The sequence below is a fragment of the Engystomops pustulosus genome, chromosome 3, assembly GCF_040894005.1.
Source record: "Engystomops pustulosus chromosome 3, aEngPut4.maternal, whole genome shotgun sequence".
NCBI lineage: Eukaryota > Metazoa > Chordata > Amphibia > Anura > Leptodactylidae > Engystomops > Engystomops pustulosus.
Genome location: NC_092413.1, coordinates 173346943 through 173419031, shown reverse-complemented (window position 1 = coordinate 173419031; position 72089 = coordinate 173346943). Strand labels below are relative to the sequence as shown.

The 72089-nt window shown below is 41.5% G+C and overlaps 1 protein-coding gene across 1 annotated transcript; it reads right to left on the bottom strand.

The window, feature by feature from the left end:
* Nucleotides 1-38310: 38310 nt before the first annotated feature.
* On the bottom strand, nt 38311-70220 carry IRS1 (insulin receptor substrate 1). Its single transcript, XM_072143049.1, has 2 exons — nt 66241-70220; nt 38311-39394 (listed from the first exon to the last, which is right to left on the bottom strand). Exons 1-2 carry the CDS (start codon nt 69479-69481, stop codon nt 39390-39392), a joined length of 3246 nt encoding a protein of 1081 aa, XP_071999150.1. The 5' UTR covers nt 69482-70220; the 3' UTR covers nt 38311-39389.
* Between the last annotated feature and the right edge of the window lie 1869 nt (nt 70221-72089).

Sequence of the window (72089 nt, the reverse complement as noted above, 5' to 3'; positions counted from 1 at the left end):
CCCTGCTCTCACATACACCTCATCTAGAAAGCAGCAATCATTATGAAGGAAGCAATGTCTGCTATTTATAAACATGTTGTACTCTACAATGTTTAACCAAGGATTTGCAGCAAACATATTATACAGTGTATGCATTAATGGACGTACATAAACAGGGCGTCATGAATGGCCGCTCTGCATAAGTCATAGGGTGATGTTTATTCTGTGGTGTACTTGTACCCACAAATATTATTATACACAAATAATAAATAATACATAAATAAATCATTTCTGCTTTCTCGGGGGAAAATATGATAACATTCCTTATGTTGGAGAACAGAACTTAAGATCCGCTTCACAACCAAAATGCATACAATCTTGTCTAAAGAATTTTTAGTGGCATTTGGGCTATTAAAATTTTTTTTACAATTTCCCAAATGTTAAATTAACATAAAAATGTTACAATAAAAATCACAGTACAAAAACCCTACTGCATAGGTACTTGTAACATCTATACCTTTTCAGGCTTTAGCGCCATTCTCTGCCTGCATGGCATAATATGTGCTGCTGACTGTGACTTTGTACTTACTGTACTTACTTACTGTCCTGCACAGTCTGAACACAGTCTTATTTCACTTCTGGTAATTGATTGTCACCACACCCATCTGTCTCCTGTTGACTTCTCTCTGGGCTGCGATGGTTAAGCTAGCTTCTGTAGACGGCACTCTGATATCTCATCAAGTGGATCATCTGCCCACTACAAAGTGTTTGCTATAATTCTTCTTTGCTAGCTTTTTAAGGACTGTATTTTTGGCTCTTTTGACCCTTGCTTATCTTCTGACCATCCATTTATCTCTTGATTCTGTACTGCATTGTCTTCTTAGTTTTTACCCGTATTTGTAGGACCATTCTTCTATGTTTATTTGTCTCTGCGTTTTTCTCTGTACCACAGGAAGGGAATGTCGACCAGTTGTCACCTACTATTTATGAATGGATAAGAAAGTAAGAACAGATGGGTGAGTATAGCTTTAGGGCTCAGTGTGCATGTCTGTCCTTTCCTTTTCCATCATATTGTCCATTCCCAGACAGCAATTTTTTACAATACCATTAAGAATATTATACTAAATATATTATACAATAGGCTGTCTGATTTCCTAAATTTAAGTGCTAACCAACTTCTTTAAGACAGCTAGCCAAAAGTGATATTTTAGAAAGACTGATATCTCAAAGAAGTTAATCATGAAGCATATATATGTGGTGGAACTGAAAATAAGTCTCAAGAAATCTAGTCTGTATAGGAGTTGTTCTTTTTATCTAATTTACAGTGACAAAGAAAGTACATCAACTTTGAATCCTATGGTTTTGTGTATGAGGACATATTAAAAAAATATTGCTGTTTCTGAGAAGGTGATACAACCTCAGATGTACATACAGACTGCACTTTGTAATCACAGGCAGTCCCCAGATTACATACAAGATAGGGTCCAAGGGTTTGTATTTAAGTTGAATTTGTATGTAGGTCAAAACTGTACATTTTATAATTGTAGATCCAGACAAAATATTTTTTGCCCCAGTGACAATTGGAGTTTCAAAATTTTTTGCTGTAATGGAACCAAGGATTATCAATAAAGCTTCATTGCAGACACTTTACAGTCTGTGGGCAGAGGTGTCCATCTGTAACTAGGGGTCGTCTGTATGTCGGGAGTTCTTGAGTAGAGAACTGCCTGTATTTACAAAAATTCCACCATATTTGAAAAGAAATGATTAAGAAAAACATGATTCAGTAACTTGTGTGTTACCGGTGAGTGTTTGCTGCAATATGCAGCAAACGCTCATTTGCTATGGAGGGGGCTCAGCCTGTGAGCCCTTTCCAAACACCCGTGATGTAGTTAAATGTCACGTGTTGTTAAGGTGTTCAATAACGAATGGCATGATGGAATCTGATGTGTTTTGTTGTTGTTTATCTGAGGTGGTATTTATCTAATTTGAAGACCTAATGACAGAGGAGTTTTATTATATCATGACATGCAAAACCAAAGAACTTAAGGAGGATGGATCATCTCATGACTGTAGTTTTATTGGCTGAAAAATCTTCATAAGAAACTAGTTGATGAAGTTTGGAGTACAGACAGTCCCTGAGTTACATACAAGGTTCTGCAGGTTTGTTCTTCAATTGAATTAGCATGCAAGTTGGAACTGCTATATTTTGTAAGTGTTACTCCTGCCAGAGTATTTTTTTTGTCCATGTGACAATATGATTTTCATACTTTTTTAGCTGTCATGGGAACAAGGATTAACAATAAAGCTTCATTACAGACACCTTACAGCTGATCATTGCAGCCTGGAGCTAGGAATCATTATATTAGCAGTACCCAGTGAGCTTAACCAGAGGTCCTAGTTATAAGAGGGGTCCGTTACCAAGGGTCATCTACAGTCCGATTGTTCTTAAGTCAGGGACTGCCTATACTTACCACATTGTTTTTTTCATTGCTGTATGGTGTGAACAGCTGACATACAACAGTTTGGCCTAAGGCTCCTTGGGCAAGCACATGTATATAAACCAGGTCTGATTGGAATAAAAATGACAAGAGAGATAAAAATAGAGATGCATTTCGAAAAATAATAATAAAAGCTTTAATACACCTTACCAACAGTATTACAGAATATCTATAACAGTCTCATGACATTTTCTAAACATTTTCAACAAAATACACCAGGCCAGTTTCTTCCAAGCAGAGTATTGCCTGCTGTGGTTTATGAGAATTAACAATAATAGGGTACAGTATGTACACCATTTTACAATCCTGCCAGGGATCTTAAAGTATAAACACAGTCCAGATTTTAAAAAGAACAGATTCCATAATGAAGACCCATAACTCAACCACTTTGAGGTGTAAGAAGAAATTCAGCATATACACATCCCACAGGATTTAACCCAGAAAATGAGTGGAGGGACAATAACTAACAAAGCAGATTTCGATGCATAACACTGGCAAAGGATTTAGGCACCCACACAATGTTGCTAATTGTCGCTAAGTGTTAACAGTTTATTTTGATAAAATAACAAAATGCAATGTCAACAAGTAAAGGTGAAATCTTAGGTTGAATTTTCTGCCGAAGGTGCATAAACTGGTCCAACAGAGAACAGGATGCAATGCCGAGCAGTCCCATTAGGTCAATAAGAGATGCAGAATCCAAAAACAAAATAAGATTACCTAGATTCTCGGTTTCTGACAAACAGAAATTTGAATCAGCTTCATATTCACCTAAAGAAAATCTCAATCTTACCATCATAGTCAATAACAACTGAGATACAGTATCAAAAAAATATTCTTTCACATTTATCTGGCAGGTAAAATATTATTGCTGTGGATATCTTGTCTGTAGGGTCTATAAATTTAAAAAAGAATGAACTGACAAACTCATAACCATGGCACCAGCTAGATATTGAGGCAGTCGTTTATCATACTTAGCCTGGTTCCTAACAAATGGGTTGAGCCTGAGAAATTTGCTCTGTTCGTTTCCGGGATTTCGAAGACCAAACCTTGAATCACTGAACTGAACGGACATGCTCAGTTTAGTTCAGTGATTCAATGTTGAGTTTTTCAGATTCAACTCACTTGTAGACAACAGGCCCTAATGGGAGTGTGGTAGGAGATAGCTTAGGTTAGATCAACCAGTATCTTGGCCAAGATGCATGGTAGAATTTTTACAAATTTCCCAGACTTATTAAATGTAGTAGAAATAGTTGTGTAAGATAGAACTCAGATGTTGGGTCACATATCTTATATCAGAAGTGTAAATACACTAGCCTAGTTACAAGAATCTGTGTAAGGGGTGAAAGAGAAACAGAAAACGGACACCGACAGTGAACCCTAATTCGGAATCCATCAGAATCTCCCTATCTGCTTACTTGGTAAGATCTGCCCTCGGTTGTGGCCAGTAACTTGGCAGTGATCCCTCCCTGCACCAAAGTGTAAAACACAGAGAGAAAGTCAAAAGAGTGCAAACAGATAAGCATAGTCACCAGAGCTGGGTCACAACAAAGAGGGCAAACACAGTACAATCTCACAGGACAGAAAAATAGTCTAAACAGAAGCCAAAAGTCAGGAAAACAATGATCAGAGTCACAAGAGAGATATGGATCGAACTAAGAAGACCCTTAGGCATGTTGGGAAGGACTCTTATATAATCTCCGAATCCCAGCAACATTAGTGATTAAGGTAGAACTCAGAAATCTGGACAACACAGAGATCAAGTGAGTAGTCTGTGGAGCTAAGTTAACTAACCATGAACGAGGAGCGATTGCTGCAGAAAAGAGACTGGTGTGGTGCTAATCACTCCCAACAAGTGGACGAGACAGTCAAGATATTTTAGCTATCTCGCTTTTTTAATCAGGACATGACCGGGTGCAGAAATAAATTATATAAAAGTGTATAGAAAAAATGTCCAACCATTCATAGACTAAATTATAAAAAGGGATTATTATTTATTTTTTCTTATCTTTTGACAGTTTTCGACCAAAATCAATTGAAAACACATTGCAAAATCAGTATATATACAACCTAGTTTACAGCTTTCAGTTCAATAGAGTATTCATTCATTCCCAACGGCACATGGGAGCATTCAAGGAAATTCTGTTTTGTCTTACGTCAGCACTTAGAAGCATGCGTGTATAGAGCTACACTAGACGCTACCAGTGTTAGTTCCCATTCTGTAACACAGAAGCTCTCTAGAACACAGGGTACGTTCTGTACTGCTTGTGATATTTGTTTTACTGCTCTAATAACCTAGTTTTAATTTAGACACACTTTGAATACACCTTTTAATTGTTAAACAAATATTGAACACTTGAGGTACAGTATGTGATTTCCTGGATCCTGGGTTCCTGTTGCAACCACTTTCTATATTGACTCCATCATATCAGACAGGAACATAAATGTAACAAACGTAGGGTGTGAAGCAGGACGGAGCGGGTATTTCATATTTAATGCAGAGATGGAGAAAATTAAGATCAAGAAACCCATCCAGTTATTCCAGTAACTTGGGAAGTTAGTTGGAGTGACATCAGGATAGAATGGTGGAAATAATTAGTAATATGCTAATATTTGGATTCCGGTTGATATTTACTGCAGATAATATGCATATTAGTAATTACTTGGTGTGAGCTAAAACATGCAGATATCATATTGCATGTAATATAGGGCAGAGGCGCGTTCATGCGCTCTGCCGTCTGGCGCACACAATGATGTGACGGTGTCGCCACTGATGACGTCATAGTGTGTGCCGGCCAGCAGAGCTCTGAGAGAAGAGCAGAGAACACAGAGAGAAGAAAGAAGAGGAGCCCCGGGAAGCATTGGGAGTGCCAGAAAGTGAGTATGTAAGTTTAGTTTTTTATACACTTGTGTATTAGGCGAGGTAGGGTTTTTCAGCACGTTTTTTATACACAAGTGTATACAGTATTTATTTCCTTATATAATTTGCGTTCAGAATACAATCACGAAAAAAATTAATATTGCAAATTAAGGGACCACAGTTTTCCTTCCATTTTTCATAGTTTGAATCCTGCAAGTTTTTTGGCTTCTCATTTTAATTTTTATAGAAAAATCCCTCTATCAATAAAGCGTAACTCACCCCTTATAAAACATCGTATAAATCAGTAGACTGCGGTGTATACATGAGGAATAACATGGTTTATGATGGTAATGGGACTCATGATGGTGGGAGACCTTCGTAACACCTTCCTGAGCTTCTGTCCCTCTTGCGAGCAGTATAAAATTCAGTAGAGATTTTAGAGTGAAAAGCAGATTAAGAAGGAAGAAGGAGGGATGACAACAGCCAAAATGAGTGTAGAAAGTAGCACTTTACTCTGGTCAGATACATTACAAAGTTTTTTTGCATTCACTTGAACTTCTGACGTTTCCCAAGCTTTTCAACAATTAAATGTTGTCTATGAAATCTACCACTTTAAAAATCCCTATTTAAACCAAGCCTACCTTCTTCTTGCTGACTGCATCCTGATTCTACTCTTGACTAGGCATGCCACACAGTGAGCTCTGGTGAACTTCTAATTATGCCCCGCCCCTCCCCCGCGTGCTGTTTAATTTAGCCACTCCCTCTTATTCGGCAGTTCCTGAGAGCTGGTCACGTCACCTGGCTCTCGGGAACTCATGCTCATCTGCACTTGTCACCCGAGAAGCAGCTGGCTGAGTGATAGAGGTGACGAGCGCGCATGCGGAAGAGTTCCTGAGGGCTGGGTGATGTCACTGACTCTTCAGAACTGTGGAATGGGTGGGAGTGGGTAAATTACACAGCACACCGTAGGCACAACACCAAAGCACCCTGTGTGACGTGCACAGAAGCGCCCATGGGCTAATTTGCATAATTCAAAAAGTAATTTTTTTTTCCAGAAAGCACAGGGTTTTATGGCTAATAAAGACTAGTCCCTGCATCAGGGTGCAGTCAGCAAGAAGAAGCTATGCTTGGTTTAAATAGGGATTTTCAAAGTGGTAGATTTCCTTTGACTTATCTACGTTACTATGACATTGTCCACCGCACCTCATGTCTTGTTGAAACAATCCAATGGACGATCCGTATCCTATAAATAAGATCCCACATCCCTCACGCTCCTTTTTATTAGAGCATTGGCCGTTCAGATTACAATGTGACTGTAAATTCCTGTCATGTTCAGTGATGGTTATAAACAAACATCAAAACCCTCAACGTGACAGATGTGCACAAGGCATAACACGACGTGATGTTTAGGATATCATTGACTCATAGATAATGAAATGATAAGTATTTGCCTTGTTAATATAGCCTTGTTAACTGATTATCCTACATAGTAGAGTAGGAGATAATCATGGGGACAGGGATACCGGTTAAGGATACGTGGGCATTATGCTGTAAAAGAGACATAAAACGAGAGGTGGCACTCCTTGGATCATTAGCATTGTGCAATAAAGTCATAGATGCTTAAAAGCCCTTTGAAGCCTCTCCAGCCTCTTTAGTGCGCTCTGAAATGAGATACGCCAGCTATTTATCCAGTCTTTGAAAGTACAACCCGTAGTACTTCTGAATCCATTCACTTATTTCCAAACTGGAGCCAGGCCTAGAGATGAGAAGAAAGAGGCCCGGTTATAGAAACCAGTGAGCACTCGGCCACTGATCATTAGCTCATTTTCAGATATATAACACTGTGATTAGCAAGGATAAAGCAATAGCTACTGTCAAGGATGGTGGTATTTTAAATGGCAGCTGTTCCTCGGCACACCAAAGATGGAGGATCATATTATATAGTGCGACTTAAATCACTTGGTAATAGGATTGATAAATACAAAAATGTTTTTCTATATGGAATACGAGTCCCCTTTAAACAGCCTGAGATAAAGTCCTGAGACAGAAGGCCCCGGGCCTTATTTGCTAAGCAGCTTTAGATCGTAAGACATACTTTGTGCCTCCATAAATCACCTTATAGTTCACTCAAGTGAATGGGATGTGACTGAGGATTTCTTTTCCCTATAGATAAGTGTCACTTGGTAAACATTTTCCAAGATGAATTCAATCTTTAAAGGGGGCATCACAATGCAGCTACGAGGCTGAACTCTAGACAGTTCAAGGGTTTGTGAAAAGTAAGCACTAAAGCTAAAGTTCACACTGTCTGATAAAAGATAGGTGGGAGTGACAATAAAGCTGGGATAAAATGATGAAAAAAGGCATTGTTAGCTGGATAGTGAGATGCATGCATAGCTTCGGTGAGGAATTGATACAGAAAATATATTGGAAAATTGTATAACTTTTCATTACACAAAGAATATTATTTGCTGAAAATGGACAACCCCTTTAAGACTTTACCCGGTGCTGACCCACTGTGCCTATGTAAAAGTGACGTGGCTCCTCCATCAGTGTTATGTCCTCCTCTATGTGGATCTCTGAAATTGGAAACTGGAACCAAAACAATGGAACATTGTTTTAAGGAAACAATAGTGTCAAAGTCACTGAGAACCCCTTTAAGTACACAATTCTGTAGTGGTGTATTGTACCTTATTTGGCAAATCAACTGGTAGGTGGTTGGTATTAATCAAAAAATCCATGCATTTCACAGCCATGTAGAATTCCAGCTGCAAAATTTTTATATTTTTGTTTTTTCTGCATAAAGATAACATTATAAAAATATTGCAGAAAACCATTGCCTTAGGTAATATAGTTTCAACATTGCATGGAAAAGTTATGATTAAAGTCGAAATATACAAGGAGCTGATGACTTCCTGTTATAAAATAACTGCCACTGTTTGCCCATTTGATGTTTGCATGTCACAAAATGTCTGCCTTTGATGATGTCATCATCACGTGATCTCCCTCATGTGTTGGAGAAGACTGGTCACATGGTTGTGACATCAAATATACATGAGCCCAATGGATTTAATATCTACACAAGGGGAGTGTCTTTGACTCTCACACAGTACATATTCTAAAACTGTGACACGCAAAGAGGAATTCAGGAAAGATAAAAGAAGGTGGTACATATTTACTGTACATTGATAAACATGTACAATACATATGTATGGTTACATTTTATCTTTGGAATGAAGTGTTGTTTTAAAGAAAATCTACCACCAGGATTAAGGATTGTAAACCATGCTGGTGTGTGCCACCTCTGGCAGGTTCCATCCTTCTTTAAGCTTCTTATGCCCTGGTTTTTAAGAAACAAAGGCTTAAAAATGATGCAAATGAGCCTGAGGGGCTCCTGGCTCCATTAACACCTATAGAGCCGGGAGCCCCTCAGGCTCATTGGCATCATTTTAAAAAGCCTTCTTATGTAAAAACCAGGGCATAGGAAGCTAAAAGAAAAGCAGATCCAAACAATGTGTCCTAAACATGATTTTGTACATGAATTGCATGTAACTGTCCTAACCACGTATTAGAGTCAAGGGTGAGCAGCATGAAAGTAAAAGCCGTCAGATAATCAGCAGCTGTAGAAGAAATCAAAGATGCGATGATACAGGCGGAGACATATAGTGAAAGCCTATCTGCTCATGACAGGCTTTAGTGACCGTTAATGTCAATGAGACACATGGTGTAAGATCATTTCAGTCTGGACAGTAATCCTTTAATTTCCAGCAGAATCTCAGCAGCAAGTCATAGGTCAGTTCCAGGATTAGAGAGGCCTTTTGCTCTGCTTGACAGTAAATGATGATTTACAACACATATAAAAATCACTTCCGAAACATCTTCAGCATGTCTGTCTCTATCTGTTATCTTCCCGTGTTCATCTACAATGTTTTACCTATGATATTCTATGGAGCTTTTACAGCTTAATGTGAACTGTCCAGAGTGTAGTATGTACTGATTTATTATTATCGTATATACTCAACTATACAGAAAATGTGCTGAAAAACCCAAACTAGGCTTAGTCAAAAAAAGAAAGTTAATAACTCACCTTTACGGCACCGCATTTCCCCCCACAGGTCTTCTGTTCGATCCATCCGGCTGCAGCAGGTCCGTGTAACGTCACAGGTTCTGACATGGCTACATACAGGGGCAGGAGGCTGGCTCTATACTGGGGGAATGCTGGGTGGCTATATACTGGGGAATAGCTATATACTGGGGGAGGCTGTGTCCAATGCATTTTTCACCCAAGGCTTATACCTGAGTAGGTTTTCCAAGTTTTTTGTGGTAAAAGTAGGGGCCTTGGCTTATATTCGCTTCGGCTTATACTCGAGTATATACCGTACATTTTATGAGAGTTTTATTATTATTTATCTTCCCATAATATTCAGCAGAACATCAAAGACCTTATCATCGGTCCCTAGTAGGTTGCACTGCATGCACCAACATATGATGAAGCCTCGCCCCTCTGCTGCTGCCGGATATATTAGGAGACATTGCGCCCACCAGAATGATCGTAATGCCTAGAAATATTCAGCAAAGACTTTTTCATCAGCCCCAGTAAGGTGCACAATATACTGTACATACTCAAGTCGAGTTTTTCAGCACAAAAAAAAAAATGTTTATACTTACCCTCAGGGACTCACCCTTAGCATTTACTTCTCCTCAAAGCTTGTCTTCTCCCTGCATCTCCAGCATGTCTATGCCTTCTGTCCACGCACACACTATGACACAGTATGTCGCCACCTGATTACACCATAGTGCATGGGCGAGCATAGCTGTGCCTCAACCCGCACTGCCAGAAAGCCAGAAGCTGAGCTACAAGGAGAAGAGGAAGCCGGGGTGAGCACCAGAGGTAAGTACTAAGTTTATGATTAATGGGGGCTTTGCTGCTGGACATTTAGGGGGGGACTCTGCTGCTGGACATTTCAGGGGCCTCTGATGCTGGACATTTAGGGGGGCTTTGCAGCTGGACATTTAATCATTAAAGGGGGCTCTGCTGCTGGACATTTAATCATTAATGGGGGCTCTACTGCTGGACATTTAGGGGGGGGGCTCTGCTGCTGGACATTTAATTATAAATGGGGGCACTGTTGTTAAACATGCCATTAAAGAGTAGTTGCTGCATTTCCCACCCTAGGCTTATACTTGAGTCAATAAGATTTAACTTTTTTTAGGTAAAGTTAGGTGCCTCAGCTTATACTTGGGTCAGCTTATACACAAGTATATATGGTAAATTATTTCTCAGTATTCTTTTGGAGCAGGTAAACTCACAGGGGGAGATTTATCATACGCCGGCATTTCGTGCAACAACATATGATGAGGCCTCAACCCTCTGATACATAAGGAGGCATTGCGCTCCCTTTCACCCCCCCTCCACTCCCAATTGGCGTGGAAGTGGTGTGAAGGGGAGAATAATCGCAAAGCTTGTCAGTTCGATTTTAACTCTCCCCTATAGATAATATATATAGGACATTGGACATCAATTTCTGAATGTTAAGTATGATTCAAACATCTGGAAAGGATGAGGAAAACATTGAATCTTTGGCTACCTTGTAAGGCAGTCCCCTTAACATCTAACATGACTTTCAGGAAGCCTAATGACATGATGCAGGTTTAAAGACAAACCAGTCTATCTGTTGAGCATTCATGGCACTGGAGTCCTATTAATCACTGTGCACATACACAGACTAAATCTTCCCTAATGTTTTCACACTGTTTTCTTTCCAGATTTATAGAAAAATGAGCCCATATTATTATAAAACACTGACAATTTCAATAATAAAGAGCAATTGCAATGCTGTTATCTACCATTCAATATTTAACAATAATATCATAAATGTGATAAAACTGCTATTTTCTTTATCTGCTACATCAGCTTTCCTTCATTGTAATGATTTTAGAGACTTTCAGAGAGGCAACTCTTTTAGCACTTACTTTTATAGCAAATAATTAAATCACATGCAATATCACAGAAATCCTGAAAATATAACCTGCTATGGGTTCTGAACTGAAAATAAGAGCTACTGTTTTACATCACCCTGGAGCTATAGACAGCAGTGTGTAATCTATTTAGGGAACACTATATTCTACAACGTTTCCTCCACTACCATTTCACCCACTTCTCCATATAAGATAAGTGGTGTAAGATGAAGCCTTGGCAAAAAAAATGTTACTCTGTAAGGTTTTCGGTAGGCTATAATAATCAGCTGTACATGCAGGTTCAGTTCATATATAAGCTGCTGCATTAATAATAATACATCTTTATTTATATAGCGCCATCATATTCTGCAGCGTTGTACAGATCATGGGGGACATATACAAAATAAGACATAACAGAGTAATAACATAGTCAGATGCAACGATAGGAGATTTCAATCTATGAGGAGGACATGGTGACACATGAGGAATAAGAGTTTGTACAATGGTCCAGACATCATTTATAAGGGATCAGAATAAATCAAATAATTTGATAAATAAATAATTCTGCTACATGAACCAGTCATCAAGCGCCATCTTTTATACAGAGTCCCAGGTGAATAGGATACTCTGCCCCTGTATAGTGGTACCTATTGCTTGCATAAACGGAAGGAATAAACAGGGTTGAACAGTAAAAAAAAAAGAGAGTTGAAGTTACATACAGTTAGGGAATGTGAAGAGCATGGAAACTTTAGTAGTTGAGTATTAGTCTGATAGTCCTGGATAGGGCAATCCAGTGAATTGGTACAGCTTGGAGAAAGTCTTGGGGAATCTTAGGGGGGATGTGTGTTGGAGATTCAATTTAATGAAAAGAATTCAGGCAGTCCCCGGGTTACATACAAGATAGGGTCTGTAGGTTTGTACTTAAGTTGAATTTGTATGTAAGTCAGAACTGTATATTTTATCATTGTAATCCCAGACAGAACTTTTTTGGTCTCTGTGATAATTGGATTTTAAAAATGTTGGGTTGTCATAAGAACCAGGATTAACAATAAAGCTTCATTACAGACACCTGTGATAACTGTTACAGCTGATTATTGTAGCCTAGGACTAAAGTACAATAAATTACCAATATCCAGAGGTCCGTTTGTAACTAGGGGTCGTATGTAAGTCGAGTGTTCTTAAGTAGGGGACCGCCTGTAATTTTAGAACAAAGAGCACAGGCTGGGGATGGACTGAGATGAGGGTGGAGAGGTAGGTAGGTGACACACAATGTAGAGCTTTGGGGATTATGGAGTTTAGATTCTGCATTCGTCCTTCATTCAACAAACATCTTAATTCAGGGTAAAGTCAGGACATTACCATACATATGCAACAACCCTCACCGGGGCCTAGCCTCGTCCGCAGCTTGGCAGGTCGCCAGCATGTGGGGTGTGCAAAAAATGGAGGGAGATGCTAAAAGTGTAGGTTTCTACTTGGGGCAACTATGATGTATGGATAGGGATCCCTGCTGATGGAGGATGGGGCACCCTTGGTGGTATACAGCCTGATCCAGGGATCACTCAGAGGCACGTTGGTAAAGGATAACTTACAGTCCTTTATTAAAAACTTGGCAACGGTCACAGCAGCAACAAACTTCAGCTGGGTAGAGCTGGCTGTTTGTATCTTTGGTCCTCTGGAAGATATCCTCGCAGCCTGGATACACAGCTTTAGTTGGCTGCAGATTTGGAACAGAGTCTGAGTGGTGCAGCTCTGCTGTGGGCCTGGTCTCCTGGCAGGTCAACCCTGCTACACTCACAGAGAGCACTTTCATATGACCTCCCCCTACTTCCTTCTCTGTGAGAATCAACGGTTCATAAGAGTAACCGGTAATGGCAGGAGACCCAGCTAGTATACCGCCAGGCTAAACTCAAAAGGATAGCAAAGAAACTGCTATAAGTGTATAAATGCCATAAAGGAATACAGAGCCCTTACAGCTGTCTAACTTGCATTATAAACAGAACATGAGACATGACTGTATCAGGAGCTGCTTATGGTTGCTGTCAACATGAATCGTCTGTAAGTACTATACCTTTAGCGCTGAAATTATTAAGAGTATACAGATATGTATGAGGCTCCATCAACAGCTGCACAGGCATTTCATATATCTCTGCTCTTTAGTCCTCATGACTGGGTTAAGTTAGCTATGATGTTTGCTTCCAGAAACCTTACTATGCTAAATGATGTATGACAAAATATGTCATGCCTTTTATGTTCAGAATTACTGATAATTATGCAATACATACAAGAATACAGCCACCATTCCAAAAAGTACAAGATTTTTATTGTTTCCCTCTGATTCAAAAAATAAAATGAAGGAGCCAGGATATCTCCTACCCTGCTTTGTCACTGCCACTGACTTGTAACCCCGCCCTACATGATTATGTTCCCTCCCTCTGGTGACGAGAACTCACGCATAAGCAGTGCACCAGTTAGTTTGGCACAGTCCTGCACGTTCCTGCTGGTTTCACAGGCGCACCGGGCATGCTCTGCTTCAGCATGCATAGCAGGAGGGATTCTTAGCTAGCCAGCCATTCACACCGGAGCACAGCTCTTGAAGCACAAAGGGGGGCACATCATTGTGTAGCGGCAGGGTCACAAGAGTCAACGGTAGTAAGGAGGCGGGATTGCTTGACTTTATGCTGAAGCTACCCTGATTCCTTGACAATACCTTGGTGGCTGCAGTATAAGTAATAAAATAAAAAGGTATGTGTGTGCTAACGGATACATATAAATGTACTAAATCAACCCTGCAAAAGGGAAGAGTATTTAAATGTAAAAAAGTAGCTTGGTCATCGGGGTAAATTATTTCCCATATGTCATGCTACCCGAAGAGTGCTAAGATCCGCTTATATCCCCCCTGTGGCCAACAAGTTTACTAAAACATAACTTTCATAAAAGTATCAATAAAATATCCACTTTTTTTGGTCCATGCATAAACACTCAAGCTGCCACCAAAGAAATATAATTTTCTAATTAATTGCGATCAATTTATCTATTATATTTTTATAATATACAATCAATTTACCAGGGGATGTCTGAACATTAACCTATGGAAGGAAGCATGCGAAAAGCAGCAATAAGACCATCAAAAGACCAATAGATGGAGCACTGCCTGAACACCCTCTGTTGAAAATTATCCATGCTTTATGGGTAGTAATGATAATTGAAGACCCTCTAAAAAGGCAAGTCAGACAATAATAAATGAATTATAATCAGTATAATCTCTATTTTATACTACCATGTCATACTCCACAGTTGGAAGTTATCTTCTGCATGTAGAGTACTTGTATAGTATTTGCTAGCAATAATGTGTGACATAAGACTGCTGACGTATTGCTACCAAAATAGATCTTAACAAGCAACAACTGCTGGTGCCCCAGCAACTAGCCTTTGGCACTACCTGGAACGAGATCATCTGCAGGAACAGTTAATCCCACCTAAACAAATACCTGCTTTTGGATGCAGCTGTTTAAGGCAAATATTTGTCTTCCACTATGGTATAAACCTATGCACTCACATCTGGAAAAGGCGCTTGTGCTCTGCAGGTCTACAGTAAATTGCAGAGGTTCCTTTTCTATCCCATATATACAAGCTATTTCTAGGAGAGATTAACTTGCTTTTCTATATAGGAAATATTTTTTTTTCCTTGGGGGAGGCAAGTATGATAACACAACAAAACTAAACGAAACTAAAATCCTTCACATTAAAATTGTGCTCATTACTGTGGAAAAACACATGTGAATATCACAATAACAAGAGGCACAGTGGGTCAACAAATGCTTGCTTCAGGGAGGGGATGTATTAATTTACAGTATATTGTATACCAGCTGTAGCTCCCCGCATTGCCCGGCATAGTAAATAACTGCTCTTAGCTATAACAAAATAGAATTGGTTAACAAAAATATATTTTATATCTATGTATCTCTCTCTCCTGGTCTGTCACTCTCCCTGTCTGTCTCTCTCTTTCTCACTCTCCCTGCCTGTCTCTCTCACTCACTCTCCCTGCCTGTCTCTCACCCACTCTCCCTGCTTGTCTCTCTCTCTCTCTCACTCACTCTCCCTGCCTGTCTCTCTCACTCACTCTCCCTGCCTGTCTCTCTCTCTCACTCACTCTCCCTGTTTGTCTCTCAATCACTCTCCCTGCCTGTCTCTCTGTCTCTCACTCACTCACTAATTGCATTTCTGTCACTCACTCTTAAAGGGCACCTACCACCACGATTCTACCTATAAAGGTAGAAAGGGTGGTAGGTGGATGGGACTTCCAAACTGTTATACACTGACAATCAGCCTATTAGACCACTCATCTGAATATGGGGTTAAATAGGCCTGAAGGTTATATGGGTGGTCACCAATTGGTTAATATGAATTACTATGATAGTATATTTAGTCTGAAGTCATCTGATAATGCTTAAGGGTGATGGCTTGATCGAGAACCTGATAAAACTGGTATTGCGTATAGAATCTAAGAGTAATTAATATCACCGGGATACAATGTATAACAGGGCTTCTCTGATACTTATCTGTATCATGAATGATCCTTTATTTCCTCCTCATGGACTGTAATATAAGGTGTAAAGTCTCTACTTTGGTGCGTCAATGGTTTTGCCCTTCGACTCCACAAACATTAGGCAGTGAGTAACGTTTTCATCATTGATACAAGTAATGACAAGACTGGAATTCTTCCAGGAAGCAATGTTTCATAAGTGCTTTGAAAAAAATATATACTGTCTACCAAATTAGCCTCACAACTATCGTAAAACTGTCGAGGTTTAAACCATGTAACATTTCTAAGAAAATGACTCACTCCATGTTCTGCGTAATGTTCTAGGTAATAAGCGAATAAAAGGGGGAAGTAGAAATGTATGGGTAAATGTATCATTTTCTCTGAATTTACCTGCATAAGTATGAAATACATAGGTAGACATGCAATTAGCTATAAGGATAGATTTAGTGCATGATGTTATATGGTCTGAAAGTTTACAAGGCAACCAGAGTTAAGTCAGCATTTAGGAAAGTTGGAAGATTTTTAGCTGATTGGATTTCGATCTCCAGGGTGTAGTGGTTGACTCCAACTAGATTCACTGATTGGCATTTATTACAATGCCGGGCATTTTTGAAAAACGCCAACCTTGGTACCTCCTTAGCCCAGTACAGCTTGTGCCTATGATAGGGATCGCAGGTGTCATTACCAAATCAGTGCACGGCCTATCTACAAAGTAGGGGAATGGAGTCAATTGTGTTGAGTTTTCACAGCAGAAAACTGGCTTGGAAGTTTTGTTGCTCCCCCCCCCCCCCCCGGGCCCCTTTTTGGGAAGTGGAAAGGGTGGCGAAAAACTCAATTTGTGCAAAACATTTTGCTGAAATAGAGGAAAAAAAGATGCAAAAAGGCATTGCTAAATGTCCTCCACTGAATCATCACACACAGCAAGGAAACTGTGTTCATCAGTGCAAACTAATGCACAAAATAAATCTTATACCTGACCAGACAGTACATTAAAAAGTGACTTGTAAGAGCTCATTTATCTTTTGTCTGGACCTCTGTGCCTGTCTTTTGTTTTTTGCTTTTCAGGTTGTGGACTTGTTTGTCGTACAAAAGTCCCAAATGCTTCTGCAACCCTTTGTAATCTTTTCCTAAATGTTGAATCTATTTGCACCAGAAATTGCTAATTTCACCAGTGATTGCACAAAAACGTGCTACATATTTATACGTTCACATCTGGATTCCAAAAATATATCAGGTCAACTCGGAAAAACACTGTTGCAGAAAACTTTTTTGGGTGAGTGAAAGAAATGTCAAAAAGTGAAAAATTATAAGAGAACAAAATAAGAAGAAAAAACAAGATGAATTACCCCCATAGTTTCTTATAATAGGACCTGGGCCTGCAGCACTTCACCCAAAAACAGAGTTCAGCATAGGCTCCCTTTATGCAATGTTGGGCCCACCTATTTTTCCCTACAGTCGAGTGAGTCGAAGGGATGAAGCTGAGTGTCTAACCTTCCCTCCCTCTTCTCTGCCACAAATCAATATAAAACTTTTCTGTGCTATAAACTTTCTGGTTTTCCGCAAGCTTCTACTTTGGCACAAATACAGTTTGCTACTTAGGCATCTACACTGCTACACTATGTATGAGTTAAAAAAATGGTTAGATCAATAGATAAAGAGATAGACAGATTAATACTCAAAAAGGCTGAATTACCAGAATTTCAGTAAGAGAAGCAAACAAAATCTTATTCTATGTGTAATGTTTCCAGCAGAAATGACCATTCGCTGAGCTTCAGATAGGTCCCTTTTGACCCAAAATTCATACATGGAATAAAGAATTGGAAATTTGGTAGTGTTCTCTTCTGTTGATATATTGGGCAAGGTCTTGCATATAAATTTTAGGTTTGCTGCCCTGGAGTATTTTTTCCAACATAGGCTGATATTACCTTTCATTTATAAAATCACATAGAGTATATCTAGAACTTCCTACCAGGAATATTTCTGGGACTAAACATTCAAGAAATCATGTGTGATCTATATCTATTTTATGTTAATGTAACCACAGGTGTGAACATGAGAAGCAATGAGGCAAGGACACTGATAATTCACAGCAATAGAACTGGTACAAATCCCACCATGATAACGCCATGTAACAATAGGTCCTATATAATCAGTTTTCATTATCTTACAACAGTGTTCCCCATCAATAATGTATTAAATCCAACATGACAGCTCTGTGGACTCTGAAGTAATGACTACATGTGTTAACAATTCTTTAACGTAATAGGATACATTCGAGCTCCAGTCTTACAAAACACGTACTAGAGGTATAGCAAGCAGCACTATCCATACCATACTTAGTACTGGTAGCATGCTGCATACAATAGAAGAGAAGACAAATATGAGATAAATGTGATTTTTTTTCCATTGATACTCATTAAAATTAGCATTAGGGAAGTAGGACAAATTGTATGCCCAGTCTGTTGGAAAAGATAATGGGGAATCTAGCAATGTGACTGATACTTTAGGGAAGTCATGTGAAATATTTCTGGTTGGGTAACTCTACATGATGGTAATGGATGTTATTTACAATGGAAAGGAAGAAACTGCATACACAAGTAACATTTATGGCTGATCACTCAACCCTTCTTTTAATTAAAAATAAAGTAAATGAGATACTATTTTTTTTTGTTATTTAAAGGGAATCTGTCAAAAGAATTATGGCACCCAAACAACAGAGCAGAAGATAATAAGCTGTTCCCTTGTTACAATTATCTAATGAATATGTTTCCAAAGGATGGTTCCACTTTTCCTACTCCACCCCAGAATGATTGACAGGTCTCTTAGAAAATTTTTGAACTATGTTTTCTCTGGAATGTCACAGAATATCAGTTAAAAACGCGGACATGGAAGCTTGCCCGGAACTCTTGTTGGGCTTTTTTCAAAGGAAAAAATCCAATATTAAATGGTGGCAAGTACCAAGACTATAGCACATCAAGTAAATTTAGGGCTGCTCTTCAGTGTAAGGAACTGGTGTATGATCACTCTGTATCATGGCTCAGTTTTGTAGCTCCAGTAAAGGTGCACAAGCTCTTTAGGTTTGCCATTAGGGAACATTTTGAAGTCAGTTTAAAGGAAACCTACCACTTGAAGTGGCAGGTTTCAGAAGAAAACACCGAGCACCAGCTCAGGGTGAGCTGGTGCCGGAGCTTATTTTTGTTAGTGTTTTAAACCGCTGTATCGCGGTTTAAAACACTTTTTAAACTTTATAGCCGGCGCAGGGAGGTACGCGCTCGGCGCTTACCGTGCCCGCGGCTCTCCTTCATTTCCTATGTAGCCGCGCGCACAGTCGCGCGCATGGTAAGCGCCGAGCGCGTACCTCCCTGCTCCAGCTATAAAGTTTAAAAAGTGTTTTAAACCGCAATACAGCGGTTTAAAACACTAACAAAAATAAGCTCCGGCACCAGCTCACCCTGAGCTGGTGCTCGGTATTTCCATCTGAAACCTGCCACTTCAAGTGGTAGGTTTCCTTTAACTGGAAATTTCTTTGACTTGATGTGCTAGATGTATTTACTGTTTGATAAATCTAGTAATCATTCTTTTATTACTTTGCTAACCAGTCTTAAACAAGTCAAAGATCAACCAATTGGCAAAATGTTCTAAGAATACTCTTTACATTGACCCAAAATGATGTATCAATTGATACTTAGTTTTAATTCTTGTCTACTTGGTTACAAATTGCTGATTTTACTTCTGGTAGCTCTCAAAATCCCTTTAACCTGTAGGTGGGCTTGTTTTCTACCTAACAAATTGTACTCCCTAGTGACAGCCATTTCATATTCCATGCCAGTTACTGGGAAGTTGGACAACAATTACAAATGCAATGAAATTGTAGAGAAAAACCCTTTTCGCCAATATCTTGTGGATACAGTTTTTTTTACATCTTTCACAGTGTGCTCCAAATGACACCTCTATTTTATTCATTGGTTCAGTATGAACGCAGGAATAACAAGTTTAATTGTGCTTTAATCGATTTTGGAAAATAAAGCCTTTTGTACAAACATTTTTTTTCTTCATTTTGCCATATTCTAACAACTTTTTCATACTTCAGCGTATGGACGTGTGTAAGGTATAATTTTTTTTAAGGACATGATCACTTTTTCATTGTTACCATTTTGGGGGCTGATCATTTTTTTATAAAAATTTGTTGCAAAATGGCAAAAAAGTGTTTTCAGAGATATGGTGGCAAAAGGCAAGAGTGTTTCAGACATTTGTGTGCTATGTTCTGTTACGGGATTTACCATCAGGAATGATCATTATTATATGTTGATAAATGAGGACTTTTGGGCCGCGGCAATACCTAACATGTTTATGATTTTATTTGTTTATTTCTATATCAGTTCTAGGAAAAGGGAGGTGATTTGAATATTGAGGTTTTTTGAAACTTTATTATAGTAAAAATAGTAAAAAAAATTGTAAAAATTACTAATATCAAAACAATTTTACAATAAGAATATACAAGTCTTTTACATTTTTTCACAACTGTTCCCAGGCCGTGAAGGCAGCAGCTGCTAAGATGGATACAGTAAAATATCTCAGCCCTCGGCTACATTTACAGTTTCAAAGCATTGTTTCCTGTAGCTGTAAATTATGTTTAACTGAAGATCTCAGTTTAACTCAAATCCTTCAGATATTTCAGATGATATTTGATCAGATAATTTCATTGCATGAGAAACTGGATTGTACTCAGTATTGTCTATTAAAGGGGTTGTTTGATATTAATAAAAACTTTAGTTTTGGACTGGGGGTGGGCTGTTAAAAAAAATAAACCTACACTTGACCATCAGGAGAGGTGTGGGTGTGCCAGACCACCGGAAGTTGTCAAAGCGGAGATATCTTACTCATGTAAACAAACAGGGGCACAGCTGCGCCATCGGAAGCACTGAGGGAGGTAAGTATAAGGTTTTTTTTCAAGCTTTTATTGATGTCGGACAACCCCTTTAAGCTATGCCGACATGGAAAAGCCAGTGTACTAGAACTCTTTGCATAGACACAAGGTGGTAGTTGGAACTGGGAGTACATATATATTAAATTGACAGTCCAGCTGCCCTCAATGCACACAACCACAGTGTAAATTTAGACCAATAGTTTGGTTGGCTCACATATAATGAGATCAATGATGATATTAACAGCTGAGCTGTTGGAATAACACAGTGACATCTACATAATCTACAGCTTTGCCATGCAGATGTCCCTCGCCAACACCATACAATACTGACTTAATAATATTCTGAGGAATGTATTTATCTGCCAGTGTTCAGATTCTTGTCCAATATGTTACACATAGAAACAGTATATAGCACTGTACTTTTTGGCACACCTGTATCCATAATGCCAAGCCCCTGAATTGGGAGTTGACCACTAAATCCATGTTGAAGCCATATATTAAAATAGACTAATTTTGGTAGACACATGGCTGACAACAAGGAAGGGGGGTTATGTACAATGTACAATGCATTACCTCTATGAGCACAGGGTATATGTAAGTTTAGGAGAAAGGGAGAGAGAAGAATACAAGCCTGATAACCAATGTTCTCTAGAAGCAGCTGCTGAGCAGATTTGATCGGGTGCTGGGCACTGTTCCATCAATATTGGGCAACCTAATAACCAAAAACAAGAACAACAGTAAATCTGTCTCAAAGCTTATCCAGCATAGTATATAAAAAGATAAGAGTCCACTTACTCCACTGACCATATAAAGTAAACCATCTTATTACTCCTATTTGTCAGTTATCTGCTGATTCCCTGCTGCACATATTTCTCTACACAAACAATGTTACACTGGGCAGGAGTTAAGAGAGCGGTGGCTAAAGAATCCTTTTAAGTTAGTAAAACCTTTTACTGAAGCTGATTCAGGGTAACATTCCTTGTTTTTGTGTACAACAATTGCGTTGCAAAACCTTGGCACAAAGCGCACTATTCTATAAGGAAATACGTCTTCTGCTTTTGTGTGACAAATTGGGGTGTATAAGGGAAAAGATATATGGGTTGGATGTTGTTACTACACCATGTGCCTCACATAAACATTACATTAGAGTTAATATTGTGAGACGCTTGGCTTTCCCAGAGTCAGAAAGCTCTCTCTATTATGTTTTTAAAGATTCAGGGTTAAAACCTACTCAGCATCCAATCTCTGAAATGGGAGCTTGGCCTCCATAGTCGCTACAGGACAGATGATCAGCAATAGACCCTGGTGTTTACTCCCTCAATCTCAAATTGGGTGCATCCTGCATCAAGGGGTTTTGATGTGGTTTTTTATGCAGTTGTCTGGTCAGTATTTTCCAACAGTATTTGTAAGGTAAAACCTTTCCTCCAGGGGCGTAACTACAGCGGTAGCAGCCATAGCAGCCGCTATGGGGCCCGCAGAGTCAGGGGGCCCCCATCATCCGACCTGACACAATGAAGAATGGAGGATGTGCACCATTATATCTATATTTTACTGCACATGTCCGGCATAATATGTATATAACATATACTGTGATGTATATATGCAGTATCTGTGATGTGTATATGGTGTCTGTATACATTGTATGTGAGTATGTTGCATTTGGCACTGTATGTATGTGTATATGCACATGAGTGTATTTATATGTGATTATAACTCGCATGTGTGAGTATACTAATATGTATATTTTTTTTACGTGGGAAGGGGGGCACCATGCAGTAGCCTGCTAGGGGGCCCTGTCTCTCCTAGTTACGCCACTGCTTTCCTCTCATATGTTCTGTTACAAGTTGGGGGATTTATCGAAGCTTGTTTATCATGGTTTTCTGTCATACAAGCCTTGAAATAAGCCAACTACATGCTAAGCAGGGGCGTAACTTGAGGGGGGGGCAGAGGATGCGGTCGCAACTGGGCCCAAGAGGCTCAGGGGGCCCATAAGGTGTCATTTTCCCATATGAGAAGACTAATACAATAACCAATACATTATAGACAGGGGCCTGGCAAAGACTTTGCACTGGGGCCCATCAGCTTCACGTTACGCCACTGATGCTAAGTGAGTGTGGAGGGATCTGAAGGGGGTCATCCCTGGCTTCAAAGTTGGCTGGCGTGGGTCCTGCGCACTAGCAATAGCCAGCGTCAGGAAGTGATGCAATTCCAATTCCAGGACATGCGACAGCGAGAGGGAGCGGGATTATGCGCCTGTGTTTAATAATTCCCCCCATTATTCCTGTACTTTTATTATTGATTCATACGAAATTCCATGAAAAGTTACATCCACCAGTCACACATGGACAGTCTCTCTGTCCCTGGCTTTGTTAATCTGGTGACCTGCCACCATAACCACGGATGAACGTTGCATCCAAACACTGGTCTCCGCAGGTCATATGCTCCATGGGTATATGGCAAGATGCACATGACTATAGCTGTCCTTTGTTTTTTAATGGACGGCACACGGATGCATTAAGTGCAATATTTTTTAATGGATCAGTGTCCACGGATGCTATTTTAATGGAGTATGCGAGCATGTCCTAGTCAGAACTATTTTCATAGATCACTCATAGACTATAATTTATGAAGATTATTGAAAAACAAACGCCAAATAAAGCTGCGAATGGATCATGTGGAGTAGTGGATTAAATGACAGGATGGTGTCATACTTTATCACACATCCTGATTTTCCACATATTTTTGATGAATTTTGTCAAGAGATTTATGTATTTTATATGACTGATTTCTGTAAGAATGGAGCGCCGTATTAGAGGGAAATTTGCAGTACAAGCAATGGAGAAGGCATGTTGCCATGACTACCAAATTAGAAATGTGGCCTGTGGTTCTTTTAAATGTCTATTGTTACTTAGTTGTCTTGTGTTACTGCCGAGAGCTTGGTTTGCCAACATTAATTTCTTTAAAGGACATCTTCCACCAGGATCAAGGATTGCAAATCCTTTTTATGCCCTGTTTTTTTTGTTTGTTTTTTTTTTTATTACAAAAAAAGGCTTTTAAAATTATGCAAATAAGCCTGAGGGGTTCCAGGTTCCATAGGCGTTAATGAAACCTGGAGCCCCTCGGGCTCATTTGCATAATTTTAAAACCTTTTATTCTTAAAAAAAAAAGGCAGAGGAAGCTTAACGAGGCAAGGACCCCGTCAGAGGGGGCACACACCAGCATAATAATAATTATTATTTATATAGCGCACAGATTATGTAGCGCTGCACAGAACTTGCTAAATTGGTCCCCGTCCCCATTGGGGCTCACAATCTAATCAACCTACCAGTATGTTTTGGAGTGTGGGAGAAATCGGAGGAAAGCCACGCAAACACAGAGAGAACATACAAACTCTTTGCAGTTGTTGACCCTGGGACTTTAACCCAGGTCCCCAGCGCTGCAAGGCTGTAATGCTAACCACTAAGCCACCCTGCTGCCCTATAAGTGTACTTGGTTTACAATCATTAGTTTACAATCATTAGTTTAAAATCATTAGTAGCCTTTCCATGCAACATTTTTATTGTAAAGGAAATCATGGAAAATCTTCTTGTCTACAATACATTCATAAATCACCTCTCATGTTGAGGTGAAAGTAACCATTCCATTCTAGCTCCTCTGTACCACATGGCGCATGTCCATTTGTCTTTGGTTTTTTTACAAAGTGTCTTCTAAAAGCGTTGATAAAATTCTTTGTTCATTCTTATTCTTATTTTTTCTCCCATATTAATCCCTTAAAGGACACCTGTCATCAGGTCTGTGTCACTAGTCCTGTCACCTCTACCTGTTGGAGCAGCTCACAATGATCCCATCCCAGGCTTTATCTAGTTATTTCATACATTAATCATTGCAAAATCATCTATTCTTTATCATGTAAATGAGGCTGATCACATGGTCAGGGGCAGTGATGTCACCCCTGTTCTCCCTCCCCTCTCCTCCCCCTGCTCATGTCTGTGTGTAATGTATAGTAAAGCATGGCTAGTGTGTGCTGCATCCTCCTAATATACAGGTGAGAGACACAGACATCAGCTACACATGAATCTGACATGTCCTGCTGTAACATGGCTGCCTGGAGCTGCTGTATCTCTCCTAAACACACACACACAGGCTGCAGGGGGCGTGGCCACCAGCACCAGGAAGCACATCATTATACAGCCTCACATCATTATACAGGCTGTCAGTCATGCACTGGGGGTGTGGCTGTGCCTCCCACTCATGAATAGAGTGGACAGCTTGAATATGCTAATGCTTCATTGGACATTTCACAGGTCATTTGCATACAGCTTTAGGACCTCATTGCTTAGGTTTACAGGCATGTAGAGGGACAATGAAGGGATAGAGGCAATGCTCTCTAATGGCAGTTTATGAAAATATATTTAGTTTAGGGGGGTTATTTTGCATGACGGGTTCTCTTTAAAGGAAACCTACCATTTCAAATGGTCGGTGTAAGCTGTAAACACCGAGCACCAGCTCAGGGTGAGCTGGTGCCGGTGCTTAGTTTAGTTAGTGTTATAAACCGCGGTATTGCGGTTTTAACACTTTTTAAACTTTATAGCAGAAGCCGCTTCGGCGCTGCGCGCGACCGTGCGCGCGCAACGCCTGCGGCATTTCCTATGTAGGCGCGCGCACGATCGTGCGCACGCAGCGCCGAAGCAGTTTCTGCTATAAAGTTTAAAAAGTGTTAAAACCGCGATACCGCGGTTTATAACACTAACGAAACTAAGCACTGGCACCAGCTCACCCTGAGCTCGTGCTCGGTGTTTACAGCTTACACCGACGATCTGAAATGGTAGGTTTCCTTTAATGACCAGGTCCCTATTTTGTTTTTGCATTTCCATTTTTCATACCCCACATTCAAAAAACTATAACTTTTTTGTTATTGTTTTTCAAAGTTAAGAGCTGTGTGAGGGATTGTATATTGGTATTTAATATTCCATGCTGGGAAGAAGAAAAAAATTCCAAATGCAGTGAAATTGGTGAAAAAACGTATTTGCACTATTTTCTTATAGGGATGGTTTTTACAGCTGTCACTGAGCGCCCCAAATGACATGTCTTCTATATTCTTTGGGTCGGTTTGATCACGTGGTTATAAATTTATATAGGTTTTATAATGTTTTCATACATTTACAAAAATGAAAAAAAAATCTGGCACTAATAACTTTTTCATACTTCAGTGTACGGAGCTGTTTGTGGTGCCATTTATTGCAAGATGAGATTTTCAATGCTAGTATTTTGAGGAACGTAAAGCCTTTTGATCACTTTTTATTCTTTCAAAAGTGGCATATTCCACTATGTTCGCTAATATCCGTTACAGGGTTAAACGCCGGGAATGAATGTTATTATATTTTGATAGCATTTTGGGATGCAGCGATACCTAATTTATTTTTACATATTTATTTTTTACTGTTTATTTATTTTTATATCAGTTCTAGGGAAAGGGGAGGATTTAAATTTTTATGTTTTTTTTTTAAACTTATTTTAACTTTAAAAAAAAAAAAATGTTTATACTAATTATCAGTCCCCCTAGGGTACTATAAACCTAGGTTGTCTGATTGATCCTACCATAAACTTCCATACTACTGTATGGGGATTTTACTGACCATTTATTACAATGTGGCACTGGCATATTGTAACAAATGGATAGAAATCATACAGCCTTGGGTCTTACAAAGACCCAAGGCTGTTATGGAGACATATGGTTGGGGGCGATAGAAGGTTAACATCCGTGATTGCTGCCAGCACCGTTACCGTGTGTTACCAGTGGGTGTTTGCTGCAATATGTGGACAGAGATTTGCATATACCCAGACACAAATTTGATCTTTTTCCATGTTTACGGACCGGACGAGCATAGGCGTCCATGTGAAAGAGGCCTTTGGTCTCTTGCATATCTTCGTGCACATTTTACAGGCTGCAAACAGGGGGCCGAAATTCCCTTCTTTGAGGACTGTATGGCATTTTCCACTCACGCACCGATGATCATTGAAGGGACTGCCAACCTCAGAAGGGATAGGACCTATTTTCAGTTTAGCGTCTCAAACAGTGGACGCATTCAACCAGGTCATGGAAACCATGGTCATGTATATGAGTCCTTAAAGCAACATGGGAAGGTATGCTAACTATAAAAACAGAGCCTAGCAAATGTAGGCACAGATTGAATCTAGAACAAAAATTCTAATCTAGTTAAAGTAGATTACAAATCCTGTCCCCACCAGCCATTATCCATTTGTACAAGTGCACTCTGAGCCATAAGGTATTCAATGCCCAGCTGCATGATCTCCGTGTATGTGCATGAGGCCTGTTTAAATATAATATACTATCTACATTTCTTAGATACTTTATTATGTTCTGTGTGTTGGCACTAATCAGCATTTACACTTCTTGAGAAAATCAGTAACTTATCCTCATCTCTATAAACAAATTCCAACAAGCCAAAAGTGCTGGATTTTTCTATCTGAACGATTTTATGTGCAGCAAATACTGTGAGTCTGGCCGGCTTAAGAGTTTTACAAATATAATTCATATTCTGTATATATAGTACACACATCACTATAGGATTATGTCACAGTACGCATAAGAACTAGGTCACGCTGGCTTTACTACTGCTACACATACTGTACTTACTGACTGCAGTCATCCAGGGTTGTAGAGGTATTTATGTGGATCGCAGTTATAAGTATACACCTGCATCTAAATGATCACATTCATTACATCAGTAAGTAACAGATTGTATTTGAGGGTATGTATGATATCAGGGAAAGGAAAGCTAAAGATAGAGTATGGAAATTACTAGTAGTACTGTGCCTCCATATTAGACTATAAGCCGATTCTGTATCTATGTACACGCAGTCCCCAGGTTACATACCAGATAGGTTCCATAGGTTTGTTCTTAAGTTGAATTTCTATGTAAGTCGGAACTGTATATTTTATAATTGTAAACCCAGACATAATTTTTTTGGTCTCTGTGACAATTACACTTTTAAAAATGTAGATGTGATTTGATCTTTAATCTGGATTGTTAGATAAAACTCAGAGAAAGATACCGTATATACTCGAGTATAAGCCGACCCGAGTATAAGCCGAGACCCCTAATTTTACCACAAAAAAAATGGGAAAACCTATTGACTCGAGTATAAGCCGAGGGTGTAGTATACAGCCTGTCCCAAGTAGTATACAATCAGCCTGCCCCCATGAAGTATACAGCCTGCCCCCATGAAGTATACAGCCTGCCCCCATGAAGTATACAGCCTGCCCCCATGAAGTATACAGCCTGCCCCAATGAAGTATACAGCCTGCCCCAATGAAGTATACAGCCTGCCCCCATGAAGTATACAGCCTGCCCCAATGAAGTATACAGCCTGCCCCAATGAAGTATACAGCCTGCCCCAATGAAGTATACAGCCTGCCCCCATGAAGTATACAGCCTGCCCCCAAAAAGTATACAGCCTGCCCCCAAAAAGTTGCCGGCGGGGGCACAGTGCGATGCGGCGGTGTCGCCGCTGATGACGTCGTCAGCGGCGACACCGCTACATCATATTATGCGCCCGCCGGCATGTCGCATAGACGCGACTGCCGGCACGTGAAGATCGAAGGGAGAAGCCGCCGCAGAGGATCGGGAGCTGCCGCCGAGGACCAGGAGCCGCCGCCGGGGACCGGGGTCCGGAGGGTGAGTATTAATTTTTTTTTTTTTTTTTTAACTCATGGTTTTTTTTTATTAACTCGTGTATAAGCCGAGATTAGGTTTTTCAGCACATTTTTTGTGCTGAAAAACTCGGCTTATACACAAGTATATACGGTAACCCTTATAATAATTCTGAAATTAGTAAATTATGATTATTAGTGAAAAAAGAGACCTGAAATGCACAATATATATAGTGTTATAGAAGAGAAATTCATTTATTTAAGTGGTAATACCTAGATTGCTTGCTATCCTCTGTCCACTGACTGCTGGGACCATCACCAAACATGAGAATGAACCCCCACAGTTCACAACAATGGGGATCACGTTCTTAATAAGGTGACAGGTCAAGCATGCGTCCTGCTGATCCATTCAATACAAAGAGAAATTATCATGATGAAAACCCTTCCCCTCCAGATATATCAGGAAGCTCCTGCCCTAGCGTAGAATTGTGCAATAACCTCCAGGTTAACATCTGCAAAGAGTTTGTATGTTCTCTCCGTGTTTGCGTGGGTGTCCTCTGGTTTACTCCCTATCTTCCAAAACACACTGGTAGGTTGATTAGCTTGTGAGCCCCATTGGGGACAGGGACTGATCTGGCAGCTCTGTGTAGCGCTGAAAAATCTCTGTGCGCTATATACATAAAGAAGTATTATTATTATAACCTGTGCTTGGGGAAGGAACGCCAAGTGCCTTCCTTCCGGCGTCCTCTTCAACCCCTCCTCAAGCCCACTTGGCATGGAGGTGGCGGGAGTGGAGAAATAATTACAACTGGCTTACACGTCCCTGATAAATCTCCCATAGTGAATATAAGTGAAGAAGTTAGACTATGTTCAGCCAATTCTCACTCTCTCATAGTACTGAATGGAGTGGCAGGTCAAAGATAAGTCTTGCCACTTAATTCAATTACTGGGAACGCGACCCCATTTTTTGTAAACTGTGGGGCTCCCATTCTGTGGATATGGGATAACAATAAAACTTGGCCCGCCTCTTTAAAACAAGTTGGATGAATAACCTTCTGTGTTTCCATACAGTGGGTATTTAGACCTCTTTAAATGTTTCACTCTTTGTTTCCTATGCAGCATATTGGTAAGATCAAAAGTTATTTTAGCTGTATACATAGGGTCATTATCTTGTTGGAAAGTTAACCTTCGGCCCAGTCTGAGGTCCAGAGCACTCTGGAAAGGGTTTTCATCCAGGATATCTCTGTACTTGGCTGCATTCATCTTTCCTTCAATTGTGACCAGTCGTCCTGTCCCGGCACCTGAAAAAAAACCCATAGCATGATGCTGCCACCACCATGTGTCCCTGTTGGGATTGTATTTGGTAGGTGATGAGTAGTGCCTGGTTTTCTCCACAAATACTGCTTAGAATTAACACCAAAAAGTTCAATCTTTGTCTCATTAGACCGGAGAATCTTATTCCTAATAGTCTTTTTTCTCTCATCTCCATACTGCATCTCTTGAGCTCAGCCACATTGATCATGAGGTTCTTCTTTACCTCTCTCATTAAGGCTCTTCTTCATGATTGATTAGTGTAGCTCTTAGGGAAGTTTCTCAGACCTCATCATTCTCATGTGTTCTGACATAGACTGTGAGCTGTGAGGTCTTATATAGACAGGTGTGTGGCTTTTCTAACCAAAGTAAAATCAGTTTAATTAAACCCAGCTGGACTCTAATGAAAGAATAGAACCATCTCAAGGAGGATCAGAAGGAAATGGAAGGGAGTTTAATATGAGTGCCGCAGCAAAGGGTCTGAATACTTATGATCATGTGATAATTTAGCTTAATAAATTAGTTTAATAATTGTTCAATAAAGCAAGAATATCTACATTTGTTTTCTTCTGTCAATATGGGGTACAGAGCGTACAAAAAAATATGTTTTTTAATCTTACCAATTGGCTTCAATGAAACAGAGTGAAAAATGTAAAGGAGTCGGAATAATTTCCGTACTTCTGTATAACGGCATGCCATCCCGACATATACCTGTAGCCACTGCAGCATATTACCTCTGTTGTCTTTGACTGACTGAAGCACTCTCATGTCAAGACCTGGTAGATAAGAGAATGGCAGGAAACTGGGCTAAATCAGAGAGGGATAAGAGGGTGATTGATAAACATATCCTTTTATATTCTATGAAATATCTAGCAGTTTTCCCTTTTGTATCTTTAATGATCCCAAATGTTGTGGTCCATATAAGGCCAGAGCAAAAGATTAATTTACCTACCGCAATATTGCATGTTAATCCCATTTTCTCCACTATTGTGTTCTCCTGTTGCTTACATAAAGTATATAAAACCAACATATTTCATAATCACATTTCCATAATCATAATCCATTTTTTTACAAATGGTGACCAATTCAATAAGTAAACACTTCAAGGGCATTTACAAACAGGATGAAGGACTCTATGCAAATAAGCCTGAGGGGCTCCAGGCTCCGTAGGTGTTAATGGACCCTGGAGCCCTCAGGCTCATTTGCTTACAGTCTTTCATCCTGGTGGTAGATGTCCTTTAAAGTCTAGAATCATGGTTTCCATATGCCAAAAAAAAAAACCCACGCCTGCCCATGGGATGTCTCCGGCATTGCAGTCTTGCTCTGTTGAAGACAATGGCATTGAGCTACCATATTTCACACAATCTGTAGACAATAGTATTATCTAAAAATGCTTCCTGAGCTGATAACAGCATTTTTTTCTCCAAAAAATGATGTAGCAATGCAGAGATCCTCTTGTTATGGACATGAAATTCAACATGCAAAACAAAACAATGGCGTACCCAATTCACCTGTATTGCCTAGAGACATCTATAACTGCTCTGCTCTATATCCAAGCATTGTATTTTTAGCCTCAGGTGGTTGATAATTTTATTTACCCAGCTATAGATATTTTGGTGAAACCAATGTCCAATTTCTGATGAGGACTTTACCACTCACCCTTCCAGCTGGAGAGTTCTGCATTCAGGGAAATATTCTTTACAGAAACTCATGAATTGCTACAAAAATGGAGCTGAATAATTGACACGTGATGTAGGAATCAATCAAGTTTTTAGGAAAAGATATATGTGTCTTTAATGGTTTACATTATTTTATCATGGGAACTGTGTGGAGGAAAGAAAGAATCAGCTTCATGAAGAATTTAATGAATGAGCACTTTGTTACTATAATATGGTCAGTATTCATCGCGACAAGGTTTGAGGAGCAGGAAAAACAACATGGAACAATTTCACTAGTTACTGCAGGCATGTTTTCAGCCTGGCCTGACGGATGTGGCTCCCCACGCATGGGCCTCTCCTGAATATCTAGTCTCGCAGCTGATCACGTACAACATGCTTTTCTCCCTGCAAACAGCTCTAAGCACCAAACGTGGAGAAAAAGACGACAGGACACAATTACTCATGTTTAGAGATCTCTACAATTACTCAGTTATGTTTGACATCTCTGGATACTAAGAAACAGAAAGACCTAACAGCTATATAGAGCCAATACCTAGAATTCCTGGTATGGATATTTTAGAATGTTTTTTTTAATTTGGAATTAGAATATTCTAGACTCATTTTACCAGGCAGATGCTCCCCAAAACTATGAAACTTAATATAGGAAGCAAGTTTTATAGTTTCAGGGAGTGTAACTTCCAATGTCTATTGTAAAAACAACAGTCTATCTTTGGACAGGAAAGCGTTTTTTATGACGTTTAGGTTACATGTACACGAATGTAGAATTAGTCTGTGCGCCATTTGTTGATTCAAAGGATAGAACACAGACAAATGCTCTTCTATGTGCTTATAGACATGTCTGTGCCTCATGTGTGAGCCGACTGCCTAAACTGCAGAACTAGAGAAGATCCTTGCCTCAGTTCGAGGCTTGGCGCGCTCTACACACGCCAATGCCTCACAAGCCCGAGATTACATACATTCTGTTCAAATCTGTGTTTGTGTTCATTGTTCTGTTCTTTTACAGCTAATTCCTAATCTATTCCATGAGGGACATTAATGGTGGAGGAGAGCAACCATCTCATTATAATGAGATAAATTGGGTGACCATGAAGAGGGCTTGCGCACCAGCTTTCTGACATACAAGCCTTGAAATAACCACAATTCTTTATGAACCACAGGAAATTGTGATTATTTTACTCTTTACGCCACCTCCATTCCAAGTGGGCATTGTGGGGAATGAAGGGGGCATGGCTAGCGGCAGAGTGGGTCAGCCTAGGGCAGGAACTGTGCACTCACTATAGCCTGTGAACATTGAAGCCTAGAATTATATGACGTCAGATGCATCAGTAGGTCAGAGCTTCCTGAGGTATCCGACAGCGAGCACGGGTAGGACTTTCATCATACGCCACTGCCCAATAAATGTTCCCCATTGGATCATTTGAACAAACAAAAATGCTGCACTAGTGAGTCTTCCAATGCAGATGTGAACACTGTATTTGGGATCATTCAGATGGCTGGAGTCGACCAGTGAATGAAGGACCAACCACATTTGGGATTCCTTGATTCATAGTGATAAATACGATGGAAAAAGTCTCTGCTTCCCTCCAAAACAAAAGCAACAAACTGTAATCATAATTACAGCAGGGAAGAAGGGACTCCTTGTATCATAAAGTAATGCACAGAGTCCTGTCCACTGCACTGTGGGCAGCACATGAAATCCAGCCACCGCAAGGTCTGAGATACACTGATTAACCACGTCCGTCTGCATCTGAGACTTCGTTCATATCAAGTGTGTGTTTGGACCCTCTGTTACTAAATCTTTCTAAAATGCTGCCCACAAGTTCACCTGCCAAATGACAGACACCGTTTAAGGATTTGTTGGAGTCTTTAATTTTAAACTTCCTGAGTTACCTCTATGTGGTTCCATCGATCTGTCATTTCAGACAATCATCTATATTTCAGACAATGATTCCAGATAAAATCCCTAACAATAAGTAGTAGTTGATTATATAGGCGTTTTTGGGCGGTAGCCCGGGGCCCAAGCCTTCTAGGGGGCCCATGTCCACCCAAACCATCCTCCAAATTCTATACTGAAAAGGACTTTTACCTATGAAATCCTTGTATATCTGTTCCTGCTCTCATGATACATGTACACAAGAGCCATTTCAGAGCCTTTGAAGTTTTTCCTAAGGTCCTGAAACCGCAGAGTGAAAGCAGGCAGAAGAGACGACATCCACCATTCCCCAAAAAGCTTCATTCTAGTACTAGATGTAGGAAGTGAATTCTGGACTTGTAGGGGCTATAATATTCGGGGCCCATGGCAGTCTTAATACATACGTACATACGTACAATTCATAATAGTTTTTTTTTTCGTTTCTACAATAGAAAAACCATTTACTTATCTGTTTATAAATATAACCTTTTTTATATCAATTACAAAACTTGAGTTACACTGATCTTGGGTTTCATATCTGCTGTCAGGGAAGTAGGATGCTTAGTTCCAATAATAGTTTAAGTGATTTAGCATCACTATTGCTTCATACTAGATCAATTTAAAGTTTTTCTACAGGGTGAGTGAGAAGGACACCCTTTTATTTTTACAAACAATATGGCAAATTACATATCTAAATATGGTTTAGGGGGCCTATTTTTTAGCTCATTTGCCGAACATGGCGCCATCTTGGTACAAAAGCCATTTTTTCAGTTTAGAAGATGGTTATGTAGTACAGTGGGTACAGTAAGTTTACATGTTTTACTTTTTGTTTTACTGCAGCCTATAGGGCAAAACAAAATAAAGTGCTCATTAATGTACACTCTGCACACCATTTCGACAGACAAAAAACAGAAATGTAGATATTTTTGCTAATTTGTTGAACAAGAAAAACTGAAATATGACATGGTCATCACTATTCAGACCCTTTGCTGTGACACTCATATTTAACTCACATGCTGTGCATTTTTTACTGATCCTCCTTGAAATGGTTCTACTCCTTCATTGCAGTTCAGCCGTGTTTAATTAAACTGATTGGACTTGATTAGGAAAGGCACCCACCTGTCTACATAAGACCTCACAGCTCACAATGCATGAGGTCTAAGGAACTGCCCAAAGAGCTCAGAGACAGAACTGTGGCATGGCATACATCTGGCAAAGGTTACAAAAGAATTTTTGCTGCACTCAATGGGGAACATTTATCAAAAAAAGTGTTAATTGTGCTAATGTGCAGTTTGCCTGTGAAGTGTGCAGGGTGGGCCAGATTCAGAAATTGTGGCGCCCGTTCTTCAAAAATCTGGCACCCTCTGCACTGCTCCAAAAGTGTGTACCAACTTTATTTTGGTGCATCCTTAACATGGGGCGCTCAATACACTTCTGTTGGACTCTGCATGATAAATGTGTCGCACGGTTTGACTGTGCACCGGAAGGCTCCTTTATGTGCAGAAATGTGCCTTAGTGTTCCTAAGGTTACAGTGGCCTCCATAATCCTTAAATAGAAGAAGCTTGGGACAACCACAACTCTTCCTCGACCTGGCCGTCCAGCTAAACTAAGCAATTGTGGGAGAAGAGCCTCGGTGAGAGAGGTAAAGAAGAACCCCAAGATCCACAGATGCAGAAGGGATATGGGAGAGAGTTACACAAAGTCAACTCTCAATGCAGCCCTTTACCAGTCAGGGCTTTATGGCAGAGTGTGCCGATGGAAGCCTCTCCTCAATGTAAGAATTACGAAAGCCGCATACAGTTTGCAAAAAAACACATGAAGAACTTGCAGATTAAGAGAAATAAAATCCTCTGGTCTGATGAGACGAAGATTTATTTTTTGGTGAAGCGGTATGTGTGGAGAAAACCAGGCCCGGCCCATCACCTGCCAAATACAATCCCAACAGTGACACATGGTGGTGGCCGCTCCATGTTAGGGAGGCAGGGACAGGACAATTGGGTGCAACTGAAGGAAATATGAATACAGCCAAGTACAGAGATTATCCTGGATGAAGACCTCTTCCATCATGCTCTGGACCTCAGACTGGGCCGAAGAGTCACCTTCCATCAAGACAATGACCCTAAGTATACCGCTAAAATAACAAAGTAATAGCTTCAGAACAAATCTGTGAACAAATTCCTGACTGGCCAGAGCTCTGACCTAAACCCAATTGAGCATCTCTGGAGAGACTTGAAAATGGCCTCAACCCACGTTCACCATCCAACCTGAGGGAACTGGAGAGGATCTGCAAGGAAGAGGCAGAGGATTCCCAAATCCAGGTGTGAACAAACTGAAATGCAGGAAGTCCCCGGGTTATGTACAAGATAGGTTCTGCAGGTTTGTTCTTAAGTCGAATATGTATGTAAGTCAGAACTGTATATTTTATAATTGTAACTACAATAATTTATTGGGGTTCATGACAATTGTATTTTAAAACTTTTGGGTTGTCATTAGAACCAGCTGATCATTGTAGCCTGGGACTAAAGAACAGTGAATTACCAACATCCAGAGGTCTGTTTGTAACTAGGGGTTGTTTGCAAGTCAGGTGTTCTTAAGTAGGGGACCGTTTGTACTGAGCATAAGGGTCTGAATATTTATGACAATGTAATATTTCAGTTTTTCTTGTTAATACATTAGCAAAAATATCTACATTTGTTTTTTATGTCAAGATGGGGAGCAGAGAGTTCATTAATGACCAAAAAAACAACTTTTTTGATCTAACTAAATGACTGCAATGAAACAATGAGTGAATAATTTAAAGGGGTCTGAATACTTTCCATACCCACTGCAATTCATAGAAGACCAGAACTGTCACAGAAATTACAACAATCAGATTTTCAATATCTCTTGTGGTTCAAAAGTTATCCATGCAAATTCTCAAATGATTCTCTTTTGGGTTTGTTACGATTGGATCCAGTGCCTTCTGCTCTGTGTTCAGCACCATGGACAATATGTTACATATCTTTGCATCACAGGGAATATTCCTGGTTGTATTTGCAAAATTTTGTATTAATAACTTTCTACCACAGGAGAATTTGCTACTTTTTTACTCCGACCCTATACATTAATTCGGAGGAGTTTTCCCATGTCAGTATAAGGAAACAACATTCCTCATGATGATTACAAGGAACTGTTTTGATATAGGCGAACTGTGCTGGACTCTATGGGCTCTAATGCATAGAATGTGATGTAGCAGTGACTTCACTGTGGAAACTGCTACATTTCTGGAATTATGTTATGCACAATAATATGGGACTGCCAAACATTGTGGGAGATTCATTATGCCTTCAGAGAAGGCACATAAATCTCCCTAATAGTTCCTGGCTTCCCTGAACTGCATGCCACTATGGCCATGTCAGGGGAAGACAGCCTGAACATCCGCCTCCCCTCCATTTACCATAGTCACCGCCGGAAAACCAGAAGAGTCAAAAGCAAAAAAACTCCCCCAGAACAGACCTAGCAGGGTACTCTTAGTGGATACGGGCAACAGATTGGCGCCAGTGGGGTGGTGGGAACAACAAGATTGGGATTTGACCTCTTTAGACGCAGCCAAGGCATTCGATTCAGTATAGAGGCCGTACCTGTTGGCAGTACTGGAAAGATTCGGGTTTGGGCCTAGGTTTCTCAAGTGGGTGTCTATACACTACAGTTCCCCTACTGCTAAGGTGCTGGTGAATGGTTTACTTTCCCCCTCCTTTTGCCGCCATAGAGGTACCAGGCAGGGCTTTCCCCTTTCACTACTCCTGTACGCAATTGTAATGGAGCCTCTAGCGGTCTGGATCCACCTTGATGCTGCTCTTCAGGAGGTACGAGTGGGGGCACGGGAAAATAGAATTAGCCTTTATGCCAATGATGTAGCGTTGTATATGGCTAACCATGCTGCCACCCTTCCCAGGGCCAGCTGAATTATAAACAGATTTGGTGACTTCTCGGTCCTTTCTTATGCCTCTGCCTAGGGAGGGCTATGGTTGGGGCCCAGAAACGATTTTTCTGAAGGCCTTAAGGCCATTGCTATACGCTGGATGGCTGATCGCTCTCCTACTGTCTCTCAATGGAAGAAACTGGTTAACCCGACTTTACGAGAATATAATTTACAAACACCATGGCTGCCTGGATAAGTTCCAAAGAGTGTGGTGCTCCTGGTGCTCTTCCCCAGATAGCCTTTTTAATGTTTGCAGTCAGAGAGTCTCTTGTCCCTTTTCAATGAGTGCTATACTTGCTGTATGTGGTATTATAACTTTACATACTACAATTGTAACTGGGTGTGGGCAACCTTCCTGCACTCCTCAGTTGTTACCTAACCAATGTTACTACTTTAACTTTATTGCTCTCTTGGCACAATTCGACCAGGTTGGTTACTGTTCTATGTATATGTTGGGGTGGGGTTTATTAGATCACCGCTTTTGTGCATAATTTATCACACATGACGAATAATTGCATAAAGATGTATGATGTTATCTCTGATGTACTTCAGCTAATGCTCCTTGTTTTGTGATGCTGTACAATTTCATTTCTGTGCCAATAAATTGATAAAATTGCCAATAAAAGCTGTACAGGGGTGCCTTTAGGTGACTACCAAGCAGTTTTACTGCGTAAAAGAAGAGTCTGTTGTGAGCATTACTAAGGCCTGAGACAAAATGAATGTGGTCTGATCCCGAAACATACGCTGGCCGGATTTCACGTATTGAACACAATGTAGAGGACAGGACTCCGAACATCATGCTTGTATACGATGCAAGGATTCTCTTCTTCCCCACAGAACAGAAGTGCCGAACAGTCACGAATCACTATGAGCCCCGTCCTCGGCAGTGTGTTTGGTCAGCGAGATCACCGACCACAGTTGTGCATCCCTGGTGTGCTAGATTATCAATCCATCAATCATGTAAACACATATAAAAGGCCACCTATACAAAAAAAAACACATTTACCAGAAGAAAAATTAAACAGTATCTAGTTTATTACATATAGAAAGATTTTCCAGAATTTACAAACAACCACATTGCTCATTCCAGGGAGTTTCATTTAAAGAGTTCAGCCAAGTGTTACTTTTTTCCCTTTTATTTTTTTTTTTTTAGAATTTTTTTTTTTTTTTTTTACGTCTTTGTTTTACATTATATACATTGGAAGACTCTTGATTTCGTATTTTTACTGTCTTGTACCTGTGCAATGAATAAGTCTTTTTCTTTTTTTTTAATCCTGTGAGTATCGTGTGTAGGGTCACCAGTTCTGATAAACATTGTAGAACTGCGGCCCTATCTGGCACAGAAGGAGTTAAAGCACATCACTGCCGCGAGTGCAGATGTAGTCATACATATGCTTATATTACAAGTGTCGCTAAACAGGACTCCTAATAAAGAGTCTCAGCAATCTAGGACCGGCTTGGTTTCTTAGAAAAGAAGATAGTACCCTATTTATTATACTAGCCATATTTTAGCAATTATCCAAAGTCTGTTAACAACAGAATACCTCAAATTCCCACCTAAAAAAATGGGTCCTAACAGGAAACAAAAAAAAAGAACATGTATAAATCAAAACCTATGTTAAATATTTAATTCTCATCAATTATTATTAACAGTTTTTTTCTTCTCGTACTTAATAATTTACACCAATGATTTTGTAATACAGTTTGTTTTTTCTTTCTTTCTTGAAGTTTTCAGCAGCAACTTAAATTGAATGAATTGAGAACAAAATGTGCGAGGATGCAAGTCCGTGTGCACCGCGAGCTGGTGCTGGGAGGATCGGATCACTGAGGTGGTCTCCGAGGATGAAGTAGGAGCAGATTGCTTCTGTCCAGACGTCACAGTGCTTTTTGCTTGGCACAACAGAGAAGGTGCGGTTCAGTCAGCTGACTCCTGAGGTTTGCGTGTGTAGTAAACAAAGTGAAGTGGATGCAGCGTACCATCTATTGAAGAGGAGGATGTGAGGTCCTGGTTGTTGTGATGTGTGGAGGCTACCGAGAGTCCATAATCCCTTGAGATTGAACGGGTGTATCTTGCTGAGGTTGTAGAGGTTGTTATTCTGGAGGAGGGAGAAAGAAAACATAAAAAAGCATGAGTATATTAAATCAAGATCACAGGATCAACATCATAGAAAACAAAGCCGTGTTCCTGATGTAATAAAAAGAAGCAAAGACAACACAAAGTATAACAGAACAATTTATTATTCTCCTATTCCTCAGATCTCCGACACTACACGAGAAAGGACAAAACCGCTGCATATCTATGCTCCAATAAATGGACAATGGATGCTACACACTGTCCAATCACAGGTGACCAAATAATCGCATCCTGTTTGGAACGGGACAAGTCTACAGGGGACATTTATTGTGCGCTGATGATAATGTCCCTACTCCCCATGGATAGAGCAGGTGGCTCCAGCCTCCTCATGTATCCGGCGGGTGGCTGCACCAGAGGACAACTATACGACAGGTCCTTCCTGGGCTAGAATTGCGCTATAGTCTAACTTTCCGGTTTGAATGTTTGCTTGCTATAGCTAGTGAGCAAGAGTGGGTCAGTAACACCCCACCACCTTGGCGTGAAGGGGGAAATAATTGCAATTACTGGCAGTTTTCCAGTAAAAGCAATTACCGTAATTAAATTATAGGTGAACAGGCCCTGAAAAATCTCCCCCTAGTTATCTAGGATCAGTTTTTAAATATAGGTTCCAGGGGGTGTCAAATTAATATACAAGTCATACTCACCCCCGTCTGGCACAGCATGGCGCAACCCATTAGCCTCTGATCATATATAGAGGCTCAGTATTAAAGTGGCATTGACAGCTGCACACCCGCTACAGCAGCAGTTGCAGGCCGTAGTGGGTGTGCACTGTTGACCCAGAGTCCCAGTATACAAACAGAGGCCGATGGGCAGCACCACAGCGAATCTGAGTGCCAGTGAGTTGGAGGGGGGAAAAAAAATTAATTACCAAAGCTTCATCAAGAAAACAATACTTCTGCCATCTGAACATTAGTCTAAACAGCAAGAACACCCCTACCTTTTCAGAATATGGGGGAGCACCCATTACACAGAGCTGTACTGCTAGGATTTTCAGGGGTCAAGAACATAAAAACATCAATGTATAACCTCACTTTAAAGTTTCTCAGACAAAAGTAGCTTCAGGACGTCCATGGCCTCCACTGCAGACTTGCTGTGAGCATTAGACATATCAAGCCCTCGGGAGCCCTAGCAGAGCGTCGTGGAGCCCTCACCTCGCTGCTTAGATCAGTGTCTGGACTCACCATTGTTTCCCATCAACAACAGTCACTATTTCCCTAACAACCTATAAAACAACGCTCGGCACCAATGGCTTAGTGCAGGGGATCTCGGGCTGCAGTGAGCTCAGTGAAAGGATCATTTAATGTCACTGACATCACCGCTGGCAGCTTAAGAACAGGGGAAACCTGTGTTTAATCTATTTCCTACTTACCGCCAGCAATAGCTGGAGTCCCCGATAATACAGCTTTGTGGTTGGGCTGGACATTTTTGCTGGCTTACTCAAGCCTTCCTGGCAAGAACAACACGTAACCCAAAGCTACAAAGGGGCGCATTTTTGCATTAGTCTTAGGTTCCACATCTGCTCTAAGGTGCGTTTTAAGACAGCTAAACCCCTACATGATGTGAATGATAAAAGTATTGAAATTACCAACTACAAAAAAAAATGTCTAAAGCTCATCATCGGGATATACATCAGAGATGACATATGCTGGAAACAGCAAGACTACAGAGCCAGATTATATCACTACAGCTAATTTCATCATTTTCACAGTAGTTCAGACACAGAAGTATGTTAGCTCCGGGCTCCTGCACCCCCTGACCACCCTTGGTGGTCCCTGAGAAAGGCTGAAGACAAACCTGAGGCATCAAAGGCGGAATCTATTAAATCTTTTAAGCTTCTCACACGCTAAACAAGGTTGCCAATGCTTAGCTTGCACTTCAAATGCTCAAGCAAATCTAATAGGTGCCTGCACTCAATACCCACTTCTGAGAGGAGGATTTATCCTACGAGGCCTCTAGTAGACCTGCGTACAAGCACCACTGATGGCCTCATTCACAATCTAAGCAGGGCTGGATCCCAGACGCTTCCATGTAATGCCATTGGTATGCATTTCTGGAGAAAGCGCACGGAAAACTTGCCAGACCTTAAATGATTTACCATATCCTGCGACGACATGCAAACAAAAACATCTCAAGGCTCCGAATTCTATAGACAATTATCAAGCCTTTAAACATGGCTGCCCTCTGCGGGCAAATCAAGACAATACTGCATCTGTCATTCAGAATTTTTTTTTTTTTTTACTTTATTTCTATGCAATATAGCGGATTCGAACACGAATCCAAATTTCCCAGAATGCATCAACAGAGTGTGCTATAAAGCACTTAATTTCAAAGGGCTGTACCAAATTTGCATGTTATCCCCTTTCCACAAAACAGAGGGTCCAACTGCTGGGGCCTCCGAGTCGTGGGAATGAGACCCCCAGAAATCCAGGATAGGAGTTCCCGTTCTCACTAAGGGATGGTGCAGAAGGGTACATGCCACATAGTGTGGGTGTTGGAAATTGCACAGCGCTTGACTATGTCCTGGACTGTCCGTGTGAGTTCTGGAGATAGCCAAAAGCTGACATACTACTGAATTGAGTGACAGGATACATGGTCGACCAGATGCCCCACCCATTAGTGACAACAGGACCCCTGTTCTCTGTATCGCTGGGGGTCCCAGTAGTCAGACCCTCACTGATCACTGTATTACCCCCCACCCTGTGCATAAGTGATAACTTGCAAAGTTTGTACAACCCCTTTAATAAATGGTACCCAGTGTTGCCTTTTCTTAAAAATGAAGGTTGTGTCATAAGAGGAGACACTTGGCAATGTGATCCAGTTGTTAACCCCTGTGAATCTGGTGACCAGTACAAAGCACATATGTCAGGATAGTGCACTGCGGTGTTTAGCTGCGTAGCCGCTTGTTTCTAGGAGGAATGCACTCAGCATACTTGCATGTTTAATCCGGATCCCCGTTATGCCCCATAATTCAGAGAAACAACTAATGAGACTGAGAAAAGACGTCATGTCTGGTTTCATCTAGCCATCTTTGTAAAGTCTTGCAAAAGTGATCATTAAAGCTCCGTTTCCATATGTGGAAGCCTTGTTCTGGGCATTGCCTAATAACTCAGCCATTACAGCAGACTGATGTGTACAATTAGGATTTTGGTTACAGACTCGGCCAGACAATGGAAGCCTAGCAAATGCTTACCAGGAACAGTAAGAAGTGACACTTCATGTGTTTATGGGTCAGCAGAAAGGCATCTTGTTCAGGGTGAAAGGGTCTAATTCACGGCCAGATGACCAGCGAGGACATGTGGATGTTATAAAGAGTGGAGCAATGCTAGGAAACCCCTCTATGACCCAGAACTAAGTGCCACTTCACAAGAGTGCCTCCTGATTTGGTGAACTCTATCCCTCCTTGTAAAACACAGACATGTGACACTACATGCTTTTTTACCAGGGATAAGGTATATGGGACCATCTGATGCCACTGGATGTAAATGGCTTTTAATGAACGCGCAAAGCCAATAAACATGATTTCTGTTCAAAGACAGCAAGCAGAGCATTGATGCAAGCAATGTGGACCGGCAAATTGTTCTGTGCCCATAGCCTCGCTTATAGGTGAAGGTCTAAGGTAAGACCGATATAGGGTGCTGTAACTATGTGTCACTCCGAGGCACAGAGCAAACACGTACTCCGGAGATGAAAGCCGTCCTGCCAGCCTAAACTACAAGCTGAAACGCTCTATGTATAGAAGTGATGCCTCAGCACCAAAGCTCTGTAACATGCAGCATCTTCTGTACCAGGATAAACCCCCGGAGAATATCTGGCCAAATGATGCAGGATAAACAACACAAAACAAGAGCGATACAGTATCCACATTCAACGTAGCTTCACTAATCACCCCCAAGGATGGAGCGCATCCCCCCTTCTGTACCAACCAGAAAAACACCGCTTCTACATAGGAATACTCTGAAGATTTGCCCTCACACGTGTGCACAGACATCCAGCAACAATATAAAAATATTTAAAATTTTGCTCAGAAAATGAAACAAATTTGTAATTTTTTTCCACACCAGACGACTGACCATCATAAATTTCTTCCTATTTCTTGAGATGTGACTTGTAAAACTTATATATTGTAATGCCGGATAAGCCAGGGACACTTACTCATAGACCTAGGCACCTTGACTCCAGTAATCTTCCTAGTTATCCATGGCCCCTAAAAAAATATATATACATAAAAATGTAATTATGCTAATGAGCCAGAAGTCGCATTAGCTGAGCCCCTCCATGCTGCAGCTTCACAGGCTGTTACACTGTTGCACTCTCCGCTTCCTGCATAGTGTAACAGCTTGTGAAGCAGCAGCACCAAGAAGCTTTGCCCCCAAGAGCCCACTGGGCTCAATAATATAATTTGAAAAGTTGATTTTAGAAGGAAGGAGGCCATGGATAACAAATATAAGAAGATTACCACAGTCACAGTGCCTGGATCTACAAGTAAGTGCCCCTGGTTTATCATAATGCATTTTGATGGGAGATTTCCTTAAAAAAGGTGCTCAGGACCTAGGTTAAAAAGGTCACTGCTGACCTCTAGGATCCTTACTAGGGATTGGGGAACATCTGTTTAAATAGCATATCTATAGGAAAAAACTTGTGATGAGCCTGGTAAACCCCAGGACCAGGCAGCAAATGCAACTTTCTATGGCAGAAAATTTGTAGCACAATCCACAAATGTGAAGCAGTTTAGCTAAACCTTCTGCAGGGGGTCAGAGAGAAACAATGATTTGTCCAACTGTCCTAAGCAGAACTCCATATTCACTATTACATAGAACACAAAAACATCCGAAGCAACGCGGGTGACATCATGACATCACTGTGTGTATCAACATATAGCCGAAAACCCCCCGGACCCATTAATAATATGTCACATCCATATACACAACGCTCTCCAGTTCCCCACATTAAGTGTCCCTGAATGCCATCTGGCGTGGTAACTCACATCTGAAAAGTATTTGTATCAAGACCAAAATATGCAAAGGAAAAGTACATCATGAGAGACTCAAATTACTCCGTGGTCTCAACAGCTACAGCAAAACAGGGCATTTATCATCACTAGCGCAACGTTCTCATGGCCCAAATATGTAAAGGAATGAATTTCCATACACAGGAAAACAACAAAAGCGAAGCAGAGACTTAAAGGGGAAAGTCATAGGATTCAATCACAATGCTGTCTTTTCTGTGCGTTTTTTTCTCCTCTCTTTCTCTTGCAGTGAGCATTGCATCTTCAGGCAGATAAGACGACCAAAGATGAACTTTTCCCATTCCTAGAGAAGGGTTATCTTGATGATACATCTCTCTGAAGGAGATTAGACTATCCGTGGAGTCTTTATCAGACACTTTATCAGGTTCCTTCATCTCTCAGCTGTCAGTAGATATAGGACAGAACGACGATTTACCCAAACTGCTTAAATAAGTTAAAAATTCAGGGGAAAAAGAAGGAAACGTTGATAAGCTTTAAATCTATTGGGAAATAAGAGCCTCCTGGGGTATTTACACTAGATGCATGTGATCTTGCCTCAAACCTGGGAAGAACTGGTTGGGGTTGGTTGAGTAATCCATACCCAATACTTTAGTCAATGTTTAGCAAATAAAGCCAGCATGTTCGTGACTTTGGGTTAGGTATTTTTGTTAGCACGTAACGACTAAGGTTCTCTTATAAAGTTTTAGTTGTTTTGCAACTGCGTTAATAAAAAAAACAATGCCCAAACCCGATCATCCAGTGGTGGGTCAGCCACACTACAGTACTCCTAAGGTCAGTGGTCACAGCCGTTTATGACTTCTGGGACTTCTTAGAACCACACCACAGGGTATCATGGCCATAAACATTACCTGCAAGATGAGCCAAAACCACCGACATGCAGAAATCTAATGTATGGAGAGGACTTCCAAGAATGATTGATTGGCTTCTGTACATTTCATAAATAGGCATCAGTGTAACCACTTGCGTGCTGAATGCGATGTATAGCACAAGGCTATCACAAGTGCCTTTCTATATTTGACTGTGAATGGCGATGACGTGCTCCTGGGATAGGTTTACGTAGAAAGTAATGCAGGGGGCAGAGTGGGAGTGCACCGGCCGATGCTTCCCTGGAAGCATACTCCTGGAAGACTGCCAGCTGGGGGGGGGGGGGGGACATGACGCACGCTCTAGCACCACCACGCATGGGGCCTCGCATGTGTGACAGATGCATTATTTTTAATACACTTGTAAGGAAGGGGAGGAAGTATCCTATAACCGAGAATAACATACATCTATGACATATAGGCAGAAATGGTACAAATCAAATACACATGGTGTAAGGACAGGGGACTGGCCGATTTCACAGTGACTAGAGAGAAGCAATGAACCAAGTTTCTAAGAAACAATCCAAAAGCGTATCATAAAGGGAAAGAAGTGACATATTCCTTAATGCACCAGAGTCTTACTGGGAATGAACCACAACCTAGTTGCAATGGACTGTGGTAGGTCCATGAACCATAGACCTGCAGTGGGCCGATTTCACTACCGACTATGTTGCTAAGGATGGGACTCGGTGCACCATACTGATGCATGGATTCCTGTCCCAGACGCTGTGATCGTTCCGTGAAACAGGAGAATCTACGATCGGTGCAGAGACAGAAAATCTGTGTAATCACAATTTCTATGCCATTTAGAAAAACACAGCCATCTTTGGTTCAATCCTCAGAAATCAAGATGAATAAGGGAAAAACTAAATAAACTGCACACGCACTGAAGAACTTCACAGATATAAAAAGACAACCACTAGATAAATTAGTAAAAAAAATGATCCAAGATAGATTTACTTGGTATTCTGTAAACTGGAGAATTTGTGTTGCAATGAACAGTTTCATTTTATTTTATGGTATTTTTGATTCTTTAAAATGTTAAATAAGTGACCTATAAAGATCCAGAAGAGAAAGCAGATAAAACCCTGGCGGATGCTGCATGTAATGAGGAACATGTATGCAGAGCGTCATCCGTCTCCCGGTAGTCCCAGCAGCTGCTACATGTTCTGAAACATTAAACACTAATTAACAGGCGTCTCCCATTGTGCCAGCACCAGCCCAGGTCCGTGAAGTTGTGGCATGTGATCCTTTTATAGCTAAAGCCATCATGAATGGGAGATCACAAGAAGAGGCAGGCACGTGCCCACAACTCTCTGCTGAGAGGTGCTGCCGGCTTCAAAAGCAACCTTCTCTTCAGAGCTGCCATCACACAGGGAGGGATGTGGAGATCTGCCAACGCTACAGCCTATTTTACTGCGCTGTCATGTTGGCCGATATTCACGTTCCTCATCTTTAGCCAGAACAAAAAGGTGGTAGCAGACACTTGGAGACGTCGTGCAATACAGCAGGGGTTAAAACCAACAAAAAAATCGCAAGCGGCTGTCAGAATTAGAAGCCACAGTAAAGCCACGTGGCACAGGTACAGCATTGAAGGCAACATAAACAACATCACCATACTGCAAAACGTAAGATAAAAGAGCTGCAGAAGTCGCTCTGTGAAAAGAAAAATAAAATATGGCATAGGCGGCAAACCAAAGACCAAAAATGGAACATGCTACACAAAAATAATTACATTTTTTGTTATAAAAATTAATAAAAAGTTTTCAGAGCCCATAACTTGAGCTACTACAAAGTCTGATATCCTAAGGATAGCTGATCAATCCAGGACCATCACTTTAGGATGAATTCTGAGAGAGTGATGTCTGCATCCAGGCAGGGTCCAGCCATTCCATTAATGGCTCTGTTAATAGCTATGTGCACTGCGTGCGGCCTGTGCGTATGAATATTTTAATCCAGCCTGTTTTTCCTGCACTGGGAACTTAAAGGACATCTAGCAACAGGATGAAAGACTGTATGCAAATGAGCCTGAAGGGACTCCAGGCTCCATCAACACATATGGAGCCAGGAGCCCCTCAGATTCATTTACATACAGTCCTTCATCCTGGTGGAAGATGTCCTTTAAAGGTCAAGTAGACTGTGCACAAATTCATGCCAACCCCCCAAAATGCTGCCATCTCACCATGTAACCAAGTAACTGCTAGAGGGGATGCCAGTTCTGCTCCCCACGTCTAATATAGTACAACGTCCGGGGCTGCCTGCGCTTGCTGCTTCCATGAAAACCAATACCTCCAAGCTGCAATGTGTGTTGTTTATGTGAAGCTAAAGTTAGTAGCTGAAACAGGCACCGTGGAAAATAAATCAAGATTGTGCGTAGATACGATACAGATATGTTCTGTAGAGAGGCATGAAGCTCGAAACAGGAGTAACTGGGGAAAAAAAAGTAAGCCGGGCCATCTCTCCGACGAGGCCACTTCACAAGAGATATTGTTGCAGCTGCACAAGATTCCTACAATTTAGGTTCAAAGTCTTCAACTAACATTAAATACATCCAAGTGGTCCCACGAGGGTTTGCTTTTTAACCCCTTAAGGACGCAGCCATTTTGTAGCTTAAGGCTCAGCCCGATTTTTTGGATTCTGACTTGAGTCTCTTTATACGGTTATAACTTTTGAACACTGTTACTTATCAAAGCGATTCTGAGATTGTTTTTTCCCCACATGTTGTACTTCATTTTAGTGGTAAATTTTGGCAGATAAGTTTTGCATTTATTTACAAAAAAAAAGAAAATATGATAAATTTTTGGAAAAATTTGCCATTTTCGAAATTCAAAATCACCGCGTTTTCAGGCAGATAGATTTACCACCTAAATAAGTTGCTGAATAACATTTCCCATTTGTCTACTTTACATTTTCATAATTTCTGAAATGTCTGGATAATTTATTTTGATGTCACGCGGCTTGCAAATAGAATATCGCTTTTCCGGATTTTCAGAATTGACTATTTTGGGGATAAATACAGTTTGGAATGAAATTTTACATATTTAGCATCAAAACCCCCTATATAATCTACCCATTTTCAAATCTGCACCCCTCAAGCTATCAGAAACAGCTTTTACGAAGATTGTTAACCCCTTGAGATCTTCATAGTAATTGAATCAAAATGGAGGTGAAATTTAGAATGGTCATATTGTTCCCTTATACGTTCATTTAGCCCTAAAATTTACACATTTCCAAAAGATAAAAAGAGAAAACCCACCATACAATTTGTTCTGCAATTTCTCCTGAGTACAAAGACCCCCCACATGTGGCTGTGACTTGTGTTATGGGGGCACAGCGAGGTGCAGAAGGGAAGGAGCGCCCTGCAGCTGCCAGGATTTTAGTTTCCTCATTGGCCCCTTTTGAAGGCTATAAAATTTTCGCTTTTTCGTTATTGGGGCCATGTGACGGCATTTTTTTTGCGGGATGAGATGCTTTTTCCAATGTTACCATTTTGGGGTTTGTATCACCTATTGTTGAAAATTTAGGAACGTTTTTTGAGGACAGGAGTAGAAAAGCATCAATTCTGTACTGGATTTTTTACTTCTTTTTTTTTTTGGTGTTCACCGTATAGCCTAATAATCATGTTATCTTTATTCTATGGGTTGATACGATTACGGGGATACCAGACATGAATATATTTTCTTACGTTTTACTAAATTTGTCAAACAAAACCCTAATGTGGGGAAAAATCTATCATTTATGTATTGCCGTCTTCCAAGTAGCATAACTTTGTTACTTTTTTGGCTACGGAGCTGGTTGATGGCTTGTTTTTTGCGGGACATGTTGTACTTTGCACCAGTATCATGTCGCAGTACATATGGTTTTTTGATCACATTTTATAGCATTTTTTGTGGGATTGAAAAGGTAAAAATCATAATTTTTGGAGGGTTTATAACAGTTTTTTTTACGGCGTTTATCGTGCGGGTTCAATAATGATTTACTTTTATTCTACGGGTTGTTACGGACGCGGTGATACTATATATGTGGGGTTTGTGTTATGATTTAGACTTTTTTTTGAGTTATATGTCTCTTTATATGTTTTGGGGGTTTGGGGCATTTTTAGTGATTTATGACTTTATTTTTTTATTGAATAACTTTTTTTTTTACTTTTTCACTTTTATACCATGGGACATGAAGAAGCAATCTTCTGATTGCTTCTTCATGATAATATTCTGCAATACTCATGTATTGCAGAGTATTATCAGTGTCAGCCTATACACTTGCATAGGCTGGCACTGTGCCAGTAAGATGACGTCACAGACGCCATCTTACTGGCAATTCTTGCAGGTAACTCTGGGGTCCAGATCGGACCCCAGAGTTACTATAGCAACGATCGGCGCACCCCGAAAACGGTTCGGGGGGGCCGATCGTGGGGGAAAGATCCCCCAGATACATGTTAGATGCCGCGGTCGCGCTGACCGCGGCATTTAACGGGTTAAGCACCCGCGATCGGAGACAACTCCGATCGCGGGTGTTACACTGGGGTGCCGGCTATCAGTCACAGCCGGCACCCCGTGTTTCCCGATGCCGGTTCGGCTCAGATCTTGAGCTGAACCGGCATCAGCTCAGCGTCCGATATATCGGACGCTGAGCGCTAAGTCACTGCGCTCAGCGTCCGATATATCGGACGCTGAGCGTTAAGAGGTTAAGGAAAGAAGAAAAAAAAAAAAGAAAGAGTAGGGTGTTTGCTCAAAATTTCTAAGGTCTAGTCCTAAGAGTTGATCCATTTGCCTGCCGTGGACAATATTTGGATAAGTGCTTATCCCAGACCCTGAAAGAGTCCTATAAAGATTCGAGACAGTCTAGGACAGTGGTGGCGAACCTATGGCACTGGTGCCAGAGGGGGCACTCCAAGCCCTTTCTGTGGGCACCCAGGCCATCATCCCAGAATGAAGTTCACCAGACAATACTCAAAGAATCTGCCTGGAGAACCTTCCTACAATGATAGGGGAATTTGCCATCCTCCTTTCAACTGCATTGGTGTCCTTGGAGGCTGAAGGATTGAAAGTTGTCAATGAACAAAGAGAAATAAATAAATTACTGCTTAAATTGCTGCGCTGGCACTTTGCAATAAATAAGTGGCTTTTGGTTGAAGTTTGGGCACTCCGGCTCTAAAAGGTTCGCCATCACTGGTCTAGGATCTGATGAAGATACTATTTCCCCAATAGATATTGGAGACTATGAAGGCCTAACATTAATGGCTACAGCAAAGTAAGCAAACACTTGCGCAGAGCCCTGGAGGAGAATAATGGACGTTTTTTTAATTTCTGGCATTAACAGTTTTTCCCCTATGTTTATGAACAACCTCTAACTATCCAAAAGCCTCCAATCCAACAGTAGCCGTCTAGAGACCCCACGTACAGTACTGCACATACTTACAGATACATACAGTCATGGCAGGAAAAGCAGCGATCCAGCCTTAAAAGACAAGTAAAAGATCCCTCTAAACAAGGTACAACAGCAACATAAAAACATAATAAATTTCCTCTAAACACAGGGTCGGTCACATTCTCAGGCTGTTTGTTTTGCTCTGCTTCAGTCTATTTTTAGTCTCTTTTCACTGAGTTTGCTGCATTTTCTCAGTGCCTTCCTTTTATATCATCTTGTGGTTTTACAGTCTTTAGAAGTATGCAGAGCATTGAGAGCTTTATTTTCCCTGGGAAGAATAGAGCGGAAAGCCGTGCCAAAAACATTATAAGCAAAACCGCATAACAGCACCGATTGTGCCACGCGTCAAATATCCAGAGTTAGAGAGCTCCGAGCAGCACAGAAGTAAAGTGCTACCACCCGACTAGTCTCCTCAGCCCCGGATATAAGGGGATTCTAGGTATTAACCATTAACCACACACATCTCAAGGTTTACATCTCAGTTATTAGCATACGCTGTACAGAACAATTAGTAACAACCATGAATACAGAATCACTGCCCCCCATCCCATCTACAATACATAACTGTAGAAGCAAGAGAAAAAACACAGCAACAGGAACAAACAAGTAAACATGCAATACTCTATGCAACAACAACTATGCATTTGTTGAAGGGCAAAGAACGCAAACCAATTAGGAAAAGTAAAATGAGACTATTTGCCCTATTTGTTTCACAAACTTCATGTCTAACCCAAACACCATATGAAGAAGCCTTAAAGTCTTAAAGGTTTTCTTAGAAATTTGAATTGTTCCCTATCTTGAGGATCCTCAGCAGTCAGACCCCACCGATCAGATTGTTGGCCAATACGCAATGTCACTTCCCTCCCATCATGGGAGAGGGAGGTGGCGAGGGTGTGTACAATTAGCAGCCCGGAGCACCGGACATCTTGTCCCATGTACTCTGTGCCGCAAATTCTAACTTTCTTTTCCAGCTGATCCCGGCGTGTCATGATAAGCAACATACAGCGCCGGGATCAAGGTAAAGAGGAGCGGGGTGAATATTAATAGGTTTTTTAAAATGTTTTTAAGGTTGGTTTGCTTTAAATCAACAAAGTAAAACAAACAAAAAAAAGGAGGAGGATCACAACCGGGACCACACATAGACATATCCAAAACATAGGCCGGGGGGGATGGGAATGAGCTGCAATGTGATATCACAGCTTTTCCTCACATAAAACTTCACAGAGGACATTATTGAGTATATAGGTGATAGGGAAGTGGCCAATTGTCTGAGTTTCCAAGTGTCGTGATCCTAAACAATCCCCAGAACTGCACAACTATATTTCATCTTAAGGTTTTCCGCTCATTTCATAACTCTTGTCAATCAAACACGGGGGCCAGTATAGAATAAAATTGTATATATTGCACATGACTGGTTATATCAATAATTACAGTACTACAATACAGTAATGTAGCACACACATCTAACCACCTGATATTGATATAGGATATTAAAAGCTCTTAATGCTACGAGATACTATATTTAAAATGTGGATGTTGCTTAGTAAATCCATGAAAATGATCCCCATCCCACTTTCCTGCAGAAAGTTTGGACGGCTGGCTTTTGTACTTCCGGTTTCGCGTTAAAGGATTAAAGATGTAATAGGTATAGACATGTACCGCAATAAGGGAGCAATTGAAGAACTAATGGGAACCCCTATCGACAAAGATCTTTTGCCTCCTCAGGCATTCACAGGATCTTTCTCCCGAAGATCTAGTTTATACTAAAACCTCCAGCTTTGTGGGGGCGGAGAGCGAGCTATCGGATAGCTGTGAGCTGTGGCCCAAAGCCATTAAATTCTTTGCTGCTCCCTGCTTTCCCTGTGTATCGTTTTCCAATCGCACTGAGCTTCCATCAGCTGCGTGACCTCACGTTTGAGGACACATTTTGAAAGTAAAGCCCTCTTGGGGTTTCCAGCTCACAGCCATCGTGGCTACACACAGAGCCAAACATGTGCTCTCCAGAAAGATGTTTACAGTCTAAATTCCAGTACAGTTCAACTGTATTACATTATACTCCATTCTGATCACAAGTTACTAGGCAATAGGGGGAAAAAAAAATAGTGCAGTTCTTTAAAACGCCCAATCTGAAGATTCGCTGCTCTGAAACACAAAGCCTGCAGACCTCACCTTCCTTCTTTTTTCGGAGAGACTCCACCTTGGCAGATATACATTGCAATGCAAAATTATTCATCCCTGTTACTCACATCTGTTACCATTACTACACTGAAAAACATATGTGAAAAAATACTGCAAATTGCTTCTCGGATCTCAGCTTCCAGGATATTGATCAGTGAATGAGAGCTCAATAGAGAATAACTGGGCTTAACCCTTATTTTGCAGGTTTTGGAGTGGAGTAAACTTCAATGGGGAATCAGGGATAAGGAGCTATTACTATTGGACAGACACGGGCAGGAGATTCATCATATGCCGGCACTTTGTGCTGCTGCACCAGGTCTTGCCTGGCACAGAATTGCTCCATTGCTGTTCAGCCTTTGCTTCTAGAAGGGTTGCACCAAGTTCCTTATCCATGATGCGCAGGTTGGGAAATAATCTGATCAGTGAGGGTCTGACTGGTTTGATACCCAATGATTATGTGAATGGACCTCTGCAGTTCAAGAACAGTGATCCAATTTTCCCTAGTCTACCTCTCAATCAGCAAGCACAGCTATCACAGTAATTTCCGACACTTCCATACTACTAAATGAGGCTGCAGCAATAGATCCTCAACCGATTCTCTACCAGGTAGTGAGAACAGGCCCCAATTGTGCACATTTCTGAGGGTTCTTGTGATCTATAGGGGTCCAACTGCTGGGATAGGGGGATAAGAATCAAAGTTGTACAAACCCTTTAAGTTCAGAGGCGCCCGGCTTAATGGCTCATTACGGAAACCATGTACTCGTAAACAAATGATCATTATTATCCTTATTAAGTCTTAAGCACACTTGTAAAAACAGCCCAGAACTAGTCGCTACCATGCAATCATCGGACCTTCAGCAGGATGAGGGGGGGGGGCAATCCTACATCTTTTACAGTCTTCAGGGATGAACAGCTGGTTAACTACTTTGTAGGTGAGAAAATGGCAGGCATTGCAAAGTCAAAAACAGGGGCAGCTCCTGCCACTTATTTATACAAACAGAATTTGGCAAGACCTGCTCATAAGAGCGCACTTTCCACATTCATCACATAACTTGGACCTTCGCAGCTTCTATACTGATGGTTATGACATCAATTTGTTAAGCAGCTGCAAAAAAATATACACCGACCGATATAACATACTCGGGAACTAGAAATCCATTATATCATAGCAACAGGATCCTAAATGGTGGTCATATACGTGTAAAGCTGCTCCGCTTATAGTCTATATCACTGATAGCTTTTTACACCACCGTTTCCATCTCGAGAAGTCCCATAGACCTACAATTCCGTTCCCAAATATCAAAAATGGAAGACTTGTAATTGGTGGGGAGTACAACAAATGAACCCTCAATTATTATACTTAAGATTACCAAGGTTCGGATTGTTGGGACCTAAATTATCATTAGAGGCCAAAATCTTGTTTACACATCTTTATGGCATATCCACGCGATTGTCTCATAGTTGGCAGTCCCATTCACTGACCACAAAAATACTTGATGAAATATCGACATCCAGACCTAGTAATAGGTAGCCCTGTACACAGCTTACAACAGAAATTATTCAGAGTTGCTAAACTTTTTTTGCAGTTTTTAATTTTCAACATTTCAAGAGGAGCTTTAAAAATACAGATGTTAAAAGCCGGTAGCATAGGGCAACATGCCTGTTTACTTGGCTAAATGAGAAAAATGTATTTAATGGGGAAGGATTAGATGTCCCTCAATTAAAGGCCTCCTCCTAGGGCCCTTCAAAGTCAATGGGGCACATTTACTTACCCGGTCCAGTCGCGATCCAGCGGCGGGTTCTCCGCGCTGATTCGGGTTCTGCTGGGATTCACTAAGGTCCGTGCGCCGATATTCACCAGGTGTCGCTGCTGCGCCGAGGTCCGCTGGAGTTCACCTGCTTTTTTCTGGTGTATGTGAGTGCTTGATCTTGCGACACAAATGGGTTTTTAAATTCTGCGGTTTTTCCGAATCCTTCGGGTTGTCCGGTGGCCACGCCCCCGATTTCTGTCGCGCGAAAGTCAGCGCGATTGCGCCAAAAATTGATCGCGTGCGCCACAATTCCGTGAAATACAGCGCAAAGAGGAAATATTCGGGAAAAACCCGACGGATTCGCGGCTGCGGACCCTTAGTAAATGTGCCCCAATGAGTCAGGTTGATACACCATTAATTTCATTACAATATCCCTAACCTAATCTCAGCCTTGAGTGTCTAAACTGGCGGGCGACCAGGCTGCTTTGTGCCAAGGTTTAGAGTCAAGATGAATCGAGGACACGAATCACAGAAAATGTGTAATACCGTCTAGGAATTCAAGGTCAGACTGTTTAGAAAGGGTGGAGGGTAGTAAAATACTTAGTGTTTTTGTACCGAATGAGAATTTAAGACGAAAAAGCGAGGTTGTTTAAACAAGATACACAAGTCAGGCCAGAACCTTAGGAGTCCTAAAACGTCAAAATTTAACCCCATCTGAAATATGCAACAAGACCACACAAACTGCAGTGCCTTAAAGGAAACGGTCACTACACTAAATGTTAATGTTTATACCGAGTACTAGACAAATCAAGAAGATAACAAAACCTCTTCCCGTACACAGAAAATATATCCAATTTTTGAAGGGTGCATTTCATCGGAGGACACAATCTGCCTATACTTTCCAGGCAACACATTACTAAACAGCAGCAATTCCTAAGATTGGCCACAAAGCGTTATCCCTTTTAGGGACTGTACTAGTCTTAGAGAAAATCATTTTAAGATTTACAGATCTCTTCTGTGTTCAGCTAAAAGAGTAATATTACAGTAACAGACATGCTTTAAAAAGCCATAGAAACACAACTGGCCATAAAAATCTTCCGGAGTCCAGAATTAATTCCCAAAGTTGTGTTTAACAGAATTATGAGAAGACAAGCTGTGTATATATATATATGTATTGCTAGGAGGCGTACACTCTGCACAGCTCCTACATAGTCTGAATACTAGAGCAGCAGGACAATAGATGCGGGAACACGTCCATGGCGAGCTGGCCGGGCGTCACTGCTCCTATAGTTTAATATTCCCTTCGTCAGCCATGTGCAACGTCGTTCACAGCTGCCTTTACATTACTTTTATGGGCAGAGACTAAAGATAAGCTTCCCTTGTAATTATCCGCCGCACCAGGTCTCTGGTACCAAAGGCTCCAATACAAACGGCTGGGCCTGGTAAGTTGATGCGGTTGCAGACAAAAGCTCTTCGCGGAGGTAGCACAAGAGCTTATAGTTCATTTTCAGGTTTTATCCCAGCTACACGTCTGTAAAAAATAAAGAAAGTATAATCCATTTAAAAACCAAACTCCCCAACGTCCAGCTCTATTCAGAGACGATTTACTAAAATCAGATTCCAATTCAACGTCCTACTGAATAAAACGCTGAAGCCCCCAGGATGAATAGACATTGCCACCCAATTAGATCAGAATGGGAAGGCTGGAGGGGCTTTGTGTGCGCCTGATAATAGCAAGCCTCTACCCTAGAGATCCGGCCCAACAAAGGCCTGTGTGAAACAAGCTTTGAAGACACAATAACATTCCTCTGCTGAGTTTCAAGCCCCGCGGGCTCAGCAGCGCCAAAAACAGCCACTCGCTCTTCCGTACTGAAGCACATTCCTAACCAGGAGTTCAAAGGCCTGCGAGATAACATGCCAGAGCTGCACCTCTCTGCTGGAACATTAACCTGTTCAAAGCAGCGCCACGTAATATGTGACATCAGAATTCACTCCATCCCCAAATACTATTTTACTCACCTTCCAGAAAGTTACTACTTATTTGCAAGCCAAAACTAAAAAAAAAGTTTTAATCCATCGACATCACCGCAAAGTCAGCTGCAATCATACGGTCACGAGGAGACAAATATATATTTGGCTTAACCACAGTGACGTCACTGGGGAAGGGGGCACATATTTGTTGCCCTTTGGCTGCCAGGGAGGTTAAAGGAAATCTACCATCAAAATTAAGCACTGATAAACCAGGGACACTTACTCATGGATTCAGGGAGCGTGACTGTGGTAATCTTCTTATATTTGTTTTCCATTGCCTCCCGACTTTTAAAATACACTTAAAATTATGCTAATTAGCCTTTGATGAACTCTGCTGGGCGTGTCCGGAGCCCCTCAGTGCTGTAGTGTCACAGGATGTTACAATGAGCAGAATGTTTCACCCTCCCTCTGCCTGAGTAATATAGCTGCAGCAGGAAGTGCATGTGGAGGGGAGATCTGCTCTGCTCATTGTAACAATTCGTGAAAAGGCATCACTGAGGGGCTCTGGAAACCGCCACCAGAGCCTCTGAGGCTCATTAGCATAATTTTAAAAAGTTAATCTTCAAAGGAATGAGGCCATGGATAAATATAAGATTACCACAGTGACGGTGCCTGCATCTATGAGCAAGTGTCCCTGGCTAACAACTCAAGAAATGAAGCCCAAACAGATGATCGCAATGTAAAATAACACAGGCTGAGGTCATTTTCTTTAGGACAATGCCCTGGTGGGTGGAGGGAGGTCATTAGAGACCAACTACTATATTATGTGGTATTAACAAGACTGGAAGATATGCGGCAGAACATGTCTAATCCTCAAACTGACTATTCAGAACAAAGAAAAACAAGTTCTATAGGGGCGGCCACGGTCAACACAACACTTGGTTTTTGACAGCACCAGCATCTGTTTTTTTTAGGCTATAAAAATAGAAAGCTGCAACGCTGCATGGTCATGGGGTAAGAGGCGATTGTGGCTCCACCTTATTGCTCTAAAATAATGTTGTATGAACACAGAAGATAACGGAAACCCTTGGGGTTTTTCCTGTAATGTACCTAACAATGTAAATGGGTTCCTCACAACATCATTTTTTTTTGGAAATAGATTTTTCCAATGTTTAAATATATTGCTATTCTTCCAAACCCAATCTCCTCCCAAATCCCCACTTTGTGCAGTGAATTATTCTTCGTTGGTAGACAAACTCCTCTGGCAGTGGATTATGTCCTCCTGGAACAAAGGATGAATACTTCTTTCTTCCAACATCCGGACACCACAATATGCGTAACAGTGTTGGACAGCCCCTCCAAGTATGGCCACCTTAAGTAGACGGCTACTCTGGACAAGGATATCGGGCCTCGGAGTATGCCGAAGGCATGAGTAGGAGGGTACGGTCTTTTATCACATACACAGTTGTTAAAGCTTTTTCAAAACGTCATAAAACAAGGAGATCTATAAGAGGAAGAACTTGGTTGTATGTGAAGACCCGGAGCTCAGTTCGAAATTTTGGAACAAATCATAGCGGATGTTCTGTTTGAAGGTGTGCGTCTGCCGACTCCAAGAACAGACCTTAAGTGATCTTCCCAGCAGATTATTAAGAGATTAAATCTTTTCATATCTGTGGTAGTAGGTACTGCTGCTGTCTGCCTGACAAACCCTTTGTAGTGATGAGGGATTTTCTCCGGCATCTCAGACATTGTGCTAATTAGGTAACTGCAGGTGGGATGCAAATCTGCAGCTGGCTGTCAGCATCGGCAAGAGAGGATAAAACCAGTGAAGCCTGGCACACGTGTAGCAGGAACAGACAGGCACAACCACCCAGCAAATCGGACTTGTTGACTAGTAAAGGCTTGGTGCCAATGCATCAGCTGGACATATGGGATTAAGGGGGCACACTGCACTCCAAGGAGTCTCTTGCACCCAATATATACGACCCCAGGTGGACAGTAATAGCCGCTAGGGAACGACGAGTGATCACTATTTCCAATAGCCTAAATACTGGCCTACTAGGTTCTTCTACCTGTATAAAAATCTTGCAATAATAACCTTCTTGCTTTATCTCCATGAAACGATATGGATGAGCTCAACGCTGTCACGAAATTTCATATGCATATAAAGTAGCAATAATCAACGATTCATGTTACATAATAATAATTCTTTACATAGCGCCTACAGTTTACGCAGCGATGCACAAAGCATGGAAAATTACATAATTAAAGGACTGAGGCTTAAAGGTTAAAAAAAAAAAAAAAAAAAAAACCTTGCCGACATTTTACCTTTATAAAATCTTACACAGATTTTTCATCACAGTAAAAACATTTCCTGGGAAGAAAAAAAAAAAATTACACACAAAAAGAGAACATCTCGCAGCTACTTTAAGGATAAATCTCTCAAGACATCTTCCGAGTTAGTGACCTAGATATGTCACGTTTCATCAGAAAATTGCGCGTCAATACATCGCCGAGCTCCTCGGCAAATAAAGTAAACAAATGAAACGCTCATTCCCATCTCACAAGAAATTAGAGATTTATGTCGCAGAGGGCAGTTTCCGGGGACATGACTTTAAACGACACAATTTACATCCAGCTTCTAGTGCACCGAGCCAGAGAAGGCGAAAAATACAACGCCGAACATGACGGAAGTATAACATTCCTGTAATGTTCCTGCACTCTAATGGAGAAAAAAAAAAAAAACAAATAAAAGCGATCAATCACAGTTTCAACAATTCTGGACATGGTAACACTAAAGCCTATACCCACTCAGAAGCATCAACCAAGAGGATATACTCGGTATGGATGTTAAAATTAATTCTTGGGGTGTTACAGAAAACTTCTCAGTCTCCCAAGGATGACAATGGATTGAACACGGGAAATCGTATAACCTTTTACCTTTCAAGTCTTTCATATTTTTGGAATTACAGTATACATGAAGAATTATATACATATTTTGTAAAAGACAACCTTGGTGTTGCCTCATTTCCAATGAAAATTCTATCCTATTTCACACGCTGAGCAAATTACCCCCTTTCTCCTGTGTGGTGAAGAACTTAATCATTTTCAAAAGACCTTAACAATGCTTTGTGCGAGCGGGAATAGCCAGCCCAAGGCAGAAGATTACCTATAAGCCTATAAGATAGAGCATTAGACCCATCGCAGCAGAGCATCAGGGACTGCAGTTTGGCGTTATCCTTTCCCATAACAAATCCTACCATTACCACGCAAAAACAATCCATCGTGTGGCTGAAGGTTCGCGGCGACCCCACCTAAGCCTAACCCCACATAGAAGATGTAGATCCTCAATGCCAACTGTGCAGCAGATTGCTCAATTTTGCCAAAGGTCACTCTCCGGCCCTTCTACAGTATGAGCCACAATACAAGCTGCTTCAAGGGGTCAGCTTACACAAGGTTCCCATGGGAAAGGGTCTAGAATATTTGCTAAAAGTATCAAGTGTTACCGACGGGGAAATTCCCCTTTAGAAAATGACTTTTTACTTTTGGCAATAATTGGTTCCCATTTCTTTTGGTCACTACCTATATTAAAAAGAATTATCATCATCACAGGAAGAATTACATGGAAAGGTGGATGTTGGGGTACAACTCCTCCACAGAAGTGCGCTTCCCAGAGAAGCCAAAAACTATCGAAGAGCAATTTCTTTAAGTCTACGTGAATGTATGTTTTTTTTCATCATGATACAGTCAGTGAGCAAATGATGTTACTAGCTTAATCTACACATATGTACGGCAGTATACAGTGCACAATCATATGGAACACCTATTTTAAACATTCCCATAGACTTTGTACGGGGCGCTTGGAACGAACCTACAGGAACATTTCCCTCCATATCTAATCTGCAGTTACTGAACTGAACTGCTGAAATGTCAGGCTCATACACATGTACACATTACAAAGGCAAACAAACTATACGCAATGTCAAATAATTAATAATAATTCCTTTATTTATATAGCGCACACAGATTACGCAGTGCTGCACAGAGCTTTCCAAATCAGTCCCTGTCCCCAATGTGGCTCTCTATCTAATCAACTTACCAGTATGTTTTGGAGTGTGGGAGGAAACCGGAGGACCTGGTGGAATCCCACACAAACACGGAGAGAACATACAAACTCTTTACAGATGTTGACTCTGGGACTTGAACCCAAGTCCCCAGCGCTGCAAGGCTGTAATGCTAACCACTAAGTGCAATGTAGTGAGAAAAATCCCATAGATGCCAATGGGAATGTTCACATTTCCACAAAACAGTAGTGAAAATGACGTATAGCGAGAAAAAAAACTAGCGAGCACGTATTATAGGCCTAGTCTATACGCAAGCTATGCTGCTAGTGAATAGTCTTTTGGCAAGCTTTCTACTAAGGTCTGTGCAATATGGTACATTTTTCTGCGGGTCACAAGCCATCCCAAATAGATGGAGACACGACCAGAGACAACCTGGTCTGCCTTTACATAAACCATTTGTGTTACCCATCACTGTGGAGCCTTATAGCAGTAGCTTAGAGGAATATTTCTTCCCTTATAGTGTAGAGTTAATCCATTCATGATTCCAGACAGTAGAAAGCATTAATAATTCAGAGGATACACACCGTCTGGCACAACATATAAAAAGCTACGTAGTAATGAAGCTTTACTAGATAAACAGTAGCAAACTGAGTTTCCAGAGAGGATTGCATTCCTCCATGAGCTCCGCAGCCCGAGTCCTTTTCACAACATCCTCTGGAACAATATTTTGTTGGCAAAACTGAAAAAGTGTTTAAGAAGAACGCTTGGACAGTAAATATTTTATGGAGACGAGCACACGAAAAAAAGATTACATGCATGCAGTCCCAATTTGGGTGCGACATTTGGGACCCTCACCAATCGCTGGTGTCCATAGCGTTAACTGAACCCCAAGTCTTTCCCTGCAACACAGCACCCTACACAACCAACTTTACCGTGAAAAAGAAATACCTCTTTAAAAGTCTTAAAGGGATTGCTTAAAGGCCACCTCATAAATCCACTGATGCAATGGCAAAGGTAAATATGAAGGAGGCCACAAACTTGCCTCAAGACACAAGCAGAGGCTAATTTAATGGTTGTGCCAAATATACCTTATTTTACAGAAAATCTACTATCGAAATCCATCAGGATAAACCAGGGGCACTTATAGATAGACCCAGGCACCGTGACTGTGCTAATCTTCTTATATTTGTTATCCATGGCCTCCTTCCTTCTAAAATAAACTTTTAAAGTTATGCCAATGATCCAGAGGGGCTCTGATGAGCATTAGTGATGCCCTTTATCTGATCGTCTCTCCTCATTGTAACAACGAAAGAAAAGACATCACTGAGGGGCTCTGGAAACACCCCCAAGAGCCCTCGAGCTCATTAACATAATTTTAAAAGCTGATTTTAGAAGGAAGGAGGCCATGGATAAAAAAATAAAAGATTATCACAGTCACAGTGCCTGTATCTACAAGTAAGTGCCCCTGATGGTAGATTTCCCTTTCCTTAACTTTTCTCCTCCACCGGCCACCAGTCCATTAGCCCCATATACCCCTGCAAGTTTATAGTTTGTATGTCACAGACGCTCCATGCATAAGAAAACCACTTGTTTCATTTGTAACTTTTGGGAATCATTATGCATGACGTTATTAAACATAAACCCAAATCACATAGCAATAGCATCCCCAAGAAAGGATAAAAAGAAAGCAAAAGCTCTTTGTGTTGAGAAGATGTGAATGAATTCATAGCCGCGCTGTTGCTTTAACAATATAACAGAGGTCTGGGAATGGAATGACATTCCTGTGGTTTAATTAAGTAAAAAAAAAAAAATACTCTGCTAGATTGGCCTGAACATGGGAAACTGATATACCCTTCTCAGCAGTCAATCACTACTTTAGCCTTTTGCTGGTTTGGAAAGAGAAAAAGTGTCTGGCCTATGAACAGAGGCTCCAAACTAGAAGACTGCAAGCTACACAACACGGTGAGAAACACCGCACGTGACAGGTTCCCATCCATCCAACATTCAGCAGAAGTGGAGAAAGCACAAGAGATCCACAGCCATGTCAGAAGCTACGAGCCCGTGAAGAGACATCATGGCCACGTAATGCAAGAAACTCATGGTGATGTATTGCACCAGATTACATGAGTACAGGACGCCAAAGGCGGCAAAATGGAAAACAACAACATACCTAATGAAATGTGCACATACTTAGCCGATCGCTCAACCTTAGGGAAAGCAGGGCCCCTGGGATTGCAGTGGTCTTAGCAGTGAGACCCACAAGAATCAGCTTGTTATCTGCCATCCTGTGTGTATGTACTTACAATTGGCCAATCATCTGGCTTTGAAGAAAAAAAAAAAATTTGGGCAATATTGAGTATTGCCCAAATACAGTCTACAAAAACGCTCGCCAAGAATGCTACGATTATTCTGGAGAAACAACTCCTTACATATGGAATGGGATACCTTAAACAGCCGATGCAATATTGTAATGTTGGATCCATAGTCACTCTGCTCCAAACAATACGCAACTCTGCATCACAAACGGTTAACTTCTCTTCTACGAAATTATTTAAGAGACTCTTCCAGGACGGCTTCTGTCTAAAGTTTTCATTTTAAGCGGGAAAGTCACTTTCAAAACTTAAAAGGGGTTGTCCACATTAAGCACAGTACAGCAAATATTTTTTGTGCAACAAAGTTATGAAATTCTCCAATATACTTTCTGTATCAGTTCTTCACGGTTTCCAAGATCTCCGCTTGTGGTCATTCAACAGGAAGCTTCATCGTTTACTTCCTGTAGATAAACGCTGGTCCATGGTCATGTGATGTCACACAGGTGCACGGCTCATTATAACACACAGTGTAATCAAAGCTGTGTGATGCTAAGGAGCCTGGACATGAAGTGAACAATGAAGCTTCCTGTTGCCTCACAGCAAGCAGAGATCTAGAAAAACATGAGAAATTGATAGAGTGTATATTGGAAAGTTGAATCTCTTTTTGTTAAACAATAAGAATTATTTGCTGTAATGTGCTCAAAGTGGACAACCCCTTTAAGGCAGCACTGTACTCTCCCAGTAATGTGCAGCATAAGATCACATTACCTTACACGACCTTAGCAAAGGTTTATTTTTTTTTATTTTTTTTTACTGATGCCACAGTGACCATTATTTTATACAGCAGTAGATCTGTTTACCCAATACAGATTGCGATGTGAGGTCTCAAGCAGAATTTGACCCAGATAAGTTATCAATGGTTATAAAGGGCATTTCATGTCTGATAAACATTGACACATTAACAACAAGTCCAAACTCTAAGCCAGTTGTTTGCTGGGTCGCAATTTTCAAAGCCGGGTCCAAAAAAAAAAAAATTACCGCCTGAAGGTGCCGCTTTGTTCCATGTGGACACAAACATGAGACTGTTTAACCACGGAGGACACCGAGATGACAAACACGTCACCTTCTTAACCGCCTGATCCAAATATATTTTCCTCCAAAATCAACACGGCAAGAACAAAACCATCAATATAAAGCAGCCGTCTACAGCGCTATGCTGGGGCAGGGGTTTGGCTCAGAGCGTGCACCCGTAAACATCCATTCCCTCCGTATCAGACACAAAAAGCAGACAGGGTGTCTCCTCGGCGCGCGCTGTAAAAGCACACACCTGCCGGCGGCCGCAGCACATGCAGCTAGACAGGACGCCTGCTTTTTCCATGTTCGTGGAAAGTGTGTGGGACTTAGTTTTTGGTCAATGACAAAAACGGTGAACTAAAGACAGGGGGGCTAAAGAAAACCAGACTAGGCAGTGAAAGGGTTAAGAGAGGGCGCTCTATAGCGCCAAAAAAAGAAAAAACACTGCAGGATCACACGTGGGGACAGATGTGGAGGGCTGTTTATCCAACTGTGGAAGGGCTTTTTGTTGCCAAAAGTGCTTACAACAGGTGAAGCAAATGATGCTTCCTCCAGGTCTTAAGACATAAGAAATGAGCAGATTTGGGAGAAGGAAGAGTAAACACACTGACACACAGAGGAGCATGCTGCTGCCAAAAGGCTATGGAGAGGTTTGGGGGGTTAAGCGGATGTGTGCTAATAAGAAGGAAGAGAGGGCGGGATGGAAGCAATGAGCCCATGAAATGACAGATTCCCACGCTCTAATTTGTTCATTCATAAGGCTCCGCTGGTCCACAAAAGATATGTACACGATTTACTACACCATCATCAGCAGCACATTACCTACCATGTGTCCCCAGGTGCAGAATATCACACACCGTCACTTTAAGAGTTCACATCACAACTATGTAACGCTTTCTACGGTGACACATTGTATCACAAAAACAGGAGGATATTCTAATCAGAAACGCCAAAAAGCCGCTATTAATTACAGCGAATAATTGACTACAGCGGAGAATAAAACAATCACATTAGTGATGGGATTTCCTGTAATTGGGTTTCCTCCGTGCAATTAAATTAATAAGAGAAGTGACATGATTTCAAGCTAAACCCATTAGGATTTCATTTTAATAAACTCCTGGAGCATCAATAAGACCGATCTTAAGGGACCTGGTGAAGTGCATGAAAGTCGAGCAGTCTGGGCTTTAAGTTATCAAACATGAAAACATGTCAAACACATCCCAATGGGGTGAAACCAGAGCGTATCAAGAGGGGGGCAACCTAATATTTTAGGATCGACTTCTCGCATGTTTGGTAGTGGTCTAGAGTCAGACACAAAGACGTGAAACAAAGAGCACAGGGTCTAATGACCGACTGCTCCTCACTACATCCCATCTGTGAGCACATGGCACAGAAGTGACATTTACAACCTCATTCTGTTACCTCTAGATACCAAGGCCGTGAGGGTAACGTGCTACCAACAGGCAAACAAGATTCCTGACCTCTAGACATGAGCAGCACAGAACACACAAGGCAAACAACCCGCACTGCTCTACATGCCTCACCCTGGCAAAATAACACGTGGCTTCAGTACAGGAACTTCCTACAGAAGAGAGAAGGTTACCCTCTGCAGCATAGGAGAATAGACGCTCTGCTACAATGAACATGCAGGAGTAAAGAGTTCTCCACAATATAGAAAACAGAGGTAAAATATACAACTCATTCACAGCAGATCAAAGACATCGATCAACTGGATAATCCTGCCCCACCTTCAATGACCTCTGTCACCACATGTACAACTGTGAAGCTTGTACAACGTGTCCCATTACTGATCAGTTGACAAAGTTCTACCTGCAGGAGTGACACATACAAGGCAAACAAAAAACACTGGATTGTGCAACTATAGACATTGGCATTGAGTATCAATTAGCAAAGAGTGAATAAAAATAAAGAATAAACCTACTACTAATAAATGGAAAACAAGATAAGCAATCAGTTTACCTGCAAATATGTACTACAATTTCAATCCTATTCTCACACATGGACACTGGGAGTAGGACATTCTTACTACTTGGTTGCAGAACAATAACTTTGAGTACATAAACAATGCCCAACAATCACAATATACTACCCCTCTGGAGTTTTATAGATGTTATTACCTACCTTCTGTCTCTGCCTGACTCCTGCGTTCATCCAACTTGTGGAAAGTGATGCTAGCGTAAGCACTTGGATCATCTGAGGGGTGGGTGATCCCAGTCTGATGAGGGTTACAATGTTCCAGGCCACTTAAATCTTTAACTAGATCCAAATCAATGTAGTTGAGGCCATTATGATGATGATCTGAAGGTTGCTGTGACTCTCTCCTAATAGACTCTCCAGGCCTTAGCCAGACGTTCTCAAATGAAGCAGAACTATGTCTCTTTACATCATCTCCAGAAACGGGTCCAGCACTTACTCTGGCTGTGGTAGGGGTAGAAGAAAAGGTCTCTGAGCTGTGTCGCCTCCTGCCCTGTGGGTCACCTGCCCTGACAACTTTGGCACTCTGGTTGCGGTTTGGGCTTAGGCTGACACGGGTAAATGCGCTTGGGCCAGTGCCCTGGCCCAGGAGAGAGCAGGTTGTTTCTGTTAGGCTTGTATTTGTAGAAGGTTGTGGAGCAGGCAAGTTATCGGGGACTCCACCAATTGTCATTTCTGCATAATTGCTGTTACAAGATGGAGAAATGGGTTTGGGAGTGGTCCTAGCAGGTGGCAATTGACTGTAGTCTGAACAAAGAGAACCAAGCTGCATGCTCATATAGTCCCGCTGCATAGGTTTTGCCCGAACAGGTGGGCGACTAGTACATACGTCTGTGGAACACACAGTACTGACAGGTTTACATAAAGCGTAAGCATTTTTTGCCCTCCAGTGCTTGAGGTCCATGTTCATGTATTCAGACAAGTTTTCTCTCTGAGGAACAACTCTACTCTGCACATAAGAAGGTAAATGCACTGATGAGATTAATCCTCCAGGAAACATTTTTTCATTGAACTCTATGTTCACATACTCTCCAGGGCTTTTTGGCTCTGGAGGTAAAGCAGGTTCGCGAGCCCTAGGCAACGTGCTGGCCTTACTACTGGTTTCTAAGGACAACCGCGTGGGCCTGGTCAATCTGCTGCTCCTCCCTTGGAGAGTAATTTCACTCTTCCGGCTCTGCTGGGTTTCTTGTCCTCCAAGACTGTCACTGCTTGTGGAAGAAGAGGATGACTCCTCAGTGTACAAAGGACGACCTGAGTTTACAGATATGCGCGAGTGGCCATCTTCATTCTTCCGGTGGACATGCTTAAAGGACCTTGGCAAAGAAAAGTAAGAATAGACAGGTTTGGATGGCTCTTCAACAGTGTTCAGATAGCAATCAGGAGGAGTGCTTGTAGTTGAACCACTAGCAGGCGACATATTTATATAGTCACTGCAAGCCAATTTTCCATCATTGCTCTCAATGGACAACTTTGGGTTGGCACCATTTGTCCAAATTTTGCTATAGTTACAGCTGTCTGGCGAGCAGCTGCCACTTGGAGACATCATCATATAGCCATTGGAGTCCACCTCTGTATGTCTTCTTGGGTTAATAATCTGCTGTGGGGCAGACACACTCTTTGGACTCATGGGCATGTAGTCACCATTTTTAGTAGGCACAGGAGCAACACCTGGTGACATTGGCATATAGCCATCATCGCTGTGGTTTGGTCTGTTATTTTCCAGGTGGAGATCTAGGCACTCTTCTGGATATGAGTAAGTGGGCACAAAAGCAGAGTGCCTAAAGGATGAGAGGCGCAAGGGATAAGAAGGCATCATCTCAGTGTATTCCTCTATTGATGACTGAGAAGGGGTCTTCTGATGGGAAACAGTAGGCGGGGATGTACCTGAGGAATGAGTCCTCTTTCTGAACACTTTGTCAAGGTCAGAATTCTCGTCAACCCTACTTGACAGGTACCTCTGTGGTGTGCTTCTCTGTATAAGATTGTTGGATTTACCCATGCTGATGTAGTTGTTCAAATCTTCTTCTCGAGCTGGAGGCGTGTGCCCTAAAGAATCCGGAGTAACACTCCGGAAGGAGCTCCGGAAATCACATGGACTGGATCCATACTCATCAGAAGAAATAAAACCACCATCGCTGGGGGACCCTGAAACAGAGGCACTGGATCTCCGAGGACACAAGCAGTCAGAAGTGGAGCCATGCCCACTGGTGCTGCTAGATGATAAACTTACAGGACTTGTAGCAGAGGGTGAGCAACGACTTGTCGGCATGGGAATGGAGCGACTATGGTTAAGAGGTGGGTGAAGCCGAGAACTGCCTCTATGCCGATGCGACTGGGCCCTACTGGCACTTGGGCTGACTGGACTACCATCCATTGAGGCAGGCCTTGACATTGTACCTTCTCCATCGCTTGAAGCTCGAACCCTGAATGAAGATGAAGACCCATGTTTACCAGTTCCTCCTGCGGGAGATGTGGCCGTAACACTTTCTGTACGAGGTCTCCGATTCAGCCCTACTTGGCTTGGTGGAGGATGATTGAGGTGATGCCTCCTGAGAGGCACCGAAATAGGGTTGGAGCAATTAGAAGAAGACTGACTTTTACTACGAGGTCGAAATTCATCACTCAATGCTTTCATAGCTTCAAGGATGGTCTCGTGCATATTCTGCGCCACAACAGAATCATCCACCTGCATCCAAAATTCACCAGCCCCGGTAACTGCAGAGCGTCCAACTTCAATAAAGAAGAAATTTTCCGAATGTCCACAGCGGCGGATGTTCATGAGCTGCAATACTACAGCGGCGGCATCTGAGTTAAGTTTAACCAAACTGATTGTTCGGTGGGTCAGGCACAAGCGGTAGATTCCAACAAGATTTTTAATCTGCCCCAAACCCTTTGGCTTCATGATGACTTGCCACACTTCCTTGAAGGCCAGTCCAGGGGGGGTGATTTCTCCATAGACATCCTCTCCATTGACTCCATCATGGACCCCATTGGCAGCTCCTTCACTGTAATGATGGTGTTGATGGGTCTTGCCCCGATTATGCAGGTCCACTAAAGCTTGATACCAGCCCTCCTGTTCTTGTTCACAGTCAGCAGCAATGGCAAAACACTCGTCTTTCGTGTAGAGGGCAACTAGATGTTTGTTCTTAGAATCCGCCCTCTTGTTGATATTAAAGCAGCTTTCCAGTGGAATGGACCTTTTTGGGGCCCCAGATTTGTGCCTCCACTTTTTCTCGTTCTCATAATATTCCAGACGGGCTAAACCCGTCTCGCTGGCTGCCCGGAGCACGAAAAATCTTTTGTGCATGCTCTTAGGTTTCCTAAGGTAGCCCACCTTCTTGACATCAGAGAAGTTCTCTTGAGGTGGAGGGTCTGTGGGGCTGGCCATGGTACCAAAGTATAAATAATAGGAACCAAAAAAATAATAATAATAAAAAAAGATTATAGTCCTGGTAAATAGAGTCAATAAGCAGATTCACAGATCATTCAGCACCACTGAGGAGGGGAGGGAAAGCCGCAGTAATGTGCAGCAGGAGGATCACTACACTTTGCAGAGTTGTATCAAGAAATCCACAGAGGAGCAGAGCCCAATGTAATCCTGTGCACACCCCGGGAGCCGCAGCGCCGACTGCATGGCTCTGCCGCACACTTCTCCTGCGGGTCTGGATGGAGGCAAAGCACCGCTGCGGTATCTGGGCAATCAGTGTGAACTCGGCTTAGTCCTCCCAGCGGGCGGCAGCGAGCACGCAGCCCTCCAATGTCACTGCAGGGAGGGGATCACTGTCTCCGTGTGTCCCCATTCAGTCCCATCGCGTCGCAGTAAGTGGCATCTAATGGAAAGCAGAGGCAGGCGGCTGCGGCGGGAGAGATGGCTGCTCAGGGGAGAGCTGCTGTGGCCAGGAGTTGACAGAGTTTCTGCCAGGCTTCCTCTCTCCCCCCACCTCTCCTTGCGAAATAAACCAAAACAAGCTGTGTCTGTGTCTGAGTTCCCGGGAGCGCAGGACCCGCCCCCTTCTCCCTCAGCTCCCGCCGCCTCCGTCTCCCTCACAGCAACACGTGACGCTCCAACAGCAGCAGCAGCACCACACACACTGCATGGAGCAGCCGCGCTCAATCTATCCTGCTGCCCTCCCTGCGCTAAAGCCACGCCCCACTTTACATTACTACTATTGAGAGGCGAGGAGGCGTTGGAGCACCATCCCGCCACTTCATTGGTCAATCCTTCTTGTCAATCTTAACTAGGGCGCTACGCCTCTCTTCCAGGCAAGAGGGTTGGTTGAGGCGTGGCGTAGTAAAAAGGCGTAGACGCCATTCAGTTGTATGTTATTTATGAAAAGTGAATGTATGGACTCCTTGTGTCATACACATGTAGCGGAGGACCTGCGGGGATTTACTATACACAATACAAATAATAAAAAGTGGCCCGGGCTGTGTCATGTCTGTCAATACTTACATTTACACCACGTTCACACTGGGCATTTCACATCGACATAAAAAAAGCATTAAAAAACAACATGTTTTTATTCCCTGTATTGCTGCACTGTTCCATAAACAGCAGAATTTAAAAATATGAAATTATAATACAAAACCCTGCACGTCTGCATTTCATAGTCTGCAGCGTGTTGTGTGAGGTGCCGCAGCAGAAAACAACCTGAAATGAACTGCTGCTGTATCTGCACCCTCCCCCCAGTGCAATGCACAGAGGAAGCCACAGCAAAGGCACAGCCGCCATCCACCTCCCTGCAAGGGGAAACCCTTACAGCAGGAAATCTATTCTACCTGTATAGATTTATATAATCCCATAGATCTGGATGGAACTCGCACAAATCTGTGTGCTCAGTGCAGAAACGCAATTATTTACATAAATGGAAGCGATAGAAGGTTGCAAAAATTCAGATGTGAATATATACTAATACAGAGCAAGGGAAGCCTCAGGGATGTCCATTTATTCTAAATAGGAATGTGAATCGGCCTTGTCTTGGTCTTTTGGACTGGTTTCTATCTACAAAAACATGTTGACATCCAATGTAGAAAGGTGCGGCGATCAATGTGATTGAAAACATTCCTACAATCTACAGTATAACTTGTTTTACTATACGTGCACGACCTCAATATTTTCTTCACTGTCACTTCCTACTCAAACGTCAAACCAGTTTCAAGAAAATTGCTGTAGTAGGAATTTTTAAAACTCTATTTTTTTTAAGCATCTGAAGTACAGAGTACAAATGTATTAAAGGCTTGTGAATGGTAGGAAAACTTCTTATCCACCCTTCAGCACAACTTGCTGCATCTGTGCTGTAGAGTCATCATGCACACTATGTTACATAATCTTACACGGGATTGCTTCTTACATAAATGTTCAGTACATGTCCATGAAACAAACTGGATGCAAACAAATTAAAATGGATCTACGCCCTTCAGCACTGCATGTAATAAATCAAGCTATTCTTCATTAGATGCAAGTTCCCTGAGTAAGGGCTATTTAACACTGGTGTTACTTTGCACCTCTGTGGTTCAGTGATTTTCACGGATGCCTTACCGATCCATTGTTTTCATTGGGTGTTTTCACATTAGCTGTGATGCGGATCACAGAGGGCAATTAAAGTCTATGGATCAGAAAAAAAAAAAAAACGCTCATGACAGGTCCGTTTTTTCCACTGATGAGTGTGGGAAACCAGGTGTTATGTTTTCCAACCAACCTTCAGGGCGCGTTCACATGATGCGTTGCGTCATGTTTTTTGATGCGTTTTTGACCCATTCCAAAGGCTTCAGCCTTGATCACATGCTGAGGTAGCATTGCATTCCCAATGAGTTTGCTAAAACACAATGTAACCGCAGCATGTGATCAAGGCTGAAGCCTTAAGAATGCGTCAAAAACGCAACGCATCGTGTGCACATGCCCTCAGGGGTTATTTTTATAGACATGGAGACAAAACGGAAGCAAAACTGAGACTATTTTAGCTCAACTGACCCGCTATACAAATACCAGTGTGAAT

Bases quoted from the DNA above. Each gene is read 5' to 3' on its own strand.
- IRS1 (XM_072143049.1), bottom strand. From the start codon at position 69,481: ATGGCCAGCCCCACAGACCCTCCACCTCAAGAGAACTTCTCTGATGTC.